The sequence below is a fragment of the Amphiura filiformis genome, chromosome 5 (assembly GCF_039555335.1).
Source record: "Amphiura filiformis chromosome 5, Afil_fr2py, whole genome shotgun sequence".
Taxonomy (NCBI): domain Eukaryota; kingdom Metazoa; phylum Echinodermata; class Ophiuroidea; order Amphilepidida; family Amphiuridae; genus Amphiura; species Amphiura filiformis.
The window spans coordinates 72446763-72518851 of record NC_092632.1 but is presented as its reverse complement, the minus strand read 5'-3'; the positions used below and the strand labels follow the sequence as shown (position 1 = coordinate 72518851).

At 36.0% G+C, this 72089-nt stretch overlaps 1 protein-coding gene across 1 annotated transcript; it reads right to left on the bottom strand.

Annotated features, from left to right (window-relative positions):
* Nucleotides 1-39551: 39551 nt before the first annotated feature.
* LOC140151966 (gamma-aminobutyric acid type B receptor subunit 1-like) lies at nucleotides 39552-69124 on the bottom strand. The gene is made up of 17 exons (XM_072174267.1): nucleotides 68819-69124; nucleotides 57366-57503; nucleotides 55910-56080; nucleotides 55086-55187; nucleotides 54117-54182; nucleotides 51024-51221; nucleotides 49953-50219; nucleotides 49383-49443; nucleotides 49130-49207; nucleotides 48303-48453; nucleotides 47763-47895; nucleotides 47158-47265; nucleotides 46735-46857; nucleotides 45710-45856; nucleotides 45101-45289; nucleotides 41230-41382; nucleotides 39552-40090 (listed from the first exon to the last, which is right to left on the bottom strand). The coding sequence occupies exons 1-17, from the start codon at nucleotides 69077-69079 to the stop codon at nucleotides 39905-39907; spliced, it is 2532 nt and encodes an 843-aa protein (XP_072030368.1). The 5' UTR covers nucleotides 69080-69124; the 3' UTR covers nucleotides 39552-39904.
* Nucleotides 69125-72089: the final 2965 nt, after the last annotated feature.

Genomic DNA, 72089 nt, shown 5'->3' with positions numbered 1-72089 from the left:
ATATACAAGACCCGCTTAAAATATCATTATTAAGGAACAAATCATATGAACAAATCAAACTGATGAAGAGTGGTGAACACAACGAAAGCTGGCTTTTGAAACAATTAGTATTATACTAGTGACATTTCATATTTGGTCAGTGAACTTTGAGACCAAATAAAAGTATCTCTCTCTGCGACGTCTGTATCTCTTTTTAATAAAAGCAATTTTTTAACACTGGTATGCTAACCTGAGCTTTATGCCTTTTTACATTGAAACCAATCCTCTTACATCCCTTGTAGTACGATTTGCACCTTTCCATTTTAATAGATATTCTTTACATTTCCTAATTTTTCTTTGATTACTATGATAATGTTACAATTGATTTAAGGTTAGCAACTATTTTAAGCTGTTGTGAGTTGGTAGTTCACAGCATCTTACGAATGGTAGTGAGCTTCGGGAAAAATTCCATTGATCATTTTCATCGAGTGTGAAGAGGAATTCAAATATCACAGTTATACGTTTGTATGTCCTGTTGTTCTTGAGTTATGCGGTTGTAAAGAGGGCTGAAACAACAACACTGTTGTACAACGTACACACAACAATAAATCAAGTAAGTTTTCAAAGTATATGATTTGTAGAGTGAACTTTTGCAAAACATCAAAGTGTTATTTTTCAATTATTGACTTAGACAATGAAAATCGATTTGTTTTGGTTGCTTCGACCAACAAAAGATCTTGTCGCCTTAAAATATTTAATATATGAACAAATCAAACTGATGAAGATTGGTGAACAGACCAAAAGCTGACATTTGAAACAACAATAACTAAGTGACATTGCAGTTGGTCAGTGAACTTTAAGACCGAATAAAAGAGTATCTCTCTCTCTCTGTCTGTATCTCTTTTTAATAAAAGCAATTCTTTTTTAACACTGGTCTGAGGCATCTGACAAGGCCTACTTGAAATATTATTATTATCAGATGAGAAAATCAAACTGATGAAGACTATAGTGGAGATAACAAAAGCTGAATTTCTATCGGTCAAAGAACTGTAAAACCAAATGAAATAGTATATAAAAAGATTTTCTCTTTCTTTCTCTCTCCCTCTCTATAAAAGCAATTTTTAAGACCTCTTCTACATTGAAGCAGGCTTTCCCTATTAAGGGTAGATGGGGTATTGTTGGTCGAAGCAGCCAAAAAAAGCGATTTTCATTGTCTAAATCAATACATTATTGAAAAATAACATTTTGATGTTTTCCAAAAGGTCATTCTACAAATCATATGATTTGAAAACGTGCTTAATTTATTGTTGTTAATGAGTTATGTACTTTTTGCAAAAGTGTTGTTGTTTCAGACCTCTTTACAACATAACTCAAGAACCACAGGACCTACAAAAGTATATCTGTGATATTTGAATTCTTCTACACACTTGCTAAGAATTGAGCAATACAATTTTTGCCAAAGCTCGCTACCATTCGCAAGATGCTGTGAACTACCAAATCACAACAGTTCAAGATTGTGTATAGCCTTAAAGGGAATACTTATTTAAAACTGGTCTGAGCCGGCCATCTAACAAGGCCTACTTGAAGGAGTAAATCAGATGAGAAAATCAAACTGATGAAGACTAGTGGACATAACAAAAGCTGGCATTTGAATCAAGCAACTGAATGAATTTCTATCGGTCAAAGAACTGTAAAACCAAATGAAATCGTATATATAAAAAGATTTTCTCTTTCTTTCTCCCTTTACTCTCTCTCTATAAAAGCAATTCTTTTTAACTGACCTGACAGTTTTGTGTCATGGCCATTTCAATATGATTGAATATCTTTAAGCGATACAAATAAAGATGAGTCGTCGATCACTTTTTTTAATAGTGGGCAGTAATAGAAAATAAACCACACAGGTCAGTTGGAAATAAATTGGTTCGATTCAAAGGAATCTCTTCGTTTAAAGCAATTTTCATCATACATGACAGGTTTCTTTAAAACTCTATAAAACGATGGTTACACACATTTGAAACTAGTGCACCTGCTGGGTAATCCAAACTAAGACGTAATAATTTAGATTTATTTTAGATTTTATTTTGCGCAGTATATCTAGGGCTTATACATTTTATGTTTTGGTGACTCTTTACTACTACTATAATTCGAGGGTTGACAAACAGAAGGCCTTAACTCACTTTTGGCCATTTTGAGATTTTGGTACCAAAATAATCTGTAATACCCACAGATTCTTAAAATCATAAGCATTAACTCAATTCAACTTCCTATTGCATCTATAGCACAATAATACTTGGTCACATCTCAATGCAAAATATTATTGTTACTCATTTTTCTCAAAAAGGCACTTTTTGAGTTAAGGCCTTCTGTTTGTCAACCCTCGTATTATACTTTCATTAAATTTGGTCAGAACACGTTTTTAGAAACTGTTCATCTTTTACTGTTCAACTGCCCTTGCTTAATTTTATAGCTGCATGTTTTTGAATACTTTCCTTCTTAGGGATGAAATCAAAACTCGACTGGCGGTTGACCGGCGGTTCTGTCCGCTTGCCATTGTTTGAATAGCAACCGAACGGAACTGGACGGAACCGGCGGTCAACCGCCGGTCGAGTTTTGATGTCATCCCTTAAAAGAAGGATCGAGTGACTTAGAATACCCGTGTATGTGCGTAATGACCAAAGATAATCAAGCTTTTCGTCTAATGGGCCTCATTACCTGTAAAGTTGGTCTTTATATAAACTAATAAAAGATGCATATTCCTTTTTCATAATACATATCGCATCTTTACTTACGACTAAAGTTATTAATATGTTTTCCTATTATTATAATAAAGAAGCTGATATTAATGTCTATATAATCTTCACATAATCCTTACAGCGTTGTGCCATTCAACGGATACTTGTCTTAACACGAATTAAAACTAATGGACAGTGCAATTCTTATCGACAAGTTTTTTAAAGTTTTATCACTAAAATTATATTGTTTAATGGACACTGACTTTGTCATTAACGGGAACTTGTTAGTTTTGATCGATTGCAAATATCAATTTGTGAATTTAAAAAAGAAATTCCCTCATCTTATGTCTTAAAATAACCTTTTAATTCAGCATACCGTTTATTTTGCTATTATAGCTTAATACTAGTGAATCAATATCTTTTTTACTCGACCTTAACCTTTAGTTTAAAATAGGCATCGGTCAAAACCTGTAGCCATGAGACCTCAGAAATATAAGTATTAAACTCATCAAACTGAGTGATAGTAAGCATATTTTTTATTAAATCTCAGAATCACCTGTAAATTACCATTCTCGTACAAGTATGTGCTTGCGAAATCTTCACGCAACAACCAGGTGAGGGGGCTCTTTTTATAACAACATTATGTCATGGTTTATGAAAGGAATAAGAACATAGTAAGTGAACAATAAAATTGGAAATGAGAAGGGCAAGGTAAAGCAGCAAGAAGGGACTGGGATAAAGGAAAGCTAAGAGAGGGGGAGTGGAGAGGGGAGGGGAGAGAGGGGAGGAGGAGGGGAAATAGAGAGGGGAATAGAACGAGGGAGAATAACTGTGGAGGTGGGTGTATGTTTCTGAGATGTGTAGGGGTGTATGGGGGTGTGGTGTTAATGATTGAACGGTAGTTTTACCATTTTCAGCATCACTATTTTCAAGAACAATACGCACACACACTATTTCACAGGGAGAGAGAGAGAGAGAGAGAGAGAGAGACGGCGGGTGAGGGGCGGGGAGAGGGGGAGAGGGTGGAGGAAGAGAGAGAGAGAGAGAGAGAGAGAGGAACATTTAAGTTACTTTTATTTTCAATTTACAGTGTACACATATGTAGGTTTACCTGTTGTGCCAAAGTACTAATGAAGAACGCGTGTAATGTAGTTTTACCACTTTCCGCACTACCATTGTAAATTTATTTTAATTGTTTCAACAAAGCTCGCTGAGAATGAAAACAAAGTGATACAATCCTTGTACTGCCACTGATATAAGGATATAAGAGAGAACATTAACATTTGAATGGCTTGCCTAATTGATGGAAAGCAGGTTGACCTCTGATTTATAAGCTTTCATAAAGCATTAGGCAAAAAAAAAGTTTGTCTCAAAGCTCACGAGAAATTGAAAAACAAATGCGAAATGCGATTTTTTTTTTTTTTATTCCCACTTTTTTCATGGTATTTTGAGAAAAAAGTCTGATTTTCGCCGATTTTTTCTGGAAAAAACTAAAAAAAATTTTTTTTTTTGAAATAAAAAAAATTTCCGCATTTGTTTTTTGTCAAATCGTGGGATTTTACAAACGCGCGCGCAAGCTTTGAGACGAACCCTTTTTTTTTTTTTTTTGCCTTATTTTAATGTAGTTGTGTCATGCACTTAAAACACTTTATGATCTACCCAGCAAACACAAAACGTTTTCGACATCATTCGCAAAAGGTTATAAAAGGTTGTCAGAAAACGTTTAAATGTCGGGTTATATAAAGGGTATACTAAGGGTATAAAACGTTTTCATACCATTAAAAAACATTTTATGATCATCTACTGCTCAGCAAACAGAAAATGTTTTACAGAAAACGTTTAAATGTCGGGTTATATAAAGGGTATAAAAACGTTTTAATAACATTCCAAAAACATTTTTGAAAACTTGATACAAAACATTCTAAACAGAATGTTATTTTGGGGTTGAAAAAATATTTTGTGAAAAATGATTGCCCAAAATATTTGCAATAACGTTTTTAAAACGTTTTCATAACTTTTATATAACCCGACATTTAAATGTTATTAAAAAAAAAAAAAAAAAAACATTTTAAGAACATTTCTGTGTTTGCTGGATGCAAATATTTTAACATCATGTTATTTAAGTGTTGACAAAATATTTGGCAAAATATGTTTGCAAAAATAGTTTACAATAACAGTTTGAAAACATTTTAAAAATATTGCTGTGTGTTTTCGTACAAAACGTTTTAAAACGTTTTCATGACCTTTATATAACCCGACATTTTAATGTTATTAAAACATTTTTACCTAACCAAAAGCCAAAATATAACTTATTTAAAACGTTCTCAAACGTTTTTGTGTTTGCTGGGTATATACAGTTGCGTTACTAATGTTTGATGATAACAAAACATATGCACCTCCACCTCCACCCCCACCCCCATGGAAAGAGTGAAAATGAGATGAATAGATACAAACACATTTATAATAATATAAATTTATATATATCTAATATTAGACCACCTCACTTTTTTTATTATTTAAGAGAAATAAAAAGAAAACAATTATTTCAGTTCATTTGTTTTTCGCTTTGTTTCAAAATGGCGTTGTACTTTCCACTAAGAACGCCCAAGTCCAAAACAAAACTCGAAGAGCTGTGTAGAAATATCGTATCTACAAGTAACCCAGATAGTAGCTACTGCATTTACACTTCGCAGCCTACTGGTATTGGCAAGAATCCACTTGAAGCATCCGTTTGTCCAGAGGCGTTCTATTTTTGTTTATGAACTTTATGTGACTACTTTCAATTTAAATTATTTTAAATGATAATACTACTACTACTACTACTACTACTACTAATAATCTCAATTTTCTCAATTAGTAAATGAAGGTGTACCTGTTGTGCTGAAATAGGCCCTATATATGTAATGTAGTTTTACCACTTTCCGGACTACCATTGTTTGATGATAACAAAACATATAAAAAGAGTCATTGTATAATATTTTCCTATGTTTGAAGCTAACAAAACGTACAGAAAGAGAAGGAGGCATACAGATATCTCGACAGACAGACCGACAGACAGACACCCCGACAGATAGACAGACAGACAGACAGACAGACAGACAAACAGACAGATAGACAGATAGACAGACAGACAGACAGACAGACAGACAGACAGACAGTGTGTAATACACATCTAATTGTTATTTGATTTACTCAATTAGTAAAACGCATTACATGAAGTGCGTGTGTATATTATGTATCGCTTTACCACTTTATGCACTACCATACTTCTCCTGTTTGACGACAACAAAATATAACAAAAATAAATAAACAGAAATATAGAAAAACATAAAGACAGAAAAACAGACAGACAAAGTATTATACAGGTTCAATTGATTTACTCGATTATTTCAACTCGGGTTTACCTGTTATCCACTCAAATAATCACGAAGTGCGTGTGTAATGTTAGTTTTACCACTATCTGCACTACCATTGTAAAATACCGTTACCGTAATGCTGAAGTAGCCTACTCATAAGGCGAGTTGTCCTGACTAATGTTGGTCCTGTGTGCATATTCAGCACAATGTCAACAAAATGGGACAACTTGGTAGAATGTAAGGGGCAGTTCTTAGTACCCCTTCTCGGTTTAAAGGTCTGTTATAACACAGATATATTTACACGAAGGACAACTCACTACGAAGTATTCATATTGAATGCAACAGGAGGGCGGCATGATTTCAGTAATTTAAGGTAAGCATTTGTAAAATCTTAAAAGAATCACTGCAAGGTTCCTTTAAATACAACCTAATTCAAAACACACCACAATTATCTAGCTGTCTACGATTTTGGCAAATAATAAAATAAACAAACAGAACCTCCAGGTCCTGACGACCTTATCTCCCACAATAATTAGACATGTCCAAGAAGAGATACCATCAATCCACAAGTACGTCTAGAGATGGTCTACGATATATGACAGCTAGTCAGCTAAGCACGTCTCTCCTGAATTAAATCAAAGAAACGAACAAAAATTTACAATTGTTTCAATTGTTGTAAAACCTCCAGGGTGTTGTGTGTTCATGATTGTGATATAAACATCTCAAAAAAAGTAACTAACCCCCCTTAAATATGGCCATTATTCAAAAAGGGGCTATTGTATTGCAAATCTGTTAAATGCGTTGGATGCAGAATTTATTTCTGCGCATTTTGGCACTTCATTTGATACGATAGCCCAGAAAACAATAAAACATCGGTCAATTTAATGTAGTGAGGTCCAGATTTGAAAGTTGCACTTACACACAAATTTTTACAATACAAAAACACTCAGATATCATTACACAGATTTACTACTTCCATTACACTGAATGCAAAATCAATAGAATTTACTGCAGTTACTTTTTTTGAGATGTTTAGTTGATTGTATTCGGTGTCCGAGAAAGAGACATTGCCTTCGTAATTGATATGCAATGCCATACTTTACAATGTGTATCGGTTTGGTAAAGTCAGAACCTGATAACTCGATCGCAGCTAGACAAGGCCTAGCAGAATTCGTCCCATCAATTTTACTTTATTATAAAATCCATACATCACGAGGTTTTGGTGACGCTTCGTGACGCTAGTTTGGCCATGATATATCTTAATTTAAAATCTAATGTTATCTGCGTCATAAGCTTAATATAATTGACCCGATACTTAAATTATTTTTTGATCTTTACATTAATTAAGTAATTGCCATGTCACACAACCATTATAAAATATAAGTTGGTTCTACGCTCTTCCATCATGAGTTATCTAGCGGTGAGTTCAAACAGATACCTATATATGTATGTATAATGATACCTTCAATTAAACGTGTAGCCTTGTTGATCTAGCAACGTCAATAAAAATAACAATATAAACACGGGGGTGTTACTCTTTCTAAACAGTGGTCATGGTGGATACGTTTTTGAGAATCGCTATCGCAAAATTCATAGGAAGATATAACAATGATGCGACTTTCTTAATATCGGATCCTCCTGACACTGCTGCATTCTTAACGATGCCTCAGTATTTTAAACGTTCGAATATAGACGGCGAAAGGGCAGGGCAGAGTGCCCCCAGAGGATTGGAGTGCCCCCAGACGACTTTATTGGGTTGGCCGTGCAGCTTCATATACCGGGCAGAATTCGACCAGAAAGTATATAGCTTTTCTTTTTAGCCTGGTAAACACCTTGATTTTGGGCTAAAATAGTGCGCAAAATTGTCTTGGTAAAGCTGAGATTGTTTTGATCTCCCCCCTGCCAGAACTGACCCCTGAAATATGCGCACTGATTTTTTATGTCGTAATAAGACACTAAAATTACGTGTAATTATGTAATGTCCAGTATGTTTTTTGTTTAGCATGTAAAACATGTAACCTATACTGTCAGAGCCCCAGTTGTCCGATTTTCCAACCCCACCCCTCCCACACACAGTGCAACCAACTCACCCCGTGGCCTATAGCCGGCAGTGTCCCTCTCCAACCCCTGCTGCACGTCAAGATATATAAAGATTTGTAGACCCTTTGTACTTTTTAGCCCATGACCATTATTTTTGGTAAAGTTCCCACTTCATCCCCCTCTGAACAGGTCCTAGCTATGCCACTGCTCCCACCGCACCCCATCCTAACACACCCCCACAACACACTCACCCCTATCTCCACCCAATCAGATGCATGTATAATAACGGTTCAATGTCAATAACAAACAAATAGCATTAACATTTTGCAAACTCTCTCTTACAAAAAAGAACAGCAGCTTGCACAATTTGTGTGTGAAAACAATAGCTTTCTTATTGAACATAGCTTTTGTTCAAATGAAATAAAATTGTCTTAATATGAACTAGAGCGGTTCTCGGCTTTCGCGGTTCTCGGCATTCGCGGTTCTCGGTAGTGTGGGTTGGTCCGTATGTGACGTTTCTGTTCAGAACCTTGTGTGACCCTTCCTCCCCCAGGAAAAAATCATCCGCCACCACTGGTTATAACAAGGGCCTTGTAAATGCAACTGCATGGTGAGACAGAGCCTCGAATGACGTTTGTGTTTTCAGTCTGATTTCAGTTCCCTAACAGGTACAAAGTTTACGCATTATCATTAGGCCTACCAAGTATTGTATGTCCTATAATCTCTTATGTATGACATGGATCTTTACCATGATTGTGCAAGCCAAAAAAATATCATTTCAATACCCCAAACATGCGTTAAAAAAGACCATGTTTTACACATGCAACCTCAAGTTTAGACATATAATTTAATTTTCCCTAAACCCTCATGCACGGGAAAAATCATGCCGCCACCATTGGTTATGACAAGGGCCTTTTAGGGTGCACACCAGTAAATAACCCCCACTGACTTTCTGTACAGACAGGGGCCGGGAAAACAACTCAGTTCTTCAAAACTTCCCTTTCTGCAAGCAGAAGGTCAGATGACGACATCCATTGTAAAAATTAATATATGGATTTCAGGATTTTTTTTTCCAGACATATTGTAAAAAGTTCAACCTATAACCCATACAGCTAACGCCACCTCACAAACAGCTTGGTGTTTCTGAAATGTAACACATTTTGAAAGTCGTCATAAAAAGTCGGATCCTGCTAAATTTACACAGACAATCTAATTTACAGGCCTAAATGATGATTAAATATGAATCAGGGCCTAATAGTTGCCTTTTAAGCCGTTTCTAATGTATTACATTAAGTCATATTGCACATTTCCTCGTTTCAAATACTGTTTTTTTCCCTTCCAGGGTGTAGCTAGACTTCTCCGTACTCCACTTGCCAATTGTGCTTCTGGCTATTGCATTTAAGCTTAAAACTCTGATTATTATTTGTGCACAATTGATAGATTTTCACATCTAATCTTTTCAGTCACCGTACGCCCTCTGTTTGTTAGCTTCCCAAGTGGACTACTGACTTTGGATTGCGGATAACTTTTTAACACGGGATTCTATGGAGAGTTAGGCCAATTTCTGGCCTAACTAAAATTGGTCATGATGTAATGCATCTTTAAATGAATCTGGCTTGTGATTGGTCCCCAGATATCGTTATTGATTGAACAAATTCATCAGGATCGGTAGAGTAAACTAGTAAACCAGAGTTCGTAGTATCTGATCCAAGAAAATGCACTTACTGTGTACGTTTCAACAACCACTGTTGTCTTTGTCAACACTTGATGAGGAGTGACTGCAATCTACTGACAACCAACGCTAGAGGGATATGTAAAATCAGGCGGTTTTTGGCGATTTTAGCCATTAAGCCCCCCCCCACCGCATAAATCTGAAAGCCCCTCTGAGCCCCCCCTCCTGGAGACGCTATTGCAAAATCAATGGAGAGAAACTATACTACCTTGTTTCTTAATAAAATGTAACGGGGTACATCAGACAACTATGAGAGCCAAAAAGGCCTCAAATTGAGCAAAGAAAGACATTAATTTTCACGTGCATTTCAACCAAGACGCTTCATTAGTGGTGTTCGCCCTTAATGTCATATTATCATGACCGTTTTATTTTGTTTTATGTTAAGGGCTGGGGTATGAACGTTTGGACAGTATTTATTGTGGGACATTAGAGCACATCAGACATATCGAATTGCATTCTGAATACTAAGAATGTCCTGATATCAAATAATTTTGATTTTTGAAATTCGCAATGTAATACATTTTATGACAAATCATTAAAATTGATATTTTTGATATATAACAGTCCTCGAAGTAAATTGTATAAATTTAATGATACATTCTTTAAGTATATGTAGCTGGGAGGAAAGGCCGACGATCAATTGAAAATGTTGACCTTTCGTATTGAAGATATGGATTTCCCCCCCCCCCAAAAAAAAATAGGTCTTTTGGGAAATAAAATCCATATCTTCAATATGAAAGGTCAAAATTTTCAATTGATCGTCGGCTTTTCCTCCCAGCTACATACACTTTAAGAATATGTCATTAGATTTATAAAATTTACTTCGAGGACTGTTATATATCAAAAATTTGAAAAATATCAAATTTTAATAATTTGTCATAAAATTTGCATTATATTGTGAATTTCAAAAATGAAAATTATTTGATATGAAAAGACATTCTTCGTATTCAGAATGCAATTCGATATGTCTGATGTCTCTCATTCCCAAAAAAATACTGTCGAAACGCTCAAAACGCTCATTCAGATCATTCTTGAAAAGATAGATCATGCTTTTTATTTCACCCATTGGGTATTTCTTTATTAATTTGTGTTTATATGGCGATTTCAAGTGGGATAATAACTCCTGGATGACGTAAGCATAATGTTGATAGATTTAAATATCATTATAAATAGGCACTTAATAATAATGATATTGAAATAAATTGATAAATAGATAAATAAATAAAAGATATAAGCCTAGATAAATAATAAATAAATGATAAAGTAGGAGTAAATTGCAAACATTAAATATCTTAGAGCAAATGAGCATTTAATAAGTTTTTGCGACAAATATTTTGCCCTTCTTGTACGTTTTATCATTATTTTATCTTTTACTAATTTTTTTTGGGACATGCTCGCTGATTTATTTTTATGTGTTCCTCTTATCATTTGTGAAGTATTTCTTTATTTTTGTTTTAGTACAAGTGATCACTGAGTATGTTTAACTGTGGAAATATCGGTAGATAAGGTGTTTTTATTTCACCCTTGAGTATTATTTATAAGTGTATCAACATACATTTCACATGTCATGATTTTTCATTGTTTTATTTTAAAGCAATTCTTTATTGGGGTGCATGCTCTCATATATTAGGTGGGTTTTTTCATGTTCCTCTTGTCATTCTTGATAGATGGCTGTTTATTTATGTCGCGTGTTAAGTATTTTTTAATTTTTGGTCGAAGTGTATAATTATCATCAGACACATGTCACATTTTTATGTATGATTTTGCATTATTTAATTTCAAATTATATAATTTTTTAAACGTACTAACGTAGTTCTTTATTTTTGTTTCTGTGAATATCATCCGAAATGTAGGCCTCCTGCACATTATGATTTTGCCTTGCTTTATTTAACTCTTTACTGGGGTGCATGCTCTCTGCTGGGTTTTTTCATGTTCCTCTTATCATTATTGACAAGATAGCACCTGCTGTACGCTGTTTATTTATTTCGCCCTAAATTATTTCTTTACTTGTGTTTTTAGATTTTGAAGTTTATATCATGATAGCACACGCTATGTTTTTATACCAACCGCGTTTTCTTTTTGAAAACAGTTCTTGTTTCAAATCCTGGTCCGCAATGTCAACATTCAGTTCGTTCATAAAATATGGCTATTTATTTATGTCGCGTGTTAAGTAGTTCTTTATTTTTTGCTCGAAGTGTATAAATATCATCAGACACCTGTCACATTTTTATGTATGATTGTTCATTATCTAATCTTAAAATATATAATTCTTTAAACTTATTTCTTTTTTTCTGTTTCAGTGAATATCATCCGAAAAGTAGGCCTCTACACATTATGATTTTCCTTGTTTTATTTAAACTCTTTATTGAGGTACATGCTCCTCTTATCGTTATTGACAAGTCATCACATGCTGTACGCTGTTTATTTATTTCGCCCTGTCTTTAGTTCTTTATTTTTGTTTCTGTGAATATCATCCGAAAAGTAGGCCTTCTGCACATTATGATTTTTCCTTGCTTTATTTAACTCTTTACTGGGGTGCATGCTCTCTGCTGGTTTTTTTCATGTTCCTCTTATCATTATTGACAAGATAGCACCTGCTGTACGCTGTTTATTTATTTCGCCCTAAATTATTTCTTTACTTTTGTTTTTAGATTTTGAAGTTGATATCATGATATCACACGCTATGTTTTATACCAACCGCATTGTCTGGTTAAAGACAGTTCTTGTTTTAAATCCTGAATACAATGTCAACATTCAGTTCGTTCACCTCACAATGCGGTGCGATGTTATATAACTGTATATATTGCAGGGTTGCCAAACCCGCGATGTAATAGGCCTAGGTCAATAGGATGAGTTTTGAAGATTTTCCTCGCGACAATTTCCTGTCCTATAGACACCAATATGATTTTCCTTGTTTTATTTAAACTCTTTATTGAGGTACATGCTCCTCTTATCGTTATTGACAAGTCATCACATGCTGTACGCTGTTTATTTATTTCGCCCTCATTTTCTTTACTTTTGTTTTTAGATCTTTAGTTCTTTATTTTTGTTTCTGTGAATATCATCCGAAAAGTAGGCCTTCTGCACATTATGATTTTTCCTTGCTTTATTTAACTCTTTACTGGGGTGCATGCTCTCTGCTGGGTTTTTCATGTTCCTCTTATCATTATTGACAAGATAGCACCTGCTGTACGCTGTTTATTTATTTCGCCCTAAATTATTTCTTTACTTTTGTTTTAGATTTTGAAGTTGATATCATGATATCACACGCTATGTTTTATACCAACCGCATTGTCTGGTTAAAGACAGTTCTTGTTTTAAATCCTGAATACAATGTCAACATTCAGTTCGTTCACCTCACAATGCGGTGCGATGTTATATAACTGTATATATTGCAGGGTTGCCAAACCCGCGATGTAATAGGCCTAGGTCAATAGGATGAGTTTTGAAGATTTTCCTCGCGACAATTTCCTGTCCTATAGACACCAATTGATGGTTAAGAAAAATATTGCATGACTTCTCAACATTGGCTTACGCGACTTCTGGTAGTTTTTATCTCATAGAAACCAACGGTTGATAAAAAAAATATTGGGCGACTTTTCAATGATTTGACCCGCGGTTTGCCCTCATTTGTTTGGCAACCGTGGTCCAACCGTGGTCTGTGTTAAGTGAATATATTTCGGTAAGAAAATAATTATCATAGACCATGTAGACAGAACGGACAATAGTCATAGGCGCTCTCCTCCATTTTGAGAAATATACTTTTACACACACACTACATTTATAATTAAAATGATCAGCCTTAAAGTTTTACCTTTTAGTGGGTTAAGCCAAACCTAAGTGGATGAAATATAAATCAACACTTCTGGCACTGATTGGTTTCCGTAGTTGTTATATGGAATACGAGCTGTCTGTAGCTACAAAATTGTCTGCAAATCGGCTTTTGCCGGGCCTCTCTTTTCGGCGTTTTTCTCATTAAATTAGGGTCCCGTTCAAATAAAAAATAAACTGGTGTCTAGATGTAATCACAGTTAACACACCAGGAAAATTATAGAATATACAACAACCTAGTTACACCTGTAGACTGCGAACAAACATGCACCTGGCCAGACCTGGTCGTAAAACAAAGTGTTCTCCCTACGGATACCCTTAAGGGTCACACAAAAAATAATAATACATTTTTGAACGAGATATTTCAGTGCTCTTATCAGTATGCTATGGATTAATAAGCCTGTTATAATGTTTCAATATGGGCTACACGAACCGTTTGGCCGGATTTGCCCTGTCTGGTTTCATTTGTAACATGTTTCGTAAGATTCTCTAAGATAAGAAAACGATTTCGTACGAATGACAGGAAATTGTTACGAATTGGATTTCTTTTAGATGTTTCAATATTTGGAGCATAAATCATTATAAAAAGAGGACAATTACTAGGTCCATCGATATCGGAAGATTGACTTGTCATATTTTGTGTTGAATTTGAAAGCGCGTTTGTTATTCATGGAAGTACATAGTTCAGAAGGACATAATGGAAACTTGAAAACATGATGTATTTTATTACATTTTTTCAAAAGAGCAGGACGGCGATTGATTTTGCTGGTGTAAAAATGTAACCCATTTCAATCAGTTGAAATATCAGATTTACCAAAAGATAAATATAAAAGGACATTGCTAGTATAAAAATTCAAGTCAAATATTGTTTTGTTTATCAGCAGCCGAAGGGATGGTTATATGCAACAAATGGAGCAGTCATCATCTGACGTATTATTGTGTTACACAACAATACAACGTTAAAATTGATAAACAATATTGAAAAGTTACATGTTGTTTAAATTTTATGTGACTTAATGAATTAAACGCGAGATCGGAACAACGGCCATATCTACCCCAACAAACCGGTGAAATTAAAAAAGGGGCAACTTTGAAATTGACGTTTTGGCTCCAGACAAATGCATGATCTGACGGAAGGTTGTAAGTGTTTAGTCTCACTTCCCGTGTATACCGTTTACATGTGTCATTTTCACTGCATGTTAAAGCATAGACCCTGGAAATATGGTTAAATTACGCTCGTTTATATAGTAAAACAATAATTAATTATAATTAACAGTAATTGAAACTTTTCTAATCAATAATTGGCTACACTCTAATTTTACACTATTCATTTTTCTGAATAGAATTCCTACTCATTTATTTTTGATCCCGTATACCTATTCGTTTTGATGAGATATATTTATTATCTTTTTGAACCGTCAATCTTATCAAAAATGAATAGTTTTCGTTTTATTTTAACAAGTACTATAAGAGATCTCCAATTCATTATTTGACTAGATTATCCATTTTAATTTGAATAGGTTCTATACCTCGGAGAAGATAAACTATTCAAATTTCACATCTTATCAAATTTGATGAGTTTCTTGTCATTTTGATGAGAATATCCAATTCATTTTGAAGAGAAATCTGTTATATCCCCATCCGAATAGTTTACCTCGTCAAATTTGACAAGTAGATCGTTGTAGGTGACCGTTGCAGAACCATCGGGATTCCATTGAATACGATTTGCAGATACACTTAAATTCAATTTTGCTCTTCATTTGAAATATCGATATGTTTATGAACAATTTAATCTCACATTTTCAAACCAGGAGTTTTTCGGGGGAGGGTGGGGGGAGGCACTGTGGGAAGTGAATTTTCTGGGGTGGGGCAAAAATTAACCAATTTTGGGTAAAATTTCCGCAAAAAGTTGAAATTTTTCGTAATTTTGGGTTTTTAAGGCTGACAAGTCCTTCCGTGGGGGCAAAATTACAGATCCGTGTAAAATGTCGTCTATTGTCTTTAATGCGCGACATAATACCAGTTTAACAAATGTGCCCAAACCTGAATTTTGAAGATTTTTACACCTCGGTAGTGCAACCATTGTCTATAATAATGTCTAATCAATATAATGTATTGTCAATACTGCTGCTTTCTTCGTTTTTTGCCAAACGTTTGATTTCGAAAATATCTAATGACAATTTGAATTAGCCTTCACTTCTAAGCAATTTATAATTTTGTTAAACAATTTCAATTTTGTTATATACACTTACGCTGGGATCACTGAATGGGCCTTTAAATTTAATGTTTATAAGTTGGTTGATGCTTCAGATATGCTTATAATACAACTACAACGACAAATTATTTTTACAAACCATATTCGAATTTACTATATACTTCAGTAATTGGCTGGCCATACCGATACAGAATGTCCACTTATCAAGTATAATCATGCCCTCGGTTAATTCTGTGGTCAAATAAGGATCTAAATGGGCGTAATTTGTGTACTGGCCAACGGCTTCCATGATACCACGACGGACCCTTTGAAGCCTTTCCTCGTGTCCAAGTGTGCTAATAGTCTATGGCAGCTAGTTCCAGTTTGGAAGAGTCCAAAGTAATGAAAAGGGAAAATAGGATAGCATGGAGTCAAATGGTTTTTGACATTTGCTAATCTTGAGCTTCATCTTCAAGACTTCTTGGGGCTGTGGCTACGGATACGGAGGACAAGTGATTGACCATCGATGCCTATCTGCCTTCAAGGGGATAGAGGATGTGCACAGAGTTGGCAAGAGAGCGACCGGTCAAACGAGGACAAGAGCTTCATAGCTCCATGTTTAAGGACATTTGGAGCAAACTCAACCTATAACGTGTTCTATAACGTGTTCTATATCGATATATTATTGTTTCATAAAAGAAAATTGTGGAGCAAAAATTTAATCTGCGTTTGCTAAGTATATGAAAATTAAAAATAAAGGCAAACTGTGTCTTTATGTTGACGACTTTCATAGGCCTAATATTGGAGCTTAGAAAGCGAATTAGGGCGTCTTTTTGTTGCTCGGCGCGTCAGTACGTAGGTTGCGGGTTCGAACCCTGGCGATGTTTAGAACGCTCTCGATTTTAAAAATGGAGTTAGCTTGAAATTACCCTGGACATGGAACTTACTGCTAATCGTCTCGTTGTAACCCGTACGCAACTCGGGGAGCTGATCCCGGTTGCGATGGTCAATTGTGGAATGTCTAGGGTTTCTCACAAACAAAACCTCATTCGGAAGCACTCGATCGACTGTATGTTCAGAATCGTTGTCATTCTCTCCTCCAGAATAATGCATGATTTATTTGTAATGGCCGAAACTATACCATTATTCCTCCGTATGGCCTGAAAGAAGCTTAAACGATGACCTGTGCCTGCTGGCAGATGAAGGCTACTGTATGGAGATCTTCCTATTCGAACCTCCCAGTGGCAAAGGTCATCTTCAAATCCTGCAAAATATTAATAAAAGTTGATCATGCACATGGAACTTTGACCAATATGTCATGCTTTTGAACATTTGCTTCAGGTTATACTAATTGGAAATGATATTTGGGGATTGATATGACGTAAAAAGTAAAGAGCAATGTGCGGTAAGCTTGGTATTTTGTGATAAGAAGCTATAGTATGCACATTGCACACACAGGTCCACAACTATTCAAGTTACTTATCTGTTGTTGTTGTTGTTGTTGTTTATTTGTTTGTCTGTTCATTCGTTTGTTTGTTTAACCAGTTGGTCTGGACTGACACACGTTTGGGTCCTCATGGGACCAGGCTCAAGAAAAATGCTCACGCCAATTACCGGGGCCAATTGACATGATTGAGCTGAAAAAGCTTCAAAGCTTGCTGGCACACTGTTGTTCTGGTGGTGTTTTCTTGTTGTTGTTGTTGTTGTTGGGAGGGGGGTTACGTGGCTATGAAACTTCCATAAGGTGGACGTTTTGGATTTTAAAAAAACCATGGATAGCATGCTCGATGTACTCATTAAAGGACACATACATGTTTATCAATAAATAAATAGTGAAATCTAATATTACTATTTCAGTGTTTGTACCCCAGGGAAGGGCATACACCAACCCAAGGGGAGGGAACTCAACACCATGCACCATTATGGTAAATGAAAGTCCAAGACGCCCCTGTTTGTTTGTTTGTTTGTGTATGTGGGGGTGTTTGTTGATGTGTTTGTTTAAACGATCGTTCCGTGTGGAAACACACTTGCGTCCTTGTTCACTTCAAGGACTCTCTTCGACATACAAATTGTTTGAAGACCTCGGTTTTTGACATAGATTTTCCAACTTTTCTTGCCGATTGCTATTATATTGTTAACATCAGATGGAAACAGTTGCAAAGGATAAATCATTTTTAAACCTCTTCAAAGTTGCCGGTGCAAATCACTGATACTAATATTATCGGGTTTTCTTCCAGAAACAACTATAAATCAAGGTGAGAAGTAGGTTAAAGAGAGTTCATAGAACCCCTATTTTTCCAGCCATGGCTTAATTCCGAATTGTCACCTAATTTGGGTGTACTTTGTCTTGGGTCCAATCTCTATCATGGAAAGTTTGCTATATCTTTCTAAATATAATGATTGTTTGTTCTAGATTTGTGTTTTAGCGTTTCATATTTGAAAGAACTTATGTTTAATTGCAACATTTCGAAACTACAAACCCAAACTGGGTGCTATGATGTACAAGATTGGGCTACGAGTATGCATTTTACCAAGTTAGCAATAGGTATTTCCTTCATGTTGCCAATGCATGACTTTCTTTATTATACTCAAAAACGGATTTTATTATACATGTACTAGAAAGTTGTTTACGTGCATATAGGCTCCTTCACAGTCGGTTTGTGTTGTGTATGTTTACAACTGAGCCACATATAGACTGGGTTGCCGGGACTACCAGACAAAGAATCTGTTTTTTGACTATAATTTGGCCTCCTATCAGTTTTACTGATAAGATGGCTAATTGATTTCACTATAATTTGGCCTCCTATCAGTTTTACTGATAAGATGGCTAATTGAAAATAAACACTTATTTTGTAAACAGATAATGCTCTGTGGTTATTTATGGATGGAAACTTAGGAAATTGCTATTAATGAAATAATTAATATATTAAACATACATTTTGCTTTGTTAACGATTAAAATCCGTTCAGAAATAAGGTTTTTAGAACATTTTGAACAATTTTGCTCTATAGTGAAAAAGGATACAATTGCACCCCTGCTGATCTGACTACTGATAAGCTGTCAACAAGCATTGACAAGTAAAGTGTGACCACTAATTAAACAATAATAATGAGCATTATCTGACCATTCCCTGATCTGACCAGAGCTGGGTATAAATAGTGCACTACTACCAACACTAATTGATGTTGGGAGTGACACTAGTCGTCGAGGGGGTGGGGGTACCAGTAATTGGGGTAGATAGTGGCTTTGGTTTTATACATTTTTGGTACGTGTAGAGCAACCGGGAATCCCTGGGATTGAGAAATCAGTCTTTTTGATTAGGCCAATGAAAGTCGATTTTGAGTTTCCCGTCACCGCCCTCACTTCATTTTCTGACCCTCATTTGAATTCATTATTGTGACTATTTTTAATATACTTTTGAATCTCATTAGGGCTAAACATCCATCTTCAAGTGAGTGAGTGGCAAATAACAACACATTTTACATTCGTGTTAGTCATATAACGAAAGGCAGAAAAAAAATGAATAATGAAAAAGTTACCTCACTTGTTTTCAGAAATTATGTGACGGGAAACTCAAAATTGACTGTTAGTGGCCTTATGATGTGATTGTAACTACCAGTAAACTATACATTGCGAATAAATATATCTGAAATTAATTACCATGCTTCAATAATAATCAAGGTTAACAGTTACTGATAAAAGATAATTGGATTGTCATGAAATGTGGTTGATATGAAATCCCTTAATTAAGCAGCAAACATTCTTAAGGTTATCTGAATATAGATTGTTGGATTGTTGTAAAACTCAGAGGATGTGATTTCAATTGAGCCGTTTGTTACAAGTATGAATTAAATGTAGACCAATTTAGCACACATTTTCCAATTTAGCTTTCGACATGAAAATTTTGAGTATTTCCTAGTATGTCATTGGTGGTATTTACCAATAAATGCCATTATTATGTTTTCAGGGTTATTAGGAGTTAAGAAAACCTAATAATGATAATATTGGATGGCTTATTTCGCATGATACCATAACATATCGGATTCGTCATACAAATATCGAACTCGCCGTTGGCTCGTCCGATATTTTTATGACTCATCCGATATGTTATGGTATCATGCTCAGCCATCCAATATTATATCAATATTTCGCACCCGGTTAGTTGTGCCAAACATTCAAATTTACTAGCTTTCCAAGTACTTGCAATGCAAAATTATGAAACATGATCTTCATCCATGGCGTTTTCTTTTTAAAGACATTTCTTGTTTGAACATCTTTTACACTGGTTTGTCACCAATGCCCCAAAACCCCTAATTTGTTTGCGCTCCAATTCTCTCACAAATAGACCCCTCGTAGTATTTTACAGTTGTTTTCTTTATTCTAAATTTTGATCAATTAATTAGTGTAATGTTGATAGTCTGAAGGCATATAGTATTATCAAGATGGATTAAGTTCTTGTATATATAGGTCAACACTAAATATCTAGGTGGCTTTAGGCCTATAAAGATTTGCATGTATCCTGCAAGTGTATGCTACAACTTTTTAAGCGGATCCCCAGTCACCAACACATTGCCATTACATGGCTCAACTCCGCCGGATGAGACCAACACATAGCACCAACTCCGTTCTCTATTTGGTTCATGTTATTGACGGGTTAAGAGGCCTTGATCCTCGGGGCCCTTTGTACGTGCTAGAACTTGGACATGGAATAATAAAAGCTTACCTCGGATGACCCATGACCTCTAGACAAAACGACATACATGGATGTTATTGGCAATAGTGCCCAATATTGGTCACGTTCATTGGCTGGTCTGTTTTGGGGCTGAGACCAACAGGTGCACTTTTAGAATGGGCTCCTATGGGAACCATTTACCACTGTATATCCCGACATAACAACGGGAGCCAGTCCAGCCCAGACACAGGCAATGAAAATTATACGTGCCGGGTCAAAGGGGGTAGATAGCCAGTCACGGACCCGCCAATGTAGGCTTATCATGCAACGCCCATCCCTAATATTTCCTTGCCAAAGACACTCGGCGCGTAATTTCAAAACTAAAGATAGGGGATTATATCATAAGGGGTACTGAGTGGTGTAATATTTATGTGGGTGTGGGGATGGGGGGGGGGTAAATTATTGGGGGGGGGGCAAAGATTTTGGGAGGCAAAGGGGAAAGGGAAAAAGTATTTGTTGGCAGTTCAGAAGGAGGTGAAAATCTGACATTAAAAGAATTTTGACACGTCGAAGGGGGTGGGGGTGGGGAGATTTTAGATACTACCAAAGGGGGTGGCAAGTGATTTTTGTCAGACAATGTTTCGAATTCACCCCCAGGTATGATGTACACAAGACTTAATGTAGCTCTTTATAATCTATATTTATTTTTTCCCGACTCAAAAAGCTTTAGCCGAAACGATTAAACCTTGAATTATATAACTTCACTCATTTCACAAAATGCCTTTCGAACATATTTTACCGCTATTTTTGCAATAAAAAGAAGAAAATAAGCGGGTATAGCTTTGTTACATAATATACAATTACATTTTGCCTAATTATGTTTCTATTCACACAAGTATTCAGAATTTTCGATTCATTATACATTATTTTTTTATTATTATTTAAACATATTCTATCAGATATATAAAAAGAGAGGACAGACTTGTTTGAAAAGGAAATTAAGTCCGATCTATGCACTTGAAATGAAGGAATCGGATAGTAACGTTTGCACAGTATTTTTTGTGGGACCTGTGAGCACACCAGACACAGCAAATTGCATAATTTCTGAATACGAAAAATGTCCTTTTGATATCAAATATTTTTTTGAAATTCGCGATAATACAAATTTTATGGCAAATTATTACAAATTGATATTTTTGACGTGCTCTCATGTCCCACAAAAATATTGTGCAAACGTTGGTATCCGATCCCTTAAGAGTACCAAATTAGTAATTTAATAAAATCAAGCAAACAAACTAACACATTAACAAATACGAGACATTGACTAAAGAATCACATACAAATCATAGAAAGCTAACTGAGTTGAATTCTTGCATGATACAGAACAGGTCGACGGAAGCAAAGTGCGCGGCAAACTCCTCATTGATGGAATGATTTCAGTTTGAAATCGAGTTCGTAATTAAATTAATGTCATATCATAAATGGACAGAGCATTTTCAAATCAAGTGATTGAATCATTCATTCTTGAGTTCTTCTGGTTCAGAACCTAAATTAATTCCCGTCACCAGCGATGAGTGATTAATTTTCGACCAATGTAACGGAACGTTTTTTCCAAGCAACAATAAAACAGCCAAGATCATTGGTTAGATTTTGCAATCGCGCATCTTTAGCGATTTGAGTCTTAGCTGCATGATAAACGTCAAATACACCGTGTAATCACGGTAAATGTAAATAAAGAGAAAAGGAGAGCTGGTGTGCTATGAAATAAAATTACAAGCTTGGACGCATGGTCACGAGATCACATTATGATAAAGATCATCCCGCTTTTGATAAAGATCACACACTTAACCAGCAAGCAATGAACTTCAATGTGTGTTAATACACCACTGACCTGTTTAGATCGATTAGATCTCATGAAATACGTGAAATACTGCCAACTTTAAATAAAAATTCCTTTAAAAAAGGAATGGGGCGCCCAAATTATGTGAGCTTGGACGTGATATGGTGAATTCCATGGCATGGTGTTTAGATTTGGTCCCGGGGATTTGGTATCATAATGATTTTTTCTAGGGAAGAGTAGAAGATGATCAAATGCAAGACAAATGTGTTTGATTGGGGAAGGTGTATCACAGGACCGTTTTGGATGAAATAAATTGAATTGGAATGAAGCTGTCGTGTCAATTTGCGATTATGTGGGGTGGGGAGTTCAATTTTGGGGCATATTGTAGTGATGATATTGCTTTGGATATTGAATATTGTTGAATTTCGTTATGCAGGGGGTATATGATGGATAGTATAGAAGAGGATCTACCCCTATGTTGACCAAAAGAAAAGTTTTTATGAATGTATAACGTCTGTGATACATATACATCATAACGTCTGTGATACATATACATCATCTACTTGCTAATACACTGAAAATCTAATAGAGATGAAGGATAAAAGACAATTACAGAACATTCATTCTTCAAAAGTAGCTATATGGGTATACAATGTTTACAAGATAAGAACGTTAATGTTTTGTACATGAACGTAACATCTTTGATACATAGTTGTTAACACACTGAAAATCTGACTAGAGATTTACAATTTGATGATATCCAAAAGAATACTTACTAACTTAGCATTGAAGAATTAAAATAATTACAGAACTTTCATTTGTTAACATACACGTAGCAATGATTAACAATGTTGAAAATACAAACGTAACGTTTTGTTCATAAACATAACATCCTCGACACATCTAGGATCCGCATAATTTGTTGATTAATGTCATAAACAGTCACAAAAGATTTATGGTCTGATCATTTTATCATTTTAAGGGAGACCCGATATTGCATTCGGAAGAACCAGGCTTTTCAATTACTATCAAAACTGCTGGGTACCAAACTTTTTGATACAGCTTGTATAGTAATTTGTTCTAATTTCCATGCAAAAGGAGCCAGTTGTTTCATCCTTAAAACAAATAGGCTACACCATAATTTCCAATTACCCCATGCAGATAGATAAGACCTTGGTAAGATAAGCGTGTTAATTGTTATGTCACTATCACTATCTTGATCTTGATAAGATGCCTGACTTTGAAACTTTGGGTACAAAAACTCATACTCTGCAAGTTAGGTCAAATTTTGCACTATGATTGTTTATTTGAGCTTATTGGACTATGCCATTCAGATTAGGCTATTGTAATCCAAAGTGTTGGTCACCGTCTATCGGGTTCTAAGAGGCGGTAAACTGGTTACAAAGGTCAAAGTGGTTACAAAGGTCAAAGGTCTCGATTTATTTGGTGTTTTACAAATCCATTAATTTTGTCTTTTAAACAAAGAATATACGCACACCATTTTATCCTGTGCATAACAGAAAACAATAATAAAATAAAATCCAAGCATATTGTGGATTTATTTCTGAGCAAGGGCATAATTTTAGCAAAATAGCACAACAATTGCGGAGTAAATCTAGTAAGACTGAAATTAGAAGCTACTCACAAGTACATGCCAATATTGTGGGACGCCTCCGTAGAGGGCGCCCCAAAAAGAAAGAAAAAAGGTTCACCTAATAGCGCTATGGACAGACTCCCTTGTCATAAAAGTTGAGTTTTAGGCACAACCTAAAAGTGCCCTCCCGTAAAATTTCCACCAGCAAATAAGGGCACGGAACCTTAATTCTTGTTGAGATTTCAGAGGAGGGAGCTATCTATTTGCACATGAATTTTACCCCAAGGCAAACGAGTCCAAGTGCGCCATTAAGCGAAACTTTACGGTATGCTGTTGTTAAAAACCCATCTCGAGCAGTGTATGTTTGTTGAATGGGTCATAAGAAAATGTTCTGCATTTATAAAGTTGAAGTTATATTTTTCCATTTTGAACCGGGGGGGGGGGGGTTCGCAGTAAGGGGCATTCGGTGAGAGCAAAATATAAAAAATATGGGGTCTTTGGGTGAGAGCATGTTTTTTGGCATTCGGTGAGAGCAAAATGTACTAAATAATGGGGTCCAGTTGGGTAAGAGCCTATGGACCGTTTGGATCTAAATTAGGGGGTATGTGTGAGAATATGACCTTTTTTTTAATGGGGTTTCTAATTGTAAATGGCTTCAAACGGCTTTGTTATTTCCAAAGAAGTAACAAAATCAGTGATAGATGACTCAGTGGTGCTCAAACGAAAATATAAAGGTTTTTTGGTGACAGATCGAAACGACAAATATGTGCTCATAAAAAATGGGGTCTTTGGGTGACAGCGGTGCTGAAAAAGGGGGTCTTAACAGCCCTACTTACGCGTCACCTCCAAAGTGTAAGTGCCCCGGGTTTGAACATTTGTGTAAGAAACTTTTTGTAAAAAGATATTATCGATATTGTAATACTAACACATAAAGGTCCATATCCGGGTTCATATACAAGAACGTTATACTCTTACGATTTTAAAAATGCAAGCGAAATACGGGCCATGTCACGGTTTTACAAACTATTAATTAACTAATTTTCCCACATACGAGTGGTAAATATTTAAACAATAATTCCAGTTTTACTTTTCAGTAAAAGCGTTACATCTTCAAAGTAAAAAAAACTTTTGTGGTCCTTTTGCCCTTTAGAAGGGGGAACGAGTGTATTCTCATCTCCGGTAATCGACACCGGCCCTCGGGAAGCGCTTGTCACCGGTACCATGTATTTCAGCAAATTAACTGTTCAATATTGTATCTGATTGTGAGATTACTTTTAAATAGTTTTGGGCTTATTTGAGCTGAAAAGTTGAAATTTTCAGGACTAAATATGACAACTGATTTACATATAGATTATCATATGTATACAGTTACATAGGAAATAGTTGGTTTGGTATGAAATTGAGTGAACTGTGTTTCGCGAGGGCCTTGCCTAAACAGACCATGACATATAAACCATAGAAAATCACAGAATCAAGTGTATCAAGATACTAAGGGATGAAATCAAAACTCGACCGGCGGACGACCGCCGATTCCGGGCGGTTCCGCCTGGTTGGAGTCGGTTTATATAGTTTTAAACAATGGAACGCGGTTCAACCGGTCAGTTACCGGCGGACAACCGACGGTCGAGTTTTGATTTCATCCCTAAAGTATTATTACACACAGAGGTGTGGAGAAAGGTCCAAAACAAGATCATATGGAGCAATCTGAAACCATCGTTCCTGGTAATAATTGATTATTGTTTCTGGCGTTACACCGTATATTTATGTAGAGCAAGGGGCTCAAAACAATTTTTATACTTTATTTTTCGAGCCGATATCTTATTATCATTTCATTAGTAACTTGTATGTAGGCTATCATTGATGGTTTGGGAGTTAACTAGAAGCGCATATCACAAATACTCAGGAATGAACTAAATTCAATTCAAATTCAATGTTGAAAGCCCGGGGTTGAAAGCTTTGTGTATTACTGGTATAATATCATAGGCATGATAGGGGTTGTGCTGTAAATTATGTGGGGTGTGAATTATCAAAATGGTCTGCCCTAAATCGGCTGTTACCCCCTCCCTCCCCACACCCCCCACCTTTGACGTACAAACAATTCTTTAGCCCCTTTTCGGCAAGCCAAAAATCTTTGTCCCTTTTGCCATAGACCATTTTGGGGAACACATACAAATTACATTTAAAACAAATTGTCTAAATCGCTGTACAACTTCATAATATTATCATCATCATTGCATCCAGGGATGTTGCAAGCCGGCGGGAAGGGTGGACGAATTCCAAGGGCCCCGAGCAGAAGCAAACGTAAAGTGGATAAAGGATAAGGCTGATAGAGAAAGGAGATGTAAAAAGAGCCCCAGCCCCGCACTGCTCCTTGTCCACGAGCCCTGATGCTGTTGCTATACGCCCCTGATTTCACCATCGAATGATAAAGGCTAAACCGTGAAGATCAGTCTACCTGTTGAATGGAGCTTCCATTTTTTTGAAGTTCACAAATGAAAAGGTCGACGAAAAGCACGATTAAAAGGTCACTTGCTTGCGTATATTGCCGATTATAATCTTTAAAACTGTTTCACTATTAAGATTAAGATTAAGACGCGTAAAGGACAAAATATGGGCCTTTACCTGTAAGTTAACTGTAAGATTAAGACTAGTTAAATAATTCGTACCTGTTGAATATAGAGTTCGTGTTTGTAGGTTTATGACATTTTGTGTCATTGCATACATGATAAGTTGCCTATATAAAATTACATCAGGAACTGAATGTCTTGTATGAAAGTACCTGGGAGTCATGAAAGCGTGTATGCATCTCCAGGCTAGCTTATAACATCGCAGGTGTCCTAGACCTATTTTAAGGTTTAAATGTAATTTATTTACCAACACATCCCCCCTAAAACCACAAACTCATGCAGACAGCGTGGCCGGCAATATAGCATTCACTTCAGGCTCAGTTGAAAGTTAAGTTGAAGAAAAAGCGGACAGCAAAAAGCTATAGGAACTCGTAAAGTGACTAATCGCCAGACGTAACTCTTGCTGTCATTTACTCTTCTTACACATTAATGTTGTGCTTCCTGCAACATAATGAAAGCACCACGTCACCTTTATGGAGGGCTTGAGGGGGTCACAGTGCAGTGCATGCCGGACTCGAAGCTTCCTGAGGATATACTCTGTGAAAATAACCATGACCGGCTGTACCATAGCGCGCCATCTCAAACCGGTCAGCTCATCCTAGGTTTTCAGCTGGGGATGTTTCTCTACCCGTTCCACTCCATTTCAACGATTTCCTCCCCAGCTAGAAACCGAGAAACTCCACCCAAATCGTTTTCCGTGACAGAGGCTCTGGACTTTCCGGGTGTACGCCTTCTGACACATTTTGCACCGTCTTTGTACATTGGAGGTAAAGTAGGCCAAGAGTGACTTAGGGGAACAGGACGGACGACTGAAGATGTACCCCTGATACACCCTTCTATGTAAATAAAATGAATCAACTTGCCCGATAGCGATAGCAAAAAAAAATCTGCAGTGTGCTTTGGGACCAGGCCAAAATATCCATGAAGATTTTGAAAACTTCAAACAAGTAAACCACCCCCATCATTTGGGCAGATTAGGCCTTACTCATCATTGAAGTCCCTAAATTTAGACGTTAAAATGACATTGAACATTTACCATTGCATGCTCAATACAATATAATAGTTTGGATAATCTGCGTATTGTCGTTGTCTTCGATGCTGTTACATTATACAACCAGTCTGGAACTATAGATACAGGTGTAGGCGTTACTTTGCTCAACGCGCGAGAACCAGGAAGTCGGCTCGAACCGCGCTGGGCAGGATTGCCATTTTCAACATTTGTTTTTGCATGGTAAAAGCCTCTGGGTAAAAGCTGTGGTAGTAGACCAATGAATATATACCTTTAATAGTTTGACATATGCTTTAGATCTAAAATACTGGGCAACCACCAAAAACTATACTTGTATGACACACTTTAAATGATCAGGTGTTTACCGACGAATGTTAACCCCGATGTTAACCCAGACACTTTGAAATCACCATTGAAGTTTTTGTTTTGTCCCTTGCACTCACCCATCTTTCAATCAAAGGTTGTTTAAATGTTAAAGTTTTTATTTTCTCATTTTTGCAAAGGCGTCAATTATTATACGCATTCACTTCCGATGGGTAATAATCTCTAATGGTTTGAGTTTTGAAAGCTGAGCTAGTATTTTAACATGACACTTTAAAAAGAAAAAGGATTAGGTGCGTATATGAATATTGCAATGTGTGTAAATGCATCGCCGTGGTCAATTTTCCAAATTGAAAATATTCAAAGAAAAATCAACTCTCGTTTAAAGTCAAATCATGTCTCATCATCGTCAAATTGATGAATCAACGAAACAAGTAGATACATGAAAGTACTAGCAGGGGAAAACTTTGAGATATACTTTTCCCCTCAAAAGTTTACAAAATTAATAAGCTGACATAAATATAGAGAGACACAACAAATTAGACTCGGTTAACCGGCTCGAACCAACGCACTAACGATTTCCGGTCATGTATGAGCAATCACTTCAGACACCTGGAAAGAGTGACATATATATAGCTTCGGGCTAAGGGTGGTGACGGAATCGAGGGTTGTTTCTCTGAAAGCAAATAACCAATTGTATTGGGTCCCGCCCATCCCTCGTTACACTGTTTTTCTTTGTTGGATTATTTGTTTATTTTCACTGACTTACTCATAACTTGATATAATCTTATTATATATCAATTACCACAACGCTAGTATTACATCTGTACAAAGTAATTTTTTGTACTTTTCGCCACGGAAATTTAAACATGCTTAGAGACCTGATGTCTTGTAACGATGCGGTAAGTGTGTTGGTTCGATTCCCTATCGGATCGACGTTTTTCTTGCTCGACTTATACATGTGTCACTTTACCACGTTGGTGCAGCGGTCTTGTAATCGGTGGATTGCGACTTCGAACCCCGGCGGTGAAAATTGTCTTGTGCTCTAGGGCAAGGCGCTTTACCTTACTTGCCTCTCTCTACCCAGGGGTGAAATGGGGAGCTGTTATGAATATTGTCCATTTAGCGCCGTCCAAAGTTATGAGCATGCATTTGGCATTGTCTGGCATCTGACATATTCTCGGACACGGCGGAACTGTTTCTATGAATGAATTTTACCAAAACAGAGCGCCGAAAGACCCCTGATTTTGATAATTTCAGCTCTAAAAGGCTCCTTAATTGCAAATTCCTCACATTTCTGTTTTTCCAGAATTTTTTTTACCAGCAGCTCCCAAAGATCACTTTTTAGCGGCACGCCGTCAGCTGCCAATACCCACCATCTCTGAATTCCGGGGGAACATACCCACCAAAAATATTGATGATGTGCCCCCCGGATTTTTCGACAGTCATCGAAAATTTACTGTGTGCCATGAACACAAACTATAACTTCAACATGTTGAACTAAAATAGAGTAAAACTAGGATGCATGGAACACTGCCAAACATTTTGACCAGGATTTCCATTGTTGGCGAATTTTTCACACGATAAGATAATCTGACCAAGATCATGGACATTGTAACCCGGCCATTGCCCTTAAAACATGTTGTGAAATCACCATTATTCATGAAAAATACTATAATTGAAATAATTGACCACGTGTGTAAGTTGATGTATAATGCTTGGTAAGAATTGAATTTGAAATGGAAAATTGAATTCGATTCAGGCCGGATTACTCAGACCTTTTCAAGTCCATTGTCAGGTATGATTTTCCTTTCATATCATTTAATTAAATATGCTTGTAAATTATGGGTCTTTATTTGGGATACGAACCTGACTATGTTGCAAGACCTTCCAGACACTATGTCACCATTTTGACGATTTAGAATTACGGAGGTTTTATGATATAATCAAAGTCGTGCTTTTTAATTTAATTCTTTTACATTTTGAAGATGTAAAATTATGTCTGCTTTATAATTTATTTAAATTTAATTATACTGCACTTTATCATAAATTCTTAGTTTTACAATCAAGCACAAATCACTGATGTTTCGCAACTTATATTTCGTTAGTTATACTTAGTATATCTAATGACGAAAAGTTATTTCTGAAAAAAAGAAAATTCCAACCTGTCTTATAAAAAGATGTAAAATTATGTCTGCTTTGTAATTTATTTAAATTTAATTATACTGCACTTTATCATAAATTCTTAGTTTTACAATCAAGCCCAAATCACTGATGTTTCGCAACTTATGTTTCGTTATAGTTTGTAGACAAAAAGTTGACGAAACACACATACTAAAACGGGATCTCTAAAGATGCACTCCCATTTTTTTCGTTAGTTATACTTAGTATAGCTAATGACGAAAAGTTATTTCTGAAAAAGAAATTCCAACCTGTCTTATAAAAAAGAAGATTTCAAGGCCACACAAACATAACATGCTCTAGATAACTTGAGACACTTAAGTGCTGTTGAAAACTTGCGGAACTGGTGTTTCCTTCAATCAAACGCATCTCAAAAACTTTTGAGAGGACAATTTTTGATGGCGCTTGGTACGTTTGCAAACAGAATCCTCTTTTCAAACCGAAATCGCTTTGCAGAGGTTGCTGATCGTGTTATGCGAACATTTACAGAGAGGGACATAAATCAAGAACTGCTGGTTTCTTGATATGAAAGACGTAGTAAATAGAAACAAGGTTTTAAAAATTTGGCTGTTCAAATTGACCATTTCGGTAAATCCCATAATTCTTTGCAGTTAGACCTGAGATGAAGTCACGCCGATGCGGACATGAACGTGACGTCAACTTGAATGACGACATCTGGGTCTAACCGCAAAGAATTATGGGATTTACCGAAAAGGTAAATTCGGTAATCCAGGTCAATTGATAAAGCTGGCTTCCATATTCGAAAAAAGCACGATTTTAAAAATCGACAAACCTGGTTTGACTTTTCGGCTTATTATAACAAAATAGTTTTCTTGATTTGAAAAGCTGAAATTTGTTTTTTGACCAGTTTTATGGTAACATTTGAGGAACTATTTTTTTACATGTTACTACAAACAATAAAGGCTGTTTCTGTACATTTCCCCCGTCTCCAGGTATCCGGTTAGTTTTAAAAGTCGTATGTTGTTGTCGATATCATATTAGCTAAAAATTATTTGCAGTTCGTTGTAGGAAAGACATAAAGTCCTGGTGATAAAAATATATATTACAGACCCCTATAAATATACTGATACTAGAAATAATGCAGCACTGATTTATTTGGATTAAAAAAAATATTATCCGGTTTTGCCAAATGAAAAACAGCTAAATCTATATCAATTAGTTAGTTCTAACTGGCAATAAAAGTCAAATTTTAATAGTTTTGCAATTTGAGGGGAAATGGGCAAAAAAACATGCAATTTTGCATGCTTTCTACCAATTCAGTCACAAAATTCAAAGACTTGGCACAAGTCTAAACATTCAAAATTTTGTTAATTAGTTAGAAAAGATAGGCCCTATAGAAAATGTGTTTTCCAAAAATGTAATGCATTTTTATAACCCGAAATTAGTCTTAGTACAAGTCTTTGGGCTTGATTATTACCGCATACGACCAACATCCTAAAAACGTATAAATGTTTTTTACCCTTATTCCCCAAATTGGGCAAATGTTAACATTTGGCTTTTATTGCCAGTTAGAACTAACTACATGATTAGGACTTAGCCATGCATGTTGGATTTGGCAAAATAGGATCATATTTTTTTAATCCCATAAAAATTAGTGCTGTATGTTGAGTGAATGAGTAGCCCACAGCCGATCTTTTTATGGTCCCTTCAATGATCCACTTCTGGAACCACTGAGAGTTCCTCTGCAACGATTTGCCACATTTGGTACATTTATTTTGCTCAAATAGTATAGGGAATTAATGCGCGAAACTATCGTCTCTCCATTTTCTTTTGAGAGTATTCCTATTCTTTTAAAATATATCATATCAAAAGAACAAATAAAATTTTAAAAAATCATGCTCACTAAACCCCAGCCAGAGAGCCTTGATTGACGCCCTCTGTTCTGTTAACGAAAGAAAACGTGTTCGAGGATGGCGCTAAAGGCCTTTTAATAATATACGAAGTTGGCAGAAAGTGGTAGAAGAACGCGATTGTAATATTACCTGTAAATTTGGTAAAATTGAATCTTGTCAACCAGAAAAAACTCACTTTGGTTGTCTTTGGTGAAGGGTATACGATGTATATTGTAGGTCGAATCAGCAGAAAAAAAGTAGTTCACAGCATCTTGCGAATGGTAGTGAGCTTTAGCAAAAATGGCATTGCTCAATTCATAGCGAGCGTGTAGAAGAATTCAAATATCACAGGTCCTGTGGTTCTTGAGTTATGTTGTAAAGAAGGCTGAAACAACAACACTTTTGGAAAACGTACATAACTCATTAACAACAATAAATCAAGCAAGTTTTCAAAGTATATGATTTGTAGAATGAACTGTTACAAAACACCAAAGTGTTATTTTTCAATAATATATTGATTCAGATAATGAAAATCGATTTTTCTGGCTGCTTCGACCAACAATACCTCGTATACCCTTAAAAGCCATATTATAACATTTCTTTAAAAATAGATTAGTATTCGTTTTCAATAAAATATTAGCATTTACTGTCAGATATGTCCCCTTTTAATTTTGAGCCGAACAAGTGAGGTAAAGCAAAGAAAATAGGAATTTACAACTAGCGCCAATGCATGTTATTACTCCGGCGGTTGTAATTTGGTACGACCCTCTGGCGTGTGTGTGTTTGTCCCGCACGCCGTGTACGTAGTACTGTGTTGACATCGCATGTACGCGTTCGACTAATATTTCTATCGTAATAATAAAACGCTGATTCAGGCGGTTTATTCAAAATCTCGGATTTTGACTAAACTACAGCACCTAAAGTCTTGATTTTTGCAGAGAATCTTTGTTTACTAAAGTACATTACAATCGTGTAAAAACCTGAATTTAAATTTTTTTTGAGGGCGTTCTCCTCAGCAAATGTTATAATATGGCTTTAAGTAAAGGTCTTCAAGACGGGTCATGAAAATTGCATAAAGGAGAAATACAATATAAACTCCTCAACGAAATTTTTTTCAAGCATCTATATCTCACATTATTTGTAGCATGTTCATATCGTGTTAAATAAATAAATGTTGGTATTTATATAGCAGCGCCTTTCACATGTCCACATGTACCAAAGCGCTTTACATTTATTCCGCTGTCGTTAGAATGTCAGAGCTTGTCAGCTGCCATACAATGCCCAAGGATGCTCATACATTTGGGCGGCGCTCAATGGACAATAGTCATAACAGCTCCCCATTTCACCCCTGGGTAGAGAGAGGCAAGCAAGGTAAAGCGCCTTGCCCAAGAGCACAACCCCGGGAGCACAACACAATGGCACCGCCGGGGCTCGAACTAGCAATCCACCGATTACAAGGCAGAGCCCGTACCGCTGCACATGTCCCCTATATTTACATATGAATGGATAGCTACTTTGTTCTCCTTTCTTGTTTTTCCATTAAAGACAGGAATGATGATGCCCTTTACAATGACACCACATACGAAACAATCACCTTTTTCGCGCCTGAGTAGGTTACACCAGGCGGCTGACACTGAAAAATTTGCATGGAAAAATGACCCGTCTCCTCCGCAGCCAATTTGGTTCCGCTCCATCGAAATCAAGCTGGTCACGGAGGAGACTACCTCCTTTGTGTTTGTTCATTTGTGTATGGAGAGCCCTTTTGGAGTCCGAATGACTTAGGCTACGCTCTCAGCTAGAGTCCGACGCTGCATTGCACTAGAAATACCTTTTCTGTGAAATCGCTATACAGCCAACCGGGAGCACGTATTCGTTTTGAAAATATAACATTAAAATTAGTATCACCCTTGTGGCCCCCGTGCAGTGGAAAACCTTAATTCTTTCATTAAAAGGAAATGAAAATAAAAAAAAACACGGATCTACTTGTGCACCAATAAAATTGGCACAGCAATTTGTCTCAAATATGAATGAATTTTAAGAAACATACGGGGTATGATGAACATTGACCTGACGCCATGATAGTAGGATCTATTAGTCATTTTATATACAATGTATATACCGTATTGTCATAATACCAATATTTGTCATTATATATATTAAATGAGTAATATCTAGCAACGTAAATGTGCAGTTCATATGCACAAACGAATACTGATCTTTATGATATTCAGGTTTTTGTACATCACATATAACATGTCACATAGGAGGTCATACGTGTTGACCTTCATCTATTGTATTTGTTCATCTGTGTATGGAGAGGATTAGCGCCATTAAACGCCATTAAAACTCCATCAGTATTAGGGCGTAGTTCAGTGAACTCACCGGATTGCTATTCCAAGTACTTTGATAATACAGATAATATGTATCAATGGGTCGAGGCGATTGCATTGAAAAACCTAATAAATTATTCATAACAGTTACGTAATCAATCGATAGTGCGGACACTTTTCATTTGCAAACCACCAAAATTCGTGATCTTTAAGCGTTGAAAAAGAAACCACGTGAATAGAGTGCCCTCTCAAGAATATCAACTCTCTGGTTACACGTCTTGTGAATGTAGTGGGATCTCAAACCGAATGTGCCAATTGACCATTATTCGCCACTTATTTTCAGGTTCCGCCATTATGCACTATATGCGGGAGAGCCTCGAACTGGCAGCATACATGAAAGGAAGAATTACGTAACCTTACACAGAATGTTATATGACTGGTTCAATTCCCATTCATGTATGCTGCCAGTTCGAGGCTCTCCCCGCACATAGTGCATAATGGCGGAACCGTGCAAGTGGCGAATTCTGTGCAGCAAGACTACCCTATAGCCACAGAGCTAATGGTAGTCAACGACTACCTACATAGTATGGGAGTAGAGAGAATGTAATGGACTTCCATCAGCCCAGACCTCAAGCCAGTTGAACACTTATGAGACCAGCTTGGTCGTGCTGTGCGTGCTAGAGTAGCCAATCCAACCACATTTAAAATGACCAGCGACGAATCTTGGAATGCCACCCAGACAACGTGTGACCAGCCTGCTGGTGAGCAACATGAGGAGGAGGAGGAGGAGGAGGAGGTGCCTGGCTGTTGTGGCTGCGTGTATACATGGTATGTCCATCCGCTTAATTGAGGTTAGTTGACTGGTGTTGTTTGAGCACAGAATAATGGTCAATTTGGCACATTCTGTTTGTGACCCACTACATTCACAAACATGTACTCAGCCATGAAAAAGGTGGTTTCAAATGTGGTGTCATTGTAAACGGGAATAAGTAAACATAGGTATCCACTGATATGTAACACAATATGAACATGTCACAAATAATCTGAAATATAGATGCTTGAAAAAACTTTCCAAACTTTTGTTGAGGAGTTTATATATCAGGGAATTTATCATAGAACGTAGGTGGAACGGACATGAGGTCTTTTGTTGGCAAATATTTTCTCGACTAAGCCTTGTTTGTCATGCAATTATAATCTGTCCAGTTTATTTTCAGATATTAGGTGTGTTTCCTGATGCATTCAACATGTTTCTGGATTAAAAAGGGATGATTTTAACAGAAAATTTTGGTTTAACAGAACAAAAAATAATGCAAATAAAAAAGCAAGTTAGAACGACACCACAAATTTCTTTTAAACGAATGAAAACGCGCATGAGGATGGCGCTAGAGCTTCTCTGCTGAAATGCGAGGTTGTCAGTAAGTGGTAGCAGAACGCGATTTTAGACTGAGCCGACACTGTCTTGAATTGAAAAACAAGACATTTTTTGTTATGAAATATTTTCTTGAGTATAAATTCTTTTTTTTGTATTTCTGTTTTTATTGCCCTGTACTTGGAACTGGTGGGTGGAGAAAGATACATCGAGATAACCACCAGTCCCCTTCTTTAATTCAACTACATGACAACAACATTAGAGTGAAACTATTAATTGCAAAGCATTCAAATAAATTGCAATGATGAATATTAAGACAAAGGTAATTGATTCCCACCACTCGTTAAAGGTGCTGTGATATAGGCCTATAGCTGCAAAAGCTGAAGCCAGGACAGATGAAACAGCGAGCCTATGGCAAAAGGACAACGCAAAAGCTAAATGCCTGGCTAAGACACATGAAAAAGGCCATCACAGCCCCCATAGAAGTGGTAAGTCCCAATTTGAATATGCAATGAGTCATCACAGTCATGAAGGCATCAATATTAAAGGCATCATGTAGCTGCATATAGCTAGGGAAAAAAATATGTCCAAAACCAGGGTTTTTAAATTTTTTGACAGACAAACAACCACACTCACTCACTCACTCATTCCCATACACTGCACACCCAAATGAACCATCACCCACTCTCATCACATAAACAAGGCAGCTAATACACACTAATAATAATAATAATCAAAAAAATACAAGTAGAATTAATGGGGCAAGGTTTGGATTATTAAAAATGTAGTAGGCAAAAAAGGAGAGTTAAAACAATACAAGTAGATAAACTGGAATGAAAAAAAAAAGGCTTAAGATGCTTCAAGATCAAGGGTCCATTTTTTAAAATGAAGCCTAAGTTTCCTTTTACTCTCAGCAATTTTATATTCAGTAGACCTCTTAAGCTTAATTAAATTCATAAAAGCAACAAAATTGGGAGTAGATTCCTGAAATTTGCACTTATGAATATAAAATTTGAGGCACTAAGAAAAAGAAATGAAATACACCTATCATGCTCCGAGGAGTCTGTAACACCAAACATTTTTTCAAAGTCGGAAAAATTAAAGGATTCCCCAGAAATGTTGTTTATAAGAAAGCATAATTCATCCCATAAGGGGGTAACTTTCTCACATTCACAGAATAAATGGAGAAGTGTTTCGGGAAATTTCTTACAAAAATAACAATTGGGTGAATCAAGTCTACCGATTTTATGAAGAAACTGATTAGTGCAAATTGAAATAAAAAGACCTCAATTGTGTTTCAATGGTACAATTGAAATTTGCACTGTGAACATCATTCCACTCCACATCATCCAGGACATCAAAACGATCCACCCACTTATTTTCAGCCTCAACATGAGCCTGACTCCTTAACATAGAATAAACATGTTTAGGAACCTTTTTTCATCCACAAGAGAAGCACAAATTTTCTCAAAGACGTCCTCCTGAATATTATTGGGGTTTTGAAACCAGTCTAAATAAATGCCGTTCATCAAATAGTTATATTTCCTCCTATCTGTAATGGGAATATCAAATTCAATAACCAGTTCTTCAAATGATTTGACAATATTACGACCAAGATAAAGATCTGAAATATGACGAATCCCTTTCTCATCCCAGACAGGGTAGAAAAAGGACTTTTTAGATTTTAAACGGACATTTTTGTTCGACCAAATTGGATCTTGCAGATGAAAATCAGACCAGCCTAAGTTGACCATGAGTTTGTTTTTGTATAGATACCAAAGTTTAATAGTTTCAATAAGCTGACAATTAGACAAAGAATTCAAAACACAATCAGGAGCATTAGACTTCAACAAAATTTTCCATTCAGGGTGAAAATTTTCTAAAACAGACAATTCCAACGTTTTCCAAAAACTGGAATAATCGGGGTCCAATAACTGTTTGACCCAAATAAATTTCTGAGCTTGGGAAAACAGAAGAGGGTCAAACATTCCCAACCCACCATTCTCGTAATTATTGCAAAGGATATCCCGCTTTACCCTATCATTCCCCCCATTCCAAATAAATTTATAGAAAAGATGGTTCAACTTCTTGAAAAATAATTTTGGAATATTAATAATGCAAAGAACTGAAAATAGATAAAGAAGTTGGGGTAACATCAATGATTTAATGACAGTAACTTTACCAATAAGAGACAAATTCCTGTGTCTCCAGCAGTTAAGGGTTTGAGTATAAATTCTTGTTTGTCATGCAAATATAATCTACCCAGTTTATTTTCAGAATCAGTTTACGCTTTAGTGTATTTCCCGCTGCATTCAATATGTTTCTGGAATGAGAATACGACTTGACATGATATTGTACTTCAAGGTCACAATGTACCAGCTGCATAGTTGAGAAGAAGAGGAATAACTGGAAGAAGAGGAGGAGGAAGAAGAGAAAGGAGAAGAGGTGGAATAAGAAGAGAAAGAAGATGAGGAAGAAAAGATGAGGAGAATAAACTGAAGTCATGCACCCGTTACATTTAACAGAAAATTTCTGCTAAACAAGAAAAAAATAATGCAAATAAAAAAGCAACACGGAACGACACCACAATGTTATTTTTAAACGAATGAAAACGCAGATGATGGCGCTAGAGCCACTCTGCTTGAAATGCGATGTTGTCAGTAAGCGGTAGAAGAACGCGATTGTAGAGCCGACACTGTCTTAAAAATTAAAAAAACAAGACGTTTTTTGTTAGGAAATATTTTCTTGAGTAATTTGTAATTTATTTTTTATTTAATTTGTAATTTATTATTTTAGCCTCGGTGTCTTTCCTGATGCATTCAATATTTTGGGAATGAGAATACGTCTTGACATGATATCTTCCCTCTGTTTCTCTTTCTCCCCCTTACCCACACACTCTTCACCCCTCTCTCTTCTCATTTCTCTCGAGAAATAAATAACTTGAATAAAAGTCAACTATCCTATATTGGATGTTATATAGGTTTCTATCGATCCTTATGCATGCGATATGCACATGAGTAGATGTGTATATGTCACTTCGAGTGTCTTTTCTTTTGTAATCTCGGTGGAAATATTTCGATGGTCTAAATATTTTCACGGGGAAATAAGCCAAGGATTATTTCGAAAATTAAATCACGCTTTCAAATGTAGATTGACTTGTTCGACTTCTCTGCTCGTGAATATTGCACTGCGAAAGTTAAAAACTTATTTTGTATACTTTTGATCAAGGTAACTTAAAACCTGATATTCTGCGGTTACACGATTATGTAGCAAACTAACATGAAAACCGAAACTGCTTTCTACCAGTTGTAAGTTTCTAACAAAGGGTCCAGACAAAGATATCAGTTATGACGTCAAGAGCTTAGGCAGGGTAACAGGCAACCACGTGACCAAAACCAAAACCAATCCTGAAACTCATAATTTGAAACGACCTGAATTGAATTGAGTGTCTTGAATTGAAAAACACGACGTCTTTTGTGAGCAAATATTTTCTTGAGCAAGCCTTGTTTGTCATGCAAATATAATCTACCCATTCATTTTCAGGATTTGTTTACGCTTCAGTGTATTTCCTGCTGCATTCAATGTGTTTATGGAATGAGAATACGACTTGACATGGTATTGTACTTCAAGGTCATAATATGTCAGATGCACAGTTTCAAGTGAAATGTTTATATTAAACCTTGATTAAGGAAGATACGAAAGAAGAAGTAAAGTTGATTAAGAAAGATATGAAAGAAGAAGCAAAGTTGATTAAGGAAGATATCAAAGAAGAAGATATGAAAGAAGAAGGAGAAGAAGAAGAAGAAGAATATGATGAATGGGCCATAAGAGTAAAATTACTGGGGGAAATAAAATACATAGACTGAATAACATTACTGTTGTCATGTCTTTTTTTATTGTGACGATTATGGGAATTTGAGTACAATACATACAATGCTGAGTGCGTTAAAAACCTTGGCTTTTCAATCAGTAAAGTTTGAACTAAATTTAGGGGAGCATACACATAGTAAGAACTTCCAAAGATGATAAATGGCTAAAGCAAGTATTGAATAATGTTGTCGTTTATTTTATTGTTATATACATGAAAGACACCTTCTTAACCTTCTTCTAAGTAAAGAGTTCGAGAACTCAGGCTATGGAAAACAAACTTTCGTCAGGTGCTTGCGCGACGGGTTAAGACGATCGAAATCAAACCGCAATTTTGGAACGTTATTTTTTGTTTTTATTTGCTTTATGCATCTAAACTAGACGGTGTTTATGTCAGATGTCGGCGTTTGGTTCTTCACGTGTTGTGTCGTTCCGTTGCCAACAACTTCAGCTTCTTCTGGCATCTGAGAGCAACATCCACTTACTGTATTTCCACACCACAGGCCACACCCAACGCCTTTCCCGGATGTATCATTACCCCGTTCCTTCAGTTTCTTTTCCAACTGCAATAACATAATACACAACAATACCGACCAGTCATTACAATTCCTGTTCATGTTCTCTTTACAAATTGAAATTATATAGTATATTTATTTATTTATTTATTTATTTATTACGGTATAAAAATCCAGAAATACAGTCAGAAAACTGAGACATCTGGTTAACAATGCATACATCAAAAAACACAGAAATATATATGTATATTCTTTTACATTCCCAAGTGATGGTAGTCCACCCAAAGCATTTCATCGTGTCGTCTGACGATTGCCTTTTAGGCATGAAACTCAGAGTAACGACTACCTATTCTGGAAGGTCTGTTCTTTGAATTTTTATAAAAAAAACCCATATTTTGACAAACAACAAATCAAGAATTTAAAAGATTGACAACTGCAGGAATTGTTGATTTTTGGTAGCGAGTTCTCTTGCATCTAGGCGGGTCAAGTTGTTGAGCATTCCTGAGGTTTTTACCGTGTCTTTTACTTTTGGGAGCAGGGAGCATCCTGTTGTGACGCTCTGATTTCAAAATGCTCTCGCCAAAACCTCTAAGGAGATGTTCCCGCATTTCAACAAGAGAACAGAGCTCAAGCGTCTTCAGAGCCTCTGAATACGAGCTGTACTGGTTACCAAGTATTATACGGCAGGCGCGCTTTTGGATAAGTTCCATCTGGTCAGCTTGGTGGAACTTATCCAAAATATGCCTATATAAAACAAAAATGTTGGGAATGATCGATTTTAAGGCTTAAAATGTGGAGAATCTTAAAATGCCATTAAATCACTAATTTGTTCGTAACAGTTTTATAACTTATTCTCAGGTCACGATTTCTTTTTGCTATAAGAATTTTTACGCGCTTACAAATGTCTACAAATTAGATTACAGTGTTCTCTATAAGTCGGATTATTACAGAATGCCATTAAACTTTGTCATAAAATATGCACACATGTGATGCGATAGTTCATTAAAGGTTCTGTATGAGTATTAGTCGAAACTATACTCTAAAACAAAGGAATTATTTCCTGTGTATTAATTACCATGTGATATTATACTTGTATTCGGTATAAGTAATGTCGGCTTGCCGCAATTAAACATCATTAACTTAAATAAATTTTACAACTTTCTAAACGAATAGGGCTAATGATCTACCTCCTGTACTCTGTCCCTTAGCTTCCTCTGCATATCGTCATCACTGCATTTGTCCGTGCTACTCATAGTGTCCTTACTCATCCCTACATCGCCACTAACACTCTTCATGGTACTTATCGGTACACCTTCGGGATACTTGTACACCGATATTATCTGACAAAAGCAATAATTTGATTTGTAAAAAATCAAAATCATAATGTTAGGATAATTAATGACCGCAGTATTCTTTGAAATGGATCATAGACATATCGTAAGAATCACAAAATTTTCATATAGGCTTGGTGTGCACAAAGAAATACAAAAACTATTGTAGAGGTTGCCCTTTTTAACACCAGGGGAAAGACCGTAGGGTTCTCATCTGTGTGTCTTCATTGTAGTTTTTACTTAGCTAAGTTTAAGCGGGAATAGTTCATACAACAGGCAAATATTTTACTGTTTTACTCTAAATATCGCTATCCCCGTATGACTGACCCAAGTGCCTTCATGGATAAACCAGTATAGTATCACGTGTAATACCTTCAATGTAGTTTTCATTGGGCAAAGGTTTATATAGCAGCGGTATTGCAGAAAGTGGAAAAAAGTAATTATTAATATCTTTTAATAACGTGTGGTAAAATGATGCGAAGGGTGAGTGGTATGTGTTTACGGACCACGCCAAATACTAGACACTGGGTTCTCTTCTAGACGGACTTTCCAGAAGTGCATTAAAGCAAACAGAACGGAAAACCAACCACAATAATCAAATCACTGTAGTTCTACCAGGTTTCGCAATACCGTAGTAAAATATTCTGCAATCTTAATTGTATTTAAACATAATGGATAACCAGATACAATAACCAAAGCAATGTAGTTTTACCAGGTTTCGCAATACCGTAGTAAAATATTCTTCAATCTTAATATTGTATTCAAACAGAATGGATAGCCTGATACAATAACCAAAGCAATGTAGTTTTTCCAGGTTTCGCAATACCGTAGTAAAATATTCTTCAATCTTAATTGTTTTCAAACAGAATGGATACCCAAGTACAATAACCAAAGCAATTTAGTTTTACCAGGTTTCGCAATACCGTAGTAAAGTATTCTTCAATCTTTATTGTATTCAAACAGAATGGATAGCCAGATACAATAACCAAAGCAATGTAGTTTTACCAGGTTTCGCAATACCGTAGTAAAATATTCTTCACTCTTAACTGTATTCAAACAGAATGGATAGCCATGTACAATAACCAAAGCAATGTAGTTTTTCCAGGTTTCGCAATACCGTAGTAAAATATTCTTCAATCTTAACTGTATTCAAACAGAATGGATAGCCATGTACAATAACCAAAGCAACGTAGTTTTACCAGGTTTCGCAATACCGTAGTAAAATATTCTTCAATCTTAATTGTATTCAAACAGAATGGATAGCCAGATACAGGGCTACGAAATCACCGGTATCGTGGTACCGGCGTTCCCAGAAAAAGATTCAGAGTCGCAGAAAAAAATCAAGAAGGGAAAAATAATTTAAAACATCCTAATCTTTAATATCATTTTTCTGAAGCTCTGAAAATATTCTGTGAAACTACTATACCACTCGTGAAATATTTTCTGCGAACTTGGACGATAACTGAATAAGTTTTTCAACATGCGGTAGTAGAGCCTAAACCGGGATTCGTTCCCCAGAAAAGCAGGGTTTTCATTGATTTGTCAAGGGAAATAATTTCTTTTGTTGCATATTGTTTGGAAAAACTTCAACTGTTCATATCTTTGGAACTAAATTAATGTTCAATTTCAATGAGGTTTTCTGCAAAATGTATAGCTTTTCAAATGATCCATACAATCATCCCCCAAACATTGACGCCTGTATATGGGTTTCTAACCAAAATAAACCCATAGTTGGTCATTTTAAAATAAAAAGTGCCAATTCCAGTTTTGTACTATATTTCACCAGTTTAGCTTCAATATGGCAAAAAATTTTTGCGCGCTTCGCGCGTATTTGTACCATAAACTTATTTTGTCAGCAAAAGGTGCTGCATTCACTGGACTCCACCAAAGTATTTATGAACACTTTCTAACCCCTGCCTGGACTGCGCTGGGGCTTCGCCCCTGGGCCGCACCTGTTCAATAGTTGTGTTCATACTCGCGCTCCGGCTCCGCGATCGCAGAAAATATTTCAAACAACAGTTCACGTTCCCAGAAAGGAAATTATTTTTCGCTGCCCTGGCCAGATACAATAACCAAAGCAATGTAGTTTTACCAGGTTTTGCAATACCGTAGTAAAATATTCTGCAATCTTAATTGTATTCAAACAGAATGGATAGCCAGATACAATAACCAAAGCAATGTAGTTTTACCAGGTTTCGCAATACCGTAGTAAAATATTCTTCAATCTTAATTGTATTCAAACAGAATGGATAGCCAGATACAATAACCAAAGCAATGTAGTTTTACCAGGTTTTGCAATACCGTAGTAAAATATTCTGCAATCTTAATTGTATTCAAACAGAATGGATAGCCAGATAAATAACCAAAGCAATGTAATTTTACCAGGTTTCGCAATACCGTAGTAAAACATTCTTCAATCCTAACTGTATTCAAACAGAATGGATAGCCATGTACAATAACCAAAGCAATGTAGTTTTATCAGGTTTCGCAATACCGTAGTAAAATTTTCTTCAATCTTAATTGTATTCAAACAGAATGGATAGCCAGATACAATAACCAAAGCAATTTAGTTTTACCATGTTTCGCAATACCGTAGTAAAATATTCTTCAATCTTAATTGTATTCAAACAGAATCGATAGCCAGATACAATAACCAAAGCAATGTAGTTTTACCAGGTTTCGCAATACCGTAGTAAAATATTCTTCAATCTTAATTGTATTCAAACAGAATGGATAGCCAGATACAATAACCAAAGCAATGTAGTTTTACCAGATTTCGCAATACCGTAGTAAAATATTCTTCAATCTTAATTGTATTCAAACAGAATAGATAGCCAGATACAATAACCAAAGCAATGTAGTTTTACCAGGTTTCGCAATACCGTAGTAAAATATTCTGCAATCTTAACTGTATTCAAACAGAATGGATAACCAGATACAATAACCAATGCAATGTAGTTTTACCAGGTTTCGCAATACCGTAGTAAAATATTCTTCAATTTTAACTGTATTCAAGCAGAATGGATAGCCATGTACAATAACCAAAGCAATGTAGTTTGACCAGGTTTCGCAATACCGTAGTAAAATATTCTTCAATCTTAATTGTATTAAAACATAATGGATAACCAGATACAATAACCAAAGCAATGTAGTTTTACCAGGTTTCGCAATACCGTAGTAAAATATTCTTCAATTTTAACGGTATTCAAGCAGAATGGATAGCCATGTACAATAACCAAAGCAATGTAGTTTTACCAGGTTTCGCAATACCGTTGTAAAATATTCTTCAATCTTAATTGCATTACCATCATCAATAGCACAGCCAATTATCTCACCCTCCGCACTGGTCTCACATTATTTGCATATATACTAAAAAGGGCAACAATGTAATTTTAAAACTTTCTACAATACCAATACATGGTATGTCACACTCAACTCAGGAAACGTATACTTGTATTGTATTGTATGTATTGTATTGTATTGTATTGTATTGTATTGTATTGTATTGTATTGTATTGTATTGTTGTATTGGATAGGATAGGATTGGATTGGATTGTATAGAGTCTTTGTCCAGGAGAATGTCACGGCATGTTTATTAAACATGAAGTGACACAAAACAAAAATTGGTGTTTGTTACGTCTTGCAGTTCAAATACACAAAACAACTGGTACATTTGTCTGCACTATGCCCGCATTTGATCCGGTATTTAAAAAAATATGCAAATTACCTTTGGAACGAAGAGAACAACAAGTGTGACGGTTGCGCAGAAGATGATGATAGATGAAGTAAAGATGTAGAGCGCTGATGTGTCATTGGTAATCAGGAAACTAACGGAGACTCCCACAATGCATAGCACGACGGTATTGTAAACACAAATACCGATTAATTTACTATCGTTTAGAGCTGGAATGGTGACCTTGAAAGTGAAAGTAAAAACATTCGAAATCATTGTGTTCTTTAGATCGAGACAGTTGGTTGCTAAAATTTCTATCTGTAGAAATGCCTTTCTACTGTGAAGGAATCCTATAAATTGAGTCTTTTCCATATTATAACTTGTAAGAGTATTATTTTCCGATAACTGATGACGATGAGCCAGTAAAAGAGTATGTCCCAACTCATGCAAGAGGAAACTCGGACGGCAACGAACCTTGTTCTGGAAATACATCCAGTGTCTTTTGGACGATAGCATGCTGAGTCAAGGTCAACTATCAGCAAAGGCTCAAGATCGATGAAACTGGAGATAACATGTAGTCGCCTGCTCCGCAGCCAAAGGATGATGATGATGACTGATGTTTATTAAGACATTTGTACACGGAATTTTGCGCAGAAAACATACCTTTTTCGTTTCCCAAGCAAGGAATGTTCCGAATAACAGTAATAATCCTTTGTAAGCGTATAAAGCAGCCATCCAGTAGACTAGGTAATCTGATGTACATTGCTCAATGTATGGTACGATTCGTCCATTAGTCACATGGGGATCCATCTAAAATATTAATTATAACTATTATGATTCATACAGCAAATCGAAAGCAAAATTAAACTTCCGCGCTACATAAATATGGTACACTCACCGGAGCGCTTTCACCGGCTCAACCGGCGTCTTCAGCGGATGTTATTGCTCTGAAGATTTGTTGTTGTTAGTAATGTTGAGCTACCAAATCATATCAAATGATAGCAAATCAAAAAGACAATTAAAAAGACTAAACCCCAATTGCTAAGATAGCAAATCTATTCGGTGGCTGTGTAAATTTTGTTTGGATCTACTGTACCATCCAATAGTATCAAATGGAAGAAAGACATTTTAGTTTTAAAATCACCCTTGTTTCAGACAGAATAGGAACACAAAGTTATACTCTGGGACATCATTAACCAGTGAACAATAAAATTGCAGTTGACAAAAAAAAATCAAAAAAAAAAAAAAAAATAAAAAATAAGGTTGGTGCATATTTTTATCTGGTAAAGAGGAAAGTGTTTTATACATACTATCTTAAAATTCTTTGGAGATAATGTTCGTCATGGCCATTGGAGGTGATATAACCTTAGTTATTTCACATAATGCAATGTCCTTTATTTTTACAGCTTGGCTATATTGGGTAATGCTTAAGCTACAATCCAATGTCCTTAGTATTACCAAAGCAGGTGATACGGCAGCAATGCCTATGGACTACAAGATTCTCATCCCAATGGCATAGTCCTATAACCTCAATTACATAATCATAGTGCAAAATTTGATCTCAAGTTGCATAGTATGAGTTTTCGTACCCAAATCTTCAAAGGTCATTCAATGAATGTACAAATGTATTGAGGTTAAAGAACTGTGCACTTTTAGATGAGAATGTTATGAGTCCTGGTGTAACTTACCCGCTCATATAGATCAATTGTCACAACATATATCGGATCAATTATTTGCCACAGTGTTAACACAATGACATCAATACAAAAGAACACAAACACCATGATGAATAAGTGCTTATCCGTCAGAATCTGAAACGATAGTATAGATAAATTAAGTTAGTTTGTTTTGATTTGCTGTTTTCAAGCAAGTTGAAAAACAAATTGAATAAACATTGATTTTGGACCATATGCCATTACACACATGAAAACCCAGCAAACACAAAATGTTTTTGACATTATTCGCAAAAGGTTAGAAAAGGTTGCCAGAAAACGTTTAAATGTCGGGTTCATAACATTCAAAAACATTTGTTGATAACCTACTGTAAATATTCTAACATAATGTTATTTTTAAATAACATTATGTCCACACAGTTGTTGATGACATCTTACCCGTCTTTTAGGAGTTTTCAATGCAGCTACACGATAGACCCGCCATGTTTTACTGAACATGGAACCAAAGCCAAGAACAAAACCAGTTGAAAGTAGCCATGCTCGTATCTAAAAGAATTCGAAATACGGAATAAGTTTAAAAAAAATAATTGAAAAGAATATTAGCAGAAAATGCCCTTCTGCTTATATGACTCATGAACGATCCTGATCAATTTGTTTCAAGTATAATATAAAGTACAACACGGGGTTTAGTTGCTGTTCATTTGCCTCTTTTACAAGCCCTTGTTAATTGTCTTGACATAAGTCATTATTGGCTTTTAACACTGTGATAAAAACATATGAATATATTTTATTTACGCATAATTTCTTATTTAAAGGTTTATAATAGGTCTGTTAATAATGTTATTGCAATCGGGCTACTCATCAACAAAAATAATGTACTCTAGAAGTTCAATGAAACGTCGACTTCAAAGACAAATCTAATGAAACGTCGCATTTGCTTACATTTTTACGTTTCTGCTAGTTTGATTATTATATCTCTGCAGACGTCAGGTGATAGATACACTTCGCAAAATAAATAAATAAGTAAATAAATCTGTATAAACCTGACATGTTGCTGCAAAAGTATTAATCGAAATGACGTTACTATCAAGCCCGCTTATTATCACGCTTGCGTAGATGAGAATACTGCCAATGATGATTATGTTATTAAGATAAGGACTTGACATCTTTACAGTTCTGTAATGAAATGATGAGATAAAATAAAATAAAAAATGAGACTTGAAGAATTTGGTGTTTCGATGACGGTATCTCAGTGAAGATAAATAGGAGTATGGCGCAGTAGATTATCTATAAAATAGCCCCGTAAAGAGGGCAGGACTTGAAGAATGAGGGAAATTACGGGGTAAATGCATATTGATATTTAGACGTATTCAGTTACAGCCAGCTCATCACCTATAGCCCTGCGGAGTGCTAGAATTTGTTGATGACTGCACTAAAATGCTTGATATTAGCACTTTAAAGGCATGTTAAAGAGTGCGTAATATAGTGCTTGATACTGGTCTGGATATTAACGATTATATTAACGAATCGTTCCTTTAAGGGCATTTTTAATGTTTGGTTAGTAACTAGACCGAACTGCTTACTTTTGAGTCCTATATTTAAGGTTAAATGCAAGAAAGATGCAAGCAATGAATATACCGACTCCAGCTGAGACAGATATGATTATAAATAAATACTGACTGATCCCTTGGTATAATCGTACTATAGCGGTGTGATCAATTGGAAGATAATCATCTATGTACAGAATAAAATAGAAATTAAATTAGTACTTTCAAACAAATATCACAAGAATAGTCGATATGCAATGGTGTTAGATTGTAAGCTCATAAGCTGCGATATGTGTTAAAAAGTTTGTTGCCTTGTTTGCTCATGTGGTAAATCAGCAACTAAATAGCAATGAGGGATATCCAAAACCGCAAATTAAATGCTTTGCTTTGCATAACGTCCCGTCCTTAGGAGGGGAAGATAAGCTACAGCATATGAATTATGTGAATGACATAATTATTTTGTATAAATCTTTTATTGGCCTTCATTTTTGTTACGGCAATATACATGTATGTCTGTATAATGCACATAGCTGCTGTTACAAACATTCAAGTACAGTATGGGGTCACTGAAACATTTTAACTCCACGGGTTTATTTTGGTTAGATATTTTCAGCGTTTAAGTATAAAATAGTGATACCGCCTTTCATGAAGTATTATGCCCTCAAATTATTAATGTTTTTGGGTATCCTTCATTGGTCTGTATTTGACCATACAAGCAAACAAGGTGTAACAAAACCTTGCATACTGCTTTACCCTTTATACATATCTGTACAAAAGGTCAAAAATAGATATTGGTAAAATACCGTAGGCGAACACTTATTTTAAGGAAATTACAAATACGATAAAAATTAAATTTTATGTACCTTTCCATATAATGTCGTTTTCCAATTCCAGAATGTCCAATTCTATTGAATATGAAGCAATTGGATGTTTCACGTTGCCTATAAAATGAAGTAATTAAAAAATGATTGGGGGTTTGTTTCTTCTGATGTTAGTTATATATAATATGATATGAATAATCCAATCACTAATAGTCGTATAAAAACACACACACATTGTGACGATTGACAAAATTAATATAGGACAGAAAATATATACTATGCAAATAGACCAGACCTTGCAGTTGTGCGATAGTAGTGTCTCCTAAACGATCTCCATCTTTGAAGGCTACATGGCCCTATTAAAAATAAAAAATAAGTAAATATTTTCTGCAAGGCTCGTAATGTTTTCTTATTTATATGCATTCGTACGCCATTTATGTAAGGTCTGTAGATATATGTAGTGTGCACGGTGGCTCAGTGGTTACGGCCTTGGACTCATAATCTGAGAGCTTGCTTGATGTGCATGGGTTCGAGTCCCCGTCCCACCACCGTGTTGCGCCCTTGGGCAAGGCGCTTTGCCTCGCTTGCCTCACCCCACCCAGGTGCAATTAGAAGCTGTTAGGGGTTGTCACAGTCGTTGTACTGATAAACCCTGCGCCAATTGTAGGCTGCAAACGTGGTTCCGACATATTTTAATGACGGCGGAATAAATGTAAAGCGCTTTGAGGCTGTTTACGGCATAAAGCGCTGTTTAAATATCTACATTTATTTTAACAGTACATCCTATTGTTAAGTGTATGTGTATTTTAATACACTTAACAATAGGATGTACTGTTAAAATAGAAAACAAACTCCTCTTAATTACCGTCATTCCATCAAAGTTTGAATCTTTCAAAAGGTCAAAAAACATCTGAACCATCTCATCGTCCTCGTAGGTGAAGTCCTCTAATCGACGAGATTGTGGCTCATTCGAAAACACCTTCTTTTTGAGGGCTTCTGAGGTTTTGTTCAGCATCAAAGCTATAGCCCATGCAGCATCGTACCCAAATGGAGCCTTTGCAGTCCGAGTGCACCTGTTATATTCGGGCCATTCCATTCGGTCGTCCAGTTCTGATACTAATTCTTGAGGTGTCTGTAAATTATTGATAGAACACGTCCTCAATCGTAAAAAAGCAAAATAAACATCACTTTGTTTTTAATGCGTATAAATTAAACTTAAAATATTTCAATTTCTCAACATGAACTATTTTTCTATATTAACAAACATTCCCCACATAATGTCGCTATGATGTCATAATGTGAGCGCGCCCTCGTAAAATTGGGAAATTCTACAAAATGTACAAGTTAAAGGTCGATATCGCTGAAATGATTTCACAAGAGAATGGTGGGCCTCACCTTCTATTGTCATTTTTGATGGTCGGACTTACCCCGTAAGGTGCTGAATTAAAAAAAAATTGGTCACTAAAATGAGCACAAATAGTTCGCTGTCAAAGTGACGTAATAATCGGATTAACTACCATAGCAATAGATGAATACAATTTTTGAATATATTGGTCTGCACTACAACGTTCACGCAGTATAGGTGTCAAAGAAATGCTGATCACTCGCACCTGTAAGATTAGTATCTTTGAAAAGAACGGTATTGTATTCAATCAATGATTGCAGACATACACAGGTGATGAGTGCAACCTGCTTGTAGTGCAGGGCGATCTATTCAAAAATATTGTATTCATCTATTACTATGGTAGTCAATCCGATTATCACGTCACTTCGACAGCAAGTAGATCTACGATTAGTATGAGTCGTTTGGGTGTAAACACAAGCGGTTGGTTATGCCGGATACAAAACTCGCGCGCATCATCTGTTGGAAAAAACGAGAAGCATAGGGGAGACGATAGGGGCGACTTTGCAATATCGTTTCAGGTGAGTTACTTACTAAGCCTGAGATGGTTTGTTCTTCTTTAGTACTCAGTTGTTTCCAGTCAATTATAAGCATAGTTGTAGATGACACAGCCTCGTTCATTTCATCCGGTGTACACTCAATGGTATTATCCTCTTGTATCCACCAATCACCACTCCACCAGCCGTATATAATCCATACATATCCAGCACGCATCATGTCCTGTTTGTATGCCTATGGAGAGCAGGAATGAAAAGTAAAATGGACCATGTTTAGATATCAGTTTGACCTTATATTAATGAAGCCACCCATGCAAGGAAGATACATATTCTGCTGCAAAACTATAAATATCCAGCGAGCTACTTTAGCATGGCGGAACCTCTCTCCATTGATGTTGACACCCTTATTGCTCAGCAAAGAATAGTTACTGTCAATGGATGCAACATAAAAGTAGTTCATTATTATGAGGTGATTGGAATACGCTTTCCAGGTATGTTGTAAATAACTTTTGTGATATTGTATCTGCCTGCCTCATCCTTTTTTATATATCCCCCAACCCACCCACCCCCCGATCTACGCCTATGCACCTTCTATAGTTGTACAGTTTATATCTCTCAGAAGATTTATGTCCTTCTTTTATGACGCAATGTATCTAAATTCAGACAGTATTTCAGCTGAATCAAATGCCTTTTCATAGTCCAAACATCCACTCAGAGAGGTTGGCTCCACATACGACTGCCTGTAATTTTGTTCATCAATTAAGCATTCCGATTTTTCTTCTTCATCATGGTATCTTCATTTCCATTCTTTCTTCTATCACGTCTCTCATAAGTTCTCAATATGTGACCAGTCCAATTCTGGATTTCTTCTATACTGATGGTACCCTTTCTACAGTGTCCATATCTCAGCTAAATTCAAGGCCACACTCCGAAGTACTAACTTTACTTGCATTTATTTTTTTTATTGAATGCCCCTTTGTCAGGCCAATCCTTGCTCTTATATCTGTCAAACTCCTCCCACTCTCCCACTTTTTGTTCATTTATGGTGACGTTTCAAATCTGGCCCTCAGTTTTTGATATCTTCATCACTTCGATCTTCTTTACGTGATTTTTCATATCAAATTCTTTTGCTCTTTTATTCGAGCTGTCCATTAATCGTTGAAGTCCTGCTATAGTACTTGCGCCCATTGATTGGTCATCTGCAAATCGCGCATTAGTCAATATAAACCAACCTTTTTTTAACCGTTCTTCCTTTTCTAGTCCTCTCTACTTTCTTTAGCATTTTTTGCTTCTCTTCTCAATTCTCGCAATTCACAATACGATGCGCCGCCAACGGTTGTTCTTGCCAGTCCAATTTTCGACCTCCACGCTCGACATCGCCGTTCTAGCCACCACTGAATTTTCACGCGAAATGTTCCAGGATAGATTCCTTGTGATAGAAAATGGATCTACTATAATATTGTAAACTGCTATTTCAGTGTGCATTATGTCCCTGTGTTATTTTCGTATTACGCGGGCTTTGGATATCGACATTTTCCCATCACGCAATGAGCTAAATCGCTCTGGGCATGTTGTTAAGCTTCATGTACCTCTTTTCTTTCTCAGAATTAATTCCTCTTCCACTTTCTACACTCATCCATTTAAAAAAAATAATATTGCACGAGTCGCCCTTGGTTTCTTCGGGGCGCTTATTGTAGTCAATATTAGTCTCTTCAGTACCCTTTCCTACGATGCCTGCCTTCCTGCCTATGTCAGGTGGTGTCAGGGCCGTTCCTAGGGATTTTGCCGCCCTAGGCAAAGCCTCTCCCTGCCGCCCCACCAAAGCTTACCAAAAAAGTGTTCAGGGGGGTTACCCCCTTGAAACTCATCAGTTTTGACTATTTGTATACTGCTAATCGTTTTCATTCTTTATCCGCCCTCCTTTTTCTTCCCTTTTCTTTCTCCATTCCCGGTTTTTTTTTCGCCCTTTTTTGCGCCCCTCTGCGTTTGCCGCCCTAGGCGACCGCCTTACCTGGCCTAATGGTCGGAACGGCCCTGGGTGGTGTCCTCGAACTTTGATGGCCCTCCATATCTTCATGTCTTGCATTGCTGTCACCATGTCAGTAGATTCATGTCCGGTGTCTTGTCTTCCTGGTTTTCATTTCCAATGCTTTGGAATCCAGTGCACCAGTTTAGATACAGGTTCTGTCTTGTTTCTATCTATAGACGAATCCAACGAGCCAAGCGATGGTCAGAATTCAGTCGGCCATTACTGGGTCCCGTCTGCACCAAAATGGTGTTGTTACTGCCCAAAATCGATGTTGAATTGTATTGTGTTGTAAACTTTCATCATTCTTTTGTCTACGTGTAACACGGGTGATGGAATGCAGTTTAATATCCCCGCCAAGGCCACATCATTTCACATTTTAGGTGGGATGGACCTAAGGGGGACCCAGCTATGGCTACCATTGAGGTGTAGGAATGTGTGAAATTGGATTCGTCTATATCAGTGACCAGCAAACCGTGCCCTTCTTTCTCTGATCTTGTCTGATAACTTTGGAAGGTCACCATAAAGGTCTTTATTTGTCATGTACGGCTTCCAGTGGACATTATGCATTAGCAATCTTGTATAGCAGCCATCCAGCTCTTTTGCCATTTTGGAAGTGACTGTCCATGCCTCATATCCAGAGCAGTACAGATTCCACTGCTGCTGTAAATAAGCATTGACTTCCAGATCTTTGCCTTCCCATTGATTATAAGCTCTACAGGCTGCTGCTTTTCGTATTTTTACATCTTTTTCTGAGCCCCTAAGTACTTGAAATATGTGACCTCCTCGATTTGTGTTCCATTGTTTGCCTTGATGTTTATCCTTCAATGCAAGCAAACGATAATTTCCTTCCATATGAGCTCTTTATGAATCTCTTGGAATTGATGAAGACGAATATAGTCTAGAGCCTCCAAAAGATATTATCATAGAGCCTCCAAACGATATAATGCCAATATATATGATGACGTCATCAATTAACCTACTTTTACTTGGAATATGGAACACAACTAAATTCAAACGTATATCTAAAGTGGGCAGAATGAGACGTCAAAAGTAAAATTTGCATTCTCAAATATTTGTTTAATTAATTGAATTTATACATACCTCGCAAAATATCTTCCTACCCATATCTTGGTACATGGACACAAATATTATCTTAGCATCGTGTCGCTGCAAAAATATGAGCAAATAATTTGATGATATTGATTACTTAGTCGATAAGAATTTAATTCTACATTCTCCAATGCTTTGCGCACTAGTCATAGGCTTCAACATAAAACGCCAACATTTTGGAATATTTTGCCAAAATATCAAGAGCTAACACAAGAAGCACTGAACCAATACTGTGCTTGTTTTAATACATTTTTCATGCTGATTCCAATTATGGCCATGCATTTGTATAATTCTCAAATTATTAAACATTTTCAAGAAAATGTGTAACTTGTCGTCTGCAGTCGCATGGAGCGTGTTAAATGGACTTCGACATTTGTTGATTCGGTTTTTAAGAATAATCACTAATGTGCGTATATATCGTAATTGCAGAAACTCAAGCATTATTTATATACCGTAATTATGTAGGGGTAAATCAGTGTCTTAGTTAGAATCACTAACAAGTATGCTTCGACTATATTTATAAATACGTATACGCACGTGACCCATGGGCACGAGATACCAAGACCAGCAAGCGTGACCAAATGTCCTTGACCACTATACAGAAAAGGATAGGACCTCTTCAGATAAGTATCATCAAATTTAAGTATTAATTGAATAGCAAAATTATTACACAACTCGGGATTCCGAATTTGTAATATGTTATCAAAAACAACATTTTGAAAGCATTTGCCGACGGAAAAATATTTATCGACGGAAACGTTTACAATATAATCACAAAGTTGAACAAAATAGACAATTTTGCTGCACAGTAGTCTCGTGTTGTTTACCGCCTCGCGCCTTTGCATTCAAATGTACAGGAAGGCCACCGCTGTGTAGAAGGTTACTACAAGCTGTAATGGCAGCGCAGAGATGGTCACGTGCGTATTTATAAATATAGTCGAAGTATGCTACTAACGATACCTTTAAGTTTTCCACTGAGACATGAGGATCTTTAGCAATAGTCTCTGATGAAACCATCGTCAAGTTAGAAGCCTTCACCAGGGAAATGAAATTCTCTATTGACTGGAAAAATAAAGTATCAAATAATTATTGCATAAAATATGAAAATATAAATATAAAAACCATGATCTATTTTTGGTATTCTGATTGCTTATACAATTATGATACATTTGGACACGTAGAGAAATTGCTTTTACAATAAGCAGTGAATTCACAGTGATAATGGATGAAAAATCAATTTGACAATTTCCGTTAAAGTAAAATAATATTGGTCCAGCTTTTTTTGTCGTTTAAAAAAACACAGTAAAAAGGACACAAAAAGCGCGTTTCTAATATAATTTATCGCAGGAGTTCTAATACCTTAGCATCCATGAACATGGCAAAGTGATGGGTATACTTTCATCATGTCACATTAAAGGAGTATTTTGTGATCCTAGCATCCTCTTTTTATGACATTTTCAGTAGATATCGACGAAAAATGTCAGTTGATTCCGATTTTGCGTTTGCGAGTTATGCATGATTTGTAATTTTATTCTGGTACACCAGAACGTAATTCAAATTTGACGATATTTTTGCTAAATGAATTAATCGGCAAGAAATATTTTGTACATAAACATTATGTAGCCAGAGCTATTCTGTGGTATAAAAATCTCAACTTTTTAGGGAATAGTCGGGATTAGGTGGTGGACCACGAAATGCCCCTTTAATACAAATTCAAAGTAGTGACATTATCTCGAATTCTTATTAAATATTATTGTTGTTGCACTTGTTGTTTATTCCATTACCAATGAGAACAACTCGTGGTTCTGATGAATTGTAGCCACTCTGTTCCAATCAAATTCTTTCATTAAACGGATTATAGGCAGATTGAGTGCTAATGCTGGCGTGATGGCCCGATAAAAATACGGATATTTGTCTCTGTTGGAAAGGGCTGGTGATGTAGCCGTATAAGAAACCTGCATAAACATAAAGCAAGGGATGAAATCAAAACTCGACTCGCCCGGTTCCGTCCGGTTTCCATTGTTTAGAACAACAGAAACTGGACGGTCAACCGCCGGTCGAGTTTTGATGTCATCCATTTAAAGAATGTGTATAATAATTGAGAAAAAATGTACAAAGAATTTATATTGAGTTTTGTCAAACAATAGACTTTTTGTAGGATTTAGAGTTGTGTGAACGTGTATGCAGACTCCGTTACAGATTTACAGAACGGTCAACTGCAGATCCGTCGTATAACGCTTTTTCAATGGGAAATGAACTTTGCTGCTTGGATGATGTCACGAAGAGGTTAGCATTTATTCCGTATTGAAAAGCGTGTACTGACGGATCTGCACTCGACCGGACTCTTATATTTATTCTCTATTATGCATACAGTATTCCCATTCAGTAAAAACAAATTATTTCTAGCTACCTTTTCTAAGTCTTAGTCTTAATAAGTACGCAATGTTAATGCTAAAATGGGTGTAACACGAAGTTACCCTGCACTTTAATGTAGATATGTATTTTTTCCCCGGCAAGTCCCCCGACCCTTATTGGTAGAGACCCGCAGTTTAGGAACCGCTTCCGTAAAGTTTCTCAAACAGACTGGGCTATTCCATTTTAAATCCATACTACCCATGTGAAAGATTTTGGAAATATCTTCCACAGAGGGAGTATGAGTTTCAAATAGAATAGACAGTTGGGTAACTTCCATTTGAAATACTCATTCCAGTTGTTGAAGATATTGGTAAAGGCATAATACAGGGGGAGTATGGGTTTCAAAATGATTAACCCTAACTAATAACATTTGAAAAACATACTCCCCCCTGTGGAATACAAAATCTTCCACATGGGTAGTGTGGATTTTAAATGGAATAGCCCATTGTGGGCAGTGTTTATCATGTATACATGTACAACAAAGTGTTCAAATTGCTTGAGATAACCTCGTCCTCATTCATGTCATTTGCCCTGTTGTTATAATTTCCTTTACAAGAATATTAATTGTATCAGAACAACACTGAATGTTGACCTACGATACAATTTCATTCCAATAATATTGAAACGAGAGTTGATTACTTTGTGTTGTGTTCCAGAACGGTCAACTGCATATCCGTCAATACACGCTTTTTCAATGGGAAATGAACTTTGCTGCTTGGATGATGTCACGATGAGGTTAGCATTTATTCCGTATTGAAAAGCGTGTACTGACGGATATGCAGTCGACTGACCTCGTTAGTAACTTGGTGTTTACGTATTATTTACCGTGATAAGATTCCAGTAGTGTGAAATCTCTGCTACGGGCTGTGCGTCAATTGAACATCCAGGCCCTATTAGAATGATCTTTTGTGGCTTGCTGTAGAGTTGGTCAATAAAAACCCGAGTGCCAAGACCGGAACTACACTGATTATTGATAGAAGAAAATTTTAAAAGTACTATGAAGCTCTATGATGAATGTACTGTGTTATCTGGTAATCGTTACCTCGGATCGTTACGACATATTAGCTGAAAACATTACAGGTTATGATCAAGTACTCATGAAGTGCGACTTCATAGTGCAGTTTTGTCCACGGCAAATTCACCGTGACCTTTTTAGCCATAAACCCGCTTAGTGAAGATTAAACCGAAATATGCAGTACTAAACCATTATAGTAATCGATTGTCCAATGCACATTTCTTACCACGTGATAATATTAATCCAATGAGCGATCGAATTATCCACTACGGTCGACTAATCCAATCGATAATGACGCTATTGACATGTACGGGTGGAGCTCCACTGACTGAGTTTTGGGGATTTTCACTGGTTTGCTGTCATTTACTCATCAAGGCGTAGAAAATAAACCATACTTGATTGACAGAAAGTACTAAATTTGTATCTAGTACGGTTTGGTGGCACTCCTCTTTCAAACGCGACCAAGTCAGGGCGGCCCAGTGAAGCAAAATGTGCATTGGATTAACACGGGAGTTTGGATAAGATGGTAGATTTCCTTTCTCATACAAATGCATGCTCCCCCGTTATTGAAGCTTGTACCGGATTAATAATTCAGATATTTTGAAAAGAATAAGTAATTGAAACATAGAGCAAGTACTAAAATCAGAGCTTTTATACTTTTTGATATATGACGCGAACTAGTTAATCTCCTATACCCACAGCACAGCGCTACTAGTACGGGTCAATTACCTATGTGAGTGCCCCTGTGTTGTGTGCATACATGTAGTTAACAATAACTGCATGATGTGTTGCACTACCATTGTATATTTTCAGTTTCTTACGCAAGTAAAAAGTAATGTACACATAGAGATACCTGTACAGAGATAGAGATACGCACAGACACATAGACATAGACAGACACAGTTAATGTATCCTGGTCATAGTTTTAAACCGAGGACGTCCTCGTTTGGAGGTGTGTCCTCGTTTTATGGTGTGTATCGATATGTAGGTCCTCGTTTGGAGGCATTTACAAACGCACCCCCAAACACACACCCCACACACCAGACCACTTACTATCCAACCGTGGCCCGTCCTATACCCCATATAGGTGGACCCGTTTTAAATACAGTTTTAGGCCTACGTTGTTTGCGATGTCCTTTTAGTTGTTTAGGGTGTTTTGGTTGTTTGATGCCATGTAAAACCACGTCATTTTAAAGTAAAGGTGAACATTGATGGCGCTATTTATCTTAGTCTTAATAGTGCTTTATCTTTACAAGGGGTAGACACTGGAATAATCGCAGATCAAGGACGTCCACAGTCGGAGGCGTGTCCTCGTTTGTCATGTGTGTATCCATATGTAGGTCCTCGTTTGGAGGTATTTACAAACGCACCCCCACATATATCGAAATATAATACTACCTTCATAAGGCTTGCAGTCATATTTTCCAATAACTGTGTACCTACCAATCGTCTGCATGGAAATGATTTTGATTGAATACTTACAATAATGGGTTAGAGCTAAGTGATATTCGTAAGAAAAAATACACATCGCAAGCCAACCGTGAACCGACGAAGCAGTCATTGATTCATTATAAATGAAAAGGGATTGTTGCTTATATTGTAGATATTCAGCTATAAAAATGTATTAAATTCATGTAATTGAAGTAAAATCATGGAAAAAGTAGAATGAAGTGTTATATTATATGTTATGAACTCATGAATGGCAATGGGCGATATAAATGTTATGTTAAATTAGGATCTCCATAGATTTTTCTTGAAGCATGAAGTTGTGTAGTTAGTTCTGGTAGAATGCGGCCCATACACGACCAATTTGATTGATCAATATTGGGGACCCTAGATGCAGGACTGGATACAAAATAATATTTCTCTTCAATATTATTGAAGAATTCTAATCTAGTTTGATTTTATTGACGGTTGGACAATAAAATTACTATTATGTTCGGGTGTACAGTGCACAATGGTAGATTTTGTATCCACTCTTGTCTTTGATATTGATCAATCAAATTGATCGTGTATGGGCCGCAAAAGATGAACAAATGGATATTGTGCATCTAGCGTATTAATTATGTGTCTCTGTCAGATTTTCATGGTTGCGGCAAAATACGTACCAATATAGGAAAAACATCCATCCATCCATTGCACACACCATGGAAGAAAGATGCACACACTAACTATCATTACAATTATATGACCACATAATGCAAGAAATTTATATTATTTTTTTATTTCATTCTAGTCAACTGAATTGAAATAATAAATAAATAAATTAAAATGAATAAATAAATAAATAAATTAATTGAATAAATAGTTAAATCACTGAATGAATAAAATATAAATAAATGTAATAATAAATAAATAAATAAATAAATAAATAAATAAATAAATAAATAAATAAATAAATAAATAAATAAATAAATAAATAAATAAAGGAATTAATTAATTAATTAATTAATTGATTAATTAATTAATTAAACAACAAATATTTGCGTGTTAGTATGACTTAAAGATGCCAAAGAATAATATTGTTAATTCACATAAAATTAAGTGTTTGGTAATTTTACCTTTTGGACAAGAAGTTTAGAGCAATGCAATCATTATTCAACAGTTGCTCTGTGTTAATGTGTGTTCAGTGTAGTTAAAGCTAGCCATTTGCTAGTGACAAACTGTAAATAATGTGCTTTTGCTTCTAACTGTTTTACCATTTGACCGTACACCACGAATGAGCCGTAAATGTCCTCAATTGTATTCTGAGTTACAGTGTAAAATGAGCATGAAGGTCATATTCATAGGTACCTCAATTTGGTGCTACGTGTACCTCATTTAATGAGATACACGTAGCACCAAATTGAAATACCTATGAATATGACCTTCATGCCCATTTTACACTGTAACGCAGAATACAATTGAGGACATTTACGGCTCATTCGTGGTGTACGGTCACATTTTGTCTATATACATGTGTCCATTCTTTTGTAATCTCAGTAGGAAATGTTTCGATGGCCTATATTAATTTTTTTCACAGGAACGCAATCCAAGGCTTATTCGAAAACATCTACTCCACCCTTTCAAATGTAGATTGACTTGTTCGATTTTTCTAATTCTGCTCGTGGATATTGCATTGCGAAATTTAAACACTTCTTTTGTATACTTTGATCAAGGTAACTTCAAACCAATTGATTTTGCGGTCACACGGTTATGTAACAAACTGAAATGAAAATCGAAACTGCTTTCTACAATTTTTAAGTTTCTAAACAAAGAGTACAGACAAAGGTATCGGTAATGACGTCAGTCAAGAGCTTATGCAGGATAATAGGAAACCACGTGACCAAAATCAAGTCATCTGTATACAGTATACGCATTTTCCTATAAGATTGGCATTAAATTGTATCAATGTCCTATATTTTATTGAAATATTAGCGTTATGTAACCTTTATAATGATTTTGTATCAAACTTTTCATAGTATAATTGACTTCATTGTAATATTCCGACATTTCTAATCATTATGCGTATTATGTTTTTATTCTTGTGATGATTGATGAATAAAATTGAATTGAATCATGATTGAATCGAGCAATCAATCAGTGTCGCATTCCATAGTTGTTCACATATTGAGTCAATTTGAGGGGAAGGCTACGTTAATATGAATGAAAGTACCATAAATCGAACAAAACTGTATATCATATTGGATCGGCAAACTTTACTGAATCATTTACTTGCGTAACAACGTTTTTCAAACTATTATTTGTTTAGAAAAAGATTCATAATTTAAAAAATTGTTTACTTTGCGCTATTTTAAAATGTGTAAATATTAAGACATTTTTCAAACATTGTCAGAACTTGTGTGCAGTTGACAAAAGAACTTTTGTGATCAATTGTTTTCATATCGATTTATAGTGTTTTGTTACATATTGTTCATTAAGTTCACGTTTCTTTTGGTCTTTTTGTTATGGGCGCTGTTAATTGGTAACCTATTTAGACTACAATCGCTGTTGACAATTTTGGTCAATGAATGGAATTTAAACGAACCACCATATTGGTTTCATCTCATCGCTGGCGACTTGTGTGTATTATTTCCCATTTGCGGTCATATTTACATTCACTTTATAGTGATATGAGTGTTTATTATACTTGAAATACGGCACGTTTTGAAACAGTTTCATATTACTAGTGCGGTCATGGACAGAGTGATGATTTGATTCATTGGAGTAAGGAGACAGGTATCATCGACCTTTTAACTTGAAATTGATCAAAATTGAATTTCTACATTGTATTGATATCATCATAATCATTTAGTGATGTGCACCCATAATATCGGACTACCAAAATGGCGACCTACAAGAATGAATAAAACTAGTGTTATCTAATAATAAGATTAGATCCTTGTGTCCAGCGTAATCCATCCTTACAAAGTATTAATAGCCAATACAATATACAGTAGAATCAGTAGATGCAATGGGGTTTTGAAAGTGGCAAGGCGTGTGGGAACACATAGTACAGTAGTTGTGGTGGTGGCAGTTAGGGAAAGTGTTACAAAGATTGGATGTTTCGGGTTGAAGAAATTACCAGCCTTAGAAGACAAAGGTCCATCAAGGACTGGAGGACTCAGGACTGGAATAAGCACATGCTGTTACCACTTGTGATACTCTCCATCCATTTATTAACTTAATCTTACTTATTTAATGCAAAGAGCATTTCCATGCAGTACGTCATGAGAACAACATAATAATGTGACCGTACAGCTCGAATGAGCCGTAAATTCCCTTAATTGTATTTTGAGTTACAGTGTAAAATGTGTACGAAGGTCGTATGCATTGGTAACTTAAGCTGGCGCGACATCTGTCTCATTTTGATAGTCACAACACCAATCAATAATCCTATTATTGAAAAGGATAATAAGCTTCTACCTTAGATGGCAATAGAATTTTTAATAGCTCTGGTCTTTGTTTGCTTTGGCTAAATCCTGTACAAGTGGTGGGTTACCAGGCATTGTATTTTGTATAGGTATGCATAACCAACAATTAACAATGAGGGAACTTTCTTGAACCTCGTTGACTTGATATGACCGCCAATCACGACTGCTTGATATTTATTGCCAGCAATGTGGAAAAAGAGACACCCGTAGAAACGAAAAAGCTACCATTTTGTTGAAGGAGCAAAGTTCAACAAACCATAACCCCGCTACTGGATATCGTTTGAAGTCAAATAATATACCATTTTAAAGCTTATGATGTATATTTTCTTAATACGAAATAAAACAATTTTGACCGGGGAGGAATTTACGGCTCATTCGCCGTGACAGGTCACAATTGGATCAATGTTCAACGTACAGTTTGCGGAATTCTTCTTTTTTCAGCAATGTTGCAATACTTTCGTGCAGTGTGTGTATGTCCCAAATTGTGAAAATCAATATTGGGAGAATACAGGGCGTATCAAAATGAAGTAAATAGTTTGAAAAATGCCACTAGATTAAAAATATATGATGTATTTGGTCAAAATGCTCTAGTTGATAGAAGAATTAACATCTTGTCCTCCCTCAACTGTAAAATCAGTGACGTGTGACCATTAATAAGGACTCAGCCGGTCGTTTCAAGTTATGAGCATTAGGATTGGTTTTGATTTTGGTCACGTGGTTTCTTATTATCCTGCCTAAGCTCTTGACTGACGTCATTATCAATATCTTTGTCTGTACTCTTTGTTAGAAACTTAAAAATTGTAGAAAGTAGTTTCGGTTTTCATTTCAGTTTGTTACATAATCGTGTAACCGCAAAATTGGTTTGAAGTTACCTTGATCAAAGTATATATAACAAAAGAAATGTTTAAATTTCGCAGTGCAATGTTTACGAGCAGAGAAATCGAACAAGTCAATCTACATCTGAAAGCATGGTGTAAATGTTTGAATAATCCTTGGATTATGTTCCTATGAAAAAATATAGACTATCCATTACGTTTGGGTTTTGGAAAGAACCTTCTGTTAAATCATGCATGACTCAATTACAAATCTCTACATCCCTTTCTTCTTGTCTATTGATATTTTGAATAGTGTTTATCTTTCCCTAATAGATAGCGCCCTGGTCGATTCTTCCTGCATATCAATATGCTTCATTTACATTACAGTACAGAGATCGGACACTAATCTCTGCAATAACAAACCATAAACAATGATCACCTATATTACAGGTGATATAACAGGTCTTTATTACAGGATTAGATCAGTAAACTATAATCTATTTGCAAGTATTATAATATATTGATTGAGCAGGAAAGATGTGATACTATTTTTTTGTATAGTAGTCTAGTTGCCGGCGTCAGGTATACATAGAATGGTTTTTTTATGATGATGACATGTATGATGCAAAATCATAGGTGTTGTGCGTTTGGCAATTTGGGAGGGTGGGGGTTCAAAATGACCCCATAGGATTATAAAATCAAAATTTCAATTGCTCAAATACCTCTTTCAAATATAGCAAATTATTTACATAAATAAACAAAATAAATAAATAAATAAATAAATAAATAAATAAATAAATAAATAAATAAATAAATAAATAAATAAATAAATAAATAAATAAATAAATAAATAAATAAATAAATAAGTAAATAAATAAATAAACGAAAAAAATTGAACAAATTGTAGCGTAGCATTAAAATAATAAATATTACCATTGCTGGCAGGAGGACTCGAACCAACGATATTGACATTAGCAGTCTGATGCTCTACCATTGAGCTGTGACAGCATGTAGTGATGAGGGTCGAGTTTTTAGCTTATACAGTGTTTGTCTGTGATAATGCCGCCTCGTGAAAGAAATAAATATAAAATCTCAATTTTTAATTTAAATTTATTTGATAATTTTCTAACCTATATTTTCTTTAGAGCAGGGACAAATATTTCCCCTTTATCCAATTTGACCGCTAAATAAGAATCTATATACTTCTTTTATTACTAATTTAATTCCGCGATTTGTTCCATTAAGCAATATCAAAGATTAATGTCAAGCATCTCACAACAGATATTTAGTTGGCTTAGTGGTTTTGCACAGTGCTTTTTAACCGGGAGGTACCGATATCGATTCCCACCTCTGCCTGCAATTTTTTTAAAGACTGGGAAATAATAACCTGACATTCGCCGCTGACATTCGTACTGCAGAAGCGGAGTTATAACTTTTTAAACTTTACTCCTTCCGTAAAAGGGTACATTATTTTGGCACTTTTTCTTTTTTTTTTTTTCACATTGCTGGTATTAAATATCAAATGGTCATAATTGGCGGTCACTTCAAATCATCCCCAACTGAACGAGGTTCAGGAAAGTCCTCTCATTGTCAATTGTTGGTTAGCCCACCACTTGAACAGGATTTAGCCAAAGCAAACAAAGACTTAAGAGTAGTATTGCGTACCAATCAAAGAAAATCAAAAATAGTTTGCAGACTTCAAAAAATGGAATTTCTTCTTACTTTATATCAGGATGCAACTTTGGTCAAAGTCTACAAAAATCAAAATTATTTCATCACTGCACCTTCGTTACCATAGCAACGGCCAAAACATCAAAATGACCGGTTTTAGACTATTTCGGCACTTTTACAAGGCTAAAAAATAACAAGTTTCAGGATTCACCATATACAGGAAAAATAGAAGTAAACCTTGAGAGTTCCACGACATAATTGGCGACATCTAAGCTTTCTAAAAATACCGTTGTTTTAACAAACAGTCTGTCCTACTTGGGATATTCCATTGTTTCAAATAGGGGTGTTTTTCGTAATTTTTTACTTTCTGAAATATAGCAATATTCAATGAGCTGTAACCCCCAAAGTGGTGCTTTTTATATGTTATATTTTTCAGTGTGGCTGGACTAGATAGTACTGTACCCAAATAAATAAAAAAAAGTTCTGGTAATTTTAATATAGACAAACAGTGTTGCCATAAAGATAGGTATTTTTCCATAAAATAAGAATTAGACCAGGTTAAAAATGTTACCACACATGAAAGGAAACATTCTCACATAGTTTTTCTGGACCAGTTTTTCATGAGCAACAAGAATTTATGAGGTAAAAATAAAAACCATGTATCCTGAGAACTTCCTGTGAGGGCGCTTTATTCAAAATGGCTGCCAAAATCCAATGAAAAGCTACTATACGTTTAAAAGGTCGCATAAAAAAGATAAAAGTGACTAGATTTCGGATTTGTATTGATGAAAGTAATGTATAACTATGTCAAGGTATTAATAGAATGGTACCAACAGGTCACAGTTGGGAACGCTTTTCAAAATGGCCGCTAAAATCCAATGAAAAACATTATATGGTTAAAATAGTCACTTATGAGGTATGATTGCAGTGGCGTAACGTCATAGGGGCACGTGGTTACATGGCCCCCAATCGATCTGAATTTTAAGAATCCCAAAAAACGGACTGCCACCCATATTGGTTGGTGCCCCTCCCATATGATAACTGGTGCTACGCCACTGTATATGCTTGACCAGATTTTGGTTAAGCATTGATAGCAGTAATGTAAATATACGTCAAGATATTAATAGGAAGGTGCCAGGAGGTCACAGCTGAGGGCACTTTTCAAAATGTCGGACCAACATAGTACACCGTTAAACTTAAAATAGTTACTTAAAAAGAGGTATAATTGACCAGATCTTGAATGAATATTGATCCCAGTACAGTAGAATTAAGTCAATGTAATAATAGGAAGATACCGGGGGTCACAGTTGAGGTTGCCTTTCAAAATGGCCACCAAAAAGAGCTGCATGATATCAGCCACAAAGCCACAGATAAAAGTGTTAAGAAAGAAAGTTGTCTTTGATAAGAGAATGTAATAGTTGTCTTTGATGAATCATTCAATAGTTGTCTTTGATCATTGTCACCTCTAAGCAAGTGTTTCAGAGTGCTATATAGCGAGCTACAAAGTGCTATATATCACGTTGCACAAAAAAAATTGGGCCAAAAAACCGTTTTTTGGGATTTTCTCCAAAAATGAGCATTTTGGCCCAAATAAGACCTCACAGATGAATTTAGCAAGTCATTTCCAGTCTAAAATGTATACTTTTATATTCTTTAGACTAATAATTTAGCAGTTATGAAGCCCGAAAGTTTCCATAATTCCAGGGTTCAGACCAACCTTAAGCTTTTTACTAATGCTATACATAAGTATAAGCTTATTATCCTCTTCAACAATAGGATTAAAGATTGGTGCTTGACTGGCATTACGTGCTAGTGTCATTGGTTATTGTTAAAAGGCAACAAGGTGTGTAATTGCAATATTTCCTCTGAATAGGAAAGACTCTCTACATCGAACCATGGATGCTGAAGGTTCGCAATACTGTTATTAGCTGTTATTTAGGGGAAGGTATCTTCCAACCCCAATTTCAAATGCGAAATATTTCCTCCCGAGATTACAAAAGAATAGACACTCGAGTGATGTACACATCAATTCATATGCATATCGCATACGGGATAATCGATTGAAGCTATATGACATCAGATAGTTGACTTTTATTCAAGTTATCTATTGCACAAAATTGTGAGAAATGGAGAGAGAGAGAGGGGGGGTGTGTGTGGGGGGGGTGGTGGTTTGTGTGAGGGGTTATTCCCAACGCAACAAAAACGCATTGGCTAATCGCTATCGCTCAGTGATGAAGTATAAATTCAGCTTTCGGCGTTATGATTGCAGACAAGATCTGCTCCTGTTTTTAATCCCTTGGTTTTTGGTTTCTGAACAACAGAGAAACTAAAACTGAGAATTTGAAACGAGAGAGTGGCTATTTTGGTGAGCCGATTAAAAATGCAGTTACGAAAAGTAAATGAAAATCAAAACAACATCAAAATCATATGTTTCACCACTTTCTTTACAGTAGTTGACAGTTCTAGCTTAGTCTTCCACATGACCACCATACCTCTGTATGCAGATTCAGCTCTCCTCAACATGACAATCATATCACGTCTAATGAGAGGTCTGTCCTGCCTGATGATGGCAGAGTGTATCACAGTCTGCAGGAGGAGTTGTAAAAACCTTTGAATTCAGATAACCCCACAAAAAGAAATCTAGTGGTATAATTAAGATCAGGAGATCTTGGGCCATTCCACTTGATGATTCAAAGCAATCACATAATCACCAAACAAATCTGCGAGCTGTTCAGTCATAGTTCTCCTTTTTTGTGCCCACCTGTAATGATTTGTGTAACTGCATTTGTACTCGATTCACAAAAATAGCCAACGAGTCTTTATTGATGATCACACGCCAGTAATTTTACAGTTGTGGGAGGACAAGATGTTGATTCAGCGATCAACTAGAGCATTTTGACCAAATACCTCATACTTTTTTTATCTAGTGGAATTTTTCAAACTGTTTACTTAATTTTGATACGCCCTGTATTATGGTGATGCAGAGCAAATTGTGCATTCCAACATTTTTAACAGGGTAAAAAGGGGACACTTTCCAATAAGGCCTTTGAGGTGTTCGAACATTTTGTATGAGATTGTTGGCAATTGCTTGAAGGAAACCTCTATATAGTAAAATGTTTTTAGTAACAAAACAATAAGGTACAATGCAAAAACATTACAAAATTTTAAAACATTATAAGAAGTGTTAAAACTACAACAAATATATTGATAAAATACAGTAGTTTTATTCGCGTTTCGGTCTACCAACGGGACGATACAAAACCTTGCGATCATCAAGTACATTTCAACGCATGCTTTTTCGTAAATTGGTTGCACTCATATAGGATTACTAGAAATCAGCATTACAAAGCACATCAGGATTAACAAGTTATATGTGTTCGCGAATTTGTAATTTCAACTGAACTAATAATAAAGCGCAGAAGAACAATGCACAAGCACAAGCACAGCGCCTAGACGTTGATCTACAAGTCTCAGCACACTTTCCAGGTTGTCGCTGACCAATACGGCCCACATCATTCCATAAACCATTTGCCAACAAACCAGGCAGCTTCAAGAGCGCACATCCTAGACATTCCACAAATGACCATCGCAACCAGAATCAGCTCCCCGACTTTCGTACGAGTTACAACAATCACGACAATTAGGAGTAAGTTCCTTGTCCAGGGGATTTCAAGCTAACTCAATTTTTCCCCGAGAGCGTAATAAACCACCGCCATGGTTCAAACCCGCAACCTCTCGCACCATAGTCGAACGTCTTATCGATTGAGCTAACTTAACTGCTTGACAAAACACATCAAGATTAAAAAGTTATTAGACAGTTATTGTATGCTCGTTAATCTGTAATTTTAACTGAACTAAACTTACTTGTGTATCATTCCAAACCATCTTTAATTCATATTCCGCCAAGACATCCGTTCTCTGATTGATATGATCTAGCGCCATTTCTACGGCCGGTAATACACCACTTCCATCCCATGGTCCGCTAAAACTAAAGAACCCACCTAGATAAAGAGGAATTCTATTATCCGTATCGGATGCTGAAGTTGGCACTTGGCCTAAAATGTGTAACGAATTGAGTTGAATCGCTGCAAATATAACAGGAATTACTTCTACAGTTGACAACATAGTTAAATGAAGTCCCGTAACTCAAATGAGCCTTCGATATGCTGGCTGTTTTACTGATGCGGTTGTTTGCCTGTCGCAATCAATTGCTAAGACTAGAGCAGAGAATTAAACTGCCTTGCATTGGCTGAAATACATCGTTTCCTATTGGTGGAATGCGCAAGAACCACACTCAACAGTCAACATCTATCAGATATACGTGTTGTCCATTACTAAACAACAAGAGTAATATTAATTGGGTAATGGTGGTTTTCATCGGGCTTGTCATAAGCAATTAAAATAATTAGGGTAAGCACCTTATCGTAATTAAAATGTTTAAAAAAATAATTTCTATATGATCATTTTCCTTTCAGGGTGTTGGCTAAGTAATGTAGTTTTATTGATTGCATTGCTCGATGTACATCAACGTACATTATCCTTTTCTTTGGTTCAGGAAGATTTTAAATGGGGGGGCGAATATGAGGTCGAATATTGATGACCCATTTTCTTATGCATTTAAAGCGACATTCAGATATATTTTTACAAAATGTTAACCTAACTTGCATTAAGTATCTAGGCTATGATGTACTCTTATACCCAGTTTACATTGGGCGAAAATCGAATTCACTAAAGTCGTAATCGACTTAACAGTCTAAACGCAGGACAACCGATCTTTTGTTCTGCTTAGTCGCGCTAAAAGTCGATCGATACATGTTAAAATCAACACAATTCCGAGATACACCTTTTGCTATGAAATTTATTTTCTCGGTCAAATATAAAGCAAAATTTTTTTTTTCTTCAGTAATGTCAAATAAAAACATAGTGCTTGGATGAACATTTTTTTAAAAAAATCCTGGTGTTAAAATTAAGCATCAAATTGTGTCTTTTAGTGTGATATTTTTGATTTTTATAGGCCTTTAGTTCGCCCGTGAGCTTTTTACAGAATTCAGTTTTTAGCGTCTCAAACTAATATAGTTTGCTAAAGAAAGATATTTCCCACCTCTGTAAAGCACATCGTGTGGGTCTATATATTATAGTTTTGTCAGAATTTCCGTTTTTATTTTCCCCTTTTCCCCTTTATGCTCCCAAAATGTCAAACTTAGTACTTTACCTCGAGAGCAACCAGCAAAAATAATCGATATTTCAATTGTTGTCAACCCAGGTCCCTTTTCCATTGAAAACCAGGATTGCCTGACCAGCGATTTGGTAGCCCAAATCCCCAATTCTGGTAAATGAGGTGGATTTTGGAAATTTGCTCCCGTGATAGCCTGCAATTTCAATTTATAGGGGCTATGGATTCCATGATTATGAAAACCATTTTGTCTGTTTGTTTGTTTATTTATTTACCTAGGATGAGGTCCATGGGAAAATCCACTGTCCAAACCTAGAAAAATTCGCATGTTATTAGAGGGGATTTTAATTTTCTGTCCCTCCTATCTCCAGGTGAATTTTGAATGACCCCCCCCCCCCATCGCGGGTTGGCATTTTCATTACACCCTTCAGACTTGCGTTCGGGTTTGTGTAGGCCTATTTGTCATAATTTAGCGCTATAGGACCTACTTTCTAAATGTATAGCTATAGCCGTGCTATATAAATATTATAAGGTACCGGTATGTAATATTATGTAGGCCTATGGGGGTGGGGTGGGTACTCAACACATTTTAACCATGACTTACAATGCAAGGCTCATTGTTACCATCAATGATTTTTCCTTTAGGTCATTATAATAGGTTGTTATAAACTTCCGTGTTTAACCTTATATTGTTTTGGCTGCTTCATTATGACTTTCGGTGGGTTTAAGCAATTTCAAACAAACACAAACAAAAGGCACTATACCGAAACACTAGGTAATTTCTTTGCTATATTGAAGTTCTGGCAAAACTGTATCCAGGCCGGGCACCCAGAGATATCGATCCACAATGCTAGTATTTCACTCGTGGATTTTAAATTTTTTCAGCTGGTAGTCAAAAATTATGGAATCAAAACGGAAATTCTGACAAAACTATGATATATCGCTCACGGTGATGTGCGTTAGAAAGTTGGGAAAAATCCTTCTTTAGCGAACTATATTACTTTGAAAAGCTAAAAGGTTGATCAAAAAAAAGGCTCACGGGCAGAGTTGAAGCCTATCAAAATCGAAAATCTTACACTAAATGACTGAATTTCACGACTAAGTTTAACAATAAGATTTGAAAAAAAAATACAGTATCAAGCATTACAGTTTTTCCTGACATTTACTAAAAAAATGAAAATTATTGCTTTTCATTTGGCCGAGAAAAAAAATTTTTACACTGAAAAGGTGTAAAATTTTGTTCATTTGAATACCAAATTCGATCGTTTGTATTGCCTTATTAAATGACTGAGTGAGCCTTGCAGAACAATAACAATCGGTTGTCCAGCGTCCTAACGCATATGTGTAAACATGTATACAGTCGTAATTAATCGTAATTCAAAAGTCATAATTCCAATGATGACTTGCATCATCATTCATTTCAAGTGAATTCGAATAAGTCGTCATTAATTAAGACTTTTCGCTAATGTAAACGAACACGTGGTTGAATTCGTATTTAATCTCACTTTACTTTTTTTCTTCTGGGAAACCCCAACCATGATTAAGAGCCCTGATAGGGGCAACGTTAAAGTACAGATAACTGGAGAGAGGAAGCGAATAGTTCCCCCCAAATCATAGCGTCAGGTAATGACCATCGGTTTATTTATCCATCGAGTGTTGATTACTTGAACACTTGATTGATTACTTGATTAATTGAGTGAGTATTGATTTATTCTATTAAGCAATATCAAGGATTAGGCATACTCTCGAACTTCTCACAGCTAATAGTTTATTTAGTAATAATACACTGTGTTTCACAAACCGGAGGTCCTGGGTTCGATTTCCAGCTCTGCCTAATTTTGTCCAAATCTGGGAAAAATATTGTAATTTCTGAACTGCTAACTTATTGGGCGCGCGATCTGAGCTAGTCCTTTTCTGTTGGCTGTGTCTCTTATAAACACCCTCCCTCTGGAATACATCTCT

Coding starts and splice junctions, on each gene's coding strand:
- LOC140151966 (XM_072174267.1), bottom strand. CDS start 69,079: ATGTTGTCAACTGTAGAAGTAATTCCTGTTATATTTGCAGCGATTCAA. Junction 49,208..49,382: donor TACTATCGCACAACTGCAAG/GTCTGGTCTATT, acceptor TTCATTTTATAG/GCAACGTGAAACATCCAATT. Junction 45,290..45,709: donor TTGCTTGGGAAACGAAAAAG/GTATGTTTTCTG, acceptor TTCACTTTCAAG/GTCACCATTCCAGCTCTAAA.